Below are 52,019 nucleotides of genomic sequence, written 5' to 3'. Positions count from 1 at the left end.
GGTCTGTTACAAACGAGAGACATAATATAAAAGTATTTGCATTCATCATTTGCGTAGTGTATTGACGGCAGAATTACAAGGAAATCCTGATGAACCGGACCTGCAGGATCAAGAGTGAACTACTGCCACCATAGTAGACTGGGCGAGGTGTCGGTGACAATCTTTCCCAAAACACTTCCTTTGTGATGATTCATGAGCTAACTGCTGAGGCAGAACCCAAACTAGTAGCAACCTTTGCAGCTTCACTGGTATCTAATGTCACTGTTTGCCAAGGAGAAATTGATAACTGTGAATAGTTGTTAACGTAAAACATGTCTGTGAAATGTAAACTTAAATGTATCTCTTTCTTTCAATTATTTCCCCCTCTTTTACAAAACACGGAATTACAGCATTGATAACATGTAATAATGTAAAAACTCATTAACATTATGATTGACTATATTTCATAACTGATATTACAGATAGGATATATGGAGACATACACTGGGTGTATAAAACATTAGGAATCCAAGGGAAAGCTATGATCCCTTTATTGATGTCACCTGTTAAATCCACTTCAATCAATGTAGATGAAAGGAAAGAGACAGGTTATAGAAGGATTTTTAAACCTCGAGACAATTGAGACATGATTTGTGTATGTGTGCCATTCAGAGGGTGAATGGGCAAGACAAAAGATTGAAGTGCCTTTCAATAGGGTATGGTAGTAGGTACGAGCCGCACCGGTTTGAGTGTGTCAAGAACTACAAAGCTGCTGGGTTTTTCACGCTCAACATTTTCATGTGTGTATGAAGAATAGTCCACCACCCAAAGGACATCCAGCCAACTTACCACAACTGTGGGATGCATTGGAATCAACATGGGCCAGCATCACTTTGGAATGCTTGCGACACCTTGTAGAGTCCATGCCCGATGAATTGAAGAGTACAAAAGGGGGTGCAACTCAATATTAGGAAGGTGTTCCTAATGTTTTGTACACTCAGTGTATGTGACAGACTTGGCCCGAAAATCTGACATTCGAAGTGTCACACACCACAAAAGCAGTCTGCAGAAGCCAAAAACATGTAAAACTGTCATTCATATTACTCCTTAGCAGCGTTAAGCAGTGATGCTGTATGCCCTTCCATTTTGATACGGTTGGATTGAGCACTGACTTTGTGGCAAGTGGCTCAGAGCATGGAGGTACAGGTTTGGCTGGCAGGCTTTTTCCTGGTACGCCAGAGTGCAAAGGGTAGTCAGAAAAACCAAAAAATAACCAGACTAAACCCTGTGAGGGAGTTCTTATTTTAATTGTGTCCAGATCTCTCTTCTTAACAAACGTAAGGGAAATGCCATCAGGTCTTCCACATGTTTGAGATTCTTTATACCAACTTTTCATTGACCCTACAAGGTATTTACTACAAATTGATTTTATGATGAATATGATGTTCATTTAAATTAAGTTTGTTTCGGTTTAAAACTGTTTCATACATTAGGCTTACATTGCTGTAAGTGTCGCAAAAAAATCTACAAATTGTTGATTTCCTGTGAAACTATTTGTTTCATGGTTTCCAAAAGAGACCCCTAATTGTACAAGTTTGGGGTCAATTCTTCATGACTTACTGATTGTGGGAAAGTGTTGCAATAACGCTTACCAAGAAATAGTAACACCACACCCAGTAAGCCACAAAGCCACATCTTGGGTCACATCTCTTTCAGTGAAGCATACTTTCCTGTGAGGCATCAATGAACACATAATTTCCTCTCTCATAGATTCAATAAACCCAGTGTGGTCTTTGGTCACCTATTAGTCTGTGCGGAAGTGAAAGTAGTTTGAGGATTGAAACAGGCACCAATATATGTTTTTGTTTGGGACAGTGTTAGTATGGTTTGATCAAGCAGCAATGCACAACAGGATGTGTATTATAAGAGGTGTTTGCATGTGACCATTTTGGCATTCACTCAAGATTTTTCTTCTTTTAAGTACATTGACCTTTGACCAGGTAGTGTTTGTAAACCATAACATTAGCCCTCCCCCTGAAAAAACATTATCCACTGTAATGATGCATCTGATTATGATATTTGGGAATGAATATTCATATGCAATGTACTTTATCATTCAGATGGAAACCGATAACATGATAATGTTTTTAATGATTTTATTTTTTAAATGTTTTTATTTAACCCCTCCGGAGGACAAATATCTTAGTTTTTTTACAGCTTTTTTCTACATATACATACATTTTACCTATATATTTTACATACACATTTAACATATACATTTTACATACATGGTACTTTTATATATATATAACAACAATACATTACCAAACAAACTATTTAATCCCAACCCTCAGCCACTCTCAGCCCATCCCACCTATCACCATAGACCACCCTTGTTTGGTTTCCATGTGCCATATATTGTTCCATTGTGCTGTGATGTTTTACAAAATGTTGGAATCTTTCATAGTTGTATATTATCCACAGATTGTGAGCTAAAGATGAAAACCTTTCCTACGAGTATATTTATGAGCTTTTCTTAATAATCTACTGGAGAACCATTTTGGGTTTTGGTATAACTTATGTATGAGTGAAGCTTTTAGTAAGAGGTTTAAAGCTTTAATATTGAATAATTTTAGCCCCCCAAACTCATATTCATTATACAAATAGGCACGTTTAATTTTGTCTGCCTTAGCATTCCAATTAAATGAAATATTTTTTGTTCATATGATTTTAAAAACGAATCTTCTAGAGTAGGCAATGCCATTAGTAAGTAAGTAAACTGTGATAGGACCAAAGAGTTAATCAGTGTAATTTTTTCTCTTCATGGTTGCAAAATCTTATCTATTTTTGAAAACTTTCTATTGAAATGAATTGTGATAAATTCATTTCTATTTTTTTGAGATGTGAATACCTAGTATGTCTAATTCACCATCCACCCATTTTATTGTTAAACTACAAGGTAATGTAAACAATGTATTTTTTAATGATCCAATATGTAATATAGTACATTTGTCATAATTAGGTTTTAATCCAGTGAGGCTAGAAAAGTGATCAAGATCTTCAATGAGACTATGCAGGGATCCAGATTGCGGACTTAAGAAAAAACTACAGCATATATTGATACTTTTGTTTTTATCCCCTGGATTTCTAACCCCTTGATGTTCTTGTTGGATCTAATTTTAATAGCAAGCATTTAAATGTCCATAATAAATAGATATGGAGACAACGGACAGCCTTGTTTAACTCCTGCGGTTTGTGACGGGGTGTGTATGACATGGAATGTACACATTGGAGGAAGTCTACTGTACCTGACTCAGTCGGTCAGTCAGAGACACAGGTCAGGTGCATGATGGGATAGAGCAATCTATCTGTCTGCCATCCATCACGTCACCTCTGTCCTGCCTCGCCTGGGGGAGTTGGGGCGGAGGAACGCCTCCCCAGGCTTTGTCCCTCTGTGACTGAAACACCATGCCCCGAACGGTGCTGAGCACACACACACAAACACACACACAGACAGACACTAAAAAATAACTCACTCAGACAGAAACCCAAATAGAGACACCCAAACATGCATACACACACACACGAACACACAAGTGTTCATACACTAACAAACATGCACAAAACAAAATGCATTGACACACACCTTCATACATGCAAACATGAACATGTTTGTGTCTACTACAAAGGAATAAGTAAGATATTAATGTGGTAAATGTCAAGGTCCAATGCAGCTGTTTTATCCCAATATCAAAACATTTCTGGGTAACAATGAAGTATCTTACTGTGTTTGTTGTCAGTCAAAATGGTCTTTTTTTTTACCAAAATAGCTTCTCAGCTAGACCAATTTCTCAGGCAAGAATTTTCCGAGGACTGTCTGGGAGAGATCTGAGTGGGGAAAACTGAAAACTAGCTGTTATTGGCAGAAAGGTTTGGAACTCTCTTTCCTACTGGTCTGTTAACTAATATATCGTCTGGTGATGTCACCATACAGGCCAAAACTCTATCCCACCGAAACAGGCTGAAAATTAAACTCTAAAAGGGAATTATCATAATTTTCACAATATTATTCCACCCTCTTGGTGTGGAGCTATATATAAAATACAGAAAATCTCGTTTTTGACTGCACTGGGCTTTTAAGGCTGTGCCTTTCAGCCTGGGTGTCACAATGACTGTAATGCCACTTGCTGGTCCTTATATTCCTCTCCTTTTTGTGAGCAGATCGAGTTATCCTCAGTTTCTACTAGGGTTGGGGTGAATTGCATTTAAATTTCAGTCAGTTTAGAAAGTAAGCAAAACTACAATTACAATTTCCAAATGTGACTGACTGGAATTGAAATGGAATTGACCCTAACACTGGTTTCTACATTACTTTTGAATGTTACTCCCTTTTTGTCTTGGCACTACAGAGGGAGTGGCGGAACTGTCTACCTATCTATGCCTGCACAATCATAACATCCTTACCAAAAACAAACGCAGAATTCAATGCTGGTAGTTACAGTTGAAGTCGGAAGTTTACATACACTTAGGTTGGAGTCATTAAAACTCATTTTTCAACCACTCCACAAGTGTCTTGTTAACAAACTATAGTTTTGGCAAGTTGGATAGGACATCTACTTTGTGCATGACACAAGTCATTTTTCCAACAATTGTTTACAGACAGATTATTTCACTTATAACTCACTGTGTCACAATTCCAGTGGGTCAGAAGTCTACATACACTAAGTTGACTGTGCCTTTAAACAGCTTGGAAAATTCCAGAAAATGATGTCATGGCTTTAGAAGCTTCTGATAGGTTAATTGACATCATTTGATTCAATTGGATGTGTACCTGTGGATGTATTTCAAGGCCTACCTTTAAACCCAGTGCCTCTTTGCTTGACATCATGGGAAAATCAAAAGAAATCAGCCAAGACTTCAGAAAAAAAATTGTAGACCTCCACAACTCTGGTTCATCCTTGGGAGCAATTTCCAAACACCTGAAGGTATGACGTTCATCTATACAAACAATAGTACGCAAGTATAAACACCATGGGACCACGCAGCCGTCATACCGCTCAGGATGGAGACGCGTTCTGTCTCCTAGAGATGAACGTACTTTGGTGTGAAAAGGGCAAATCAATCCCAGAACAACAGCAAAGGACCTTGTGAAGATGCTGGAGGAAACAGGTACAAAAGTATCTATATCCACATTAAAACAAGTCCTATATTGACATAACCTGAAAGGCCGCTCAGTGAGGAAGAAGCCACTGCTCAAAGATCGGCATTAAAAAAAGCCTGACTACGGTTTACAACTGCACATGGGGACAAAGATCGTACTTTTTGGAGAAATGTCCTCTGGTCTGATGAAACCAAAATAGAACTGTTTGGCCATAATGACCAGCGTTATGTTTGGAGGAAAAGGGGGGAAGCTTGCAAGCCGAAGAACACCATCCCAACCGTGAAGCACGAGGGTGGCAGCATCATGTTGTGGAGATGCTTTGCTGCAGGAGGGACTGGTGCACTTCACAAAATACATGGCATCATGAGGAGGAAAATTTGGTGGATATATTGAAGCAACATCTCAAGACATCAGTCAGGAGTTCTGTCAGGATGAATGGGCCAAAATTCACCCAACTTACTGTGGGAAGCTTGTGGAAGGCTACCCAAAACGTTTGACCCAAGTTAAACAATTTAAAGGCAATGCTACCAAATACTAATTGAGTGTATGTAAACTTCTGACCCACTAGGAATGTGATGAAAGAAATACAAGCTGAAATAAATCATTCTCTCTACTATTATTCTGACATTTTCACATTGTTAAACTAAAGTGGTGATCATAACTGACCTAAGACGGGGAATTTTTATTAGGATTAAATGTCAGGAATTGTGAATGTATTTGGCTAAGGTGTATGTAAACTTCCGACTTCAACTGTAGGTTTGCTTGGCTTCAGTCTTTCTTGGGCAGACTAGCTAGCTAGGCCCTAAAGTAGTGTAGCCTAATGGTAAAAATTTCCCCCTGTGTCACTGTAACTCCCCTGCATTCTATCAGTTGCTTCAAAGCAGTAGTAGGAACACACACATTCTGGCAGGCTTGTAATGGTTTATAATAGTACCAGGAACACACTGTGACATTTCCCAATCCCTTCCCCACTCCCAAACACATACAGTATTACTCAACATCCTAAAGTAAGCAAGAACAGCATTCCCTTGAAAGGAGTCACCCACTTCCCATATCTATTTTGACATGGCCAACTTCCAGATAGTGAATGAATCCAGGGGAGTATCACACATCATTCTGATTTGAGAAGATTTAGTGACACAGTAACATATACAAAAAAAGGGAGTTAACCTTTTGATACTGTCTGGTTCAATGTAATGTGTAATCCAGTAAGCTTACACAATGTAAGTTAAAGGTACACATGTACACACACACATACACACACACATACACAAAAAGCACCTAAACACATTGAATTTGCATCATTACAGTATTTTTTTATCGCTTTGGTGCTTTTTCCACAAGCAGGTATTGAATTTTAAAAACTCAAAACTGATAACACTAGTAATGACACTGTCTTATGTTCAGAACCATTGATTGTGCATTCATTTGGGGTTCCACACATATTTCACCCCTGAGTCTTTCATGCAAGTTGTTTGAGAAATACCATGAGAACCTTCTGTGATTGGATCATCATTTAGTCATTTAACTACCTTTAATCCAATAGCAAAAAACACAAGATTTTTCTACATTTTGTTACCTTACAGCCTTATTCTAAAATGGATTAAATTAAATTATTACCTCATCAATCTACACACAATACCCCATAAGGACAAAGCAAAAACAGGTATTTAGACATTTTTGCAAATGTATTAAAAATAAAAAACACATACCTTATTTAAATAAGTATTCAGACACTTTGCTATGAGACTCGAAATTGAGCTCAGGTGCATCCTGTTTCCATTGATCATCCTTGAGATGTTTCTACAATGTAATTGGAGTGCACCTGTGGTAAATTCAATTGATTGGACATGATTTGGAAAGGCCGACACCTATCTATATAAGGTCCCACAGTTGACAGTGCATGTCAGAGCAAAAACCAAGCCATGATGTCAAAGGAATTGTCCGTAGAGCTCCGAGACATAATTGTATCAAGGCACAGATCTGGGGAAGGGTACCAAAACATTTCTGTATCATTGAAGGTCCCCAAGAACACAGTGGCCTCAATCATTCTTAAATGGAAGAAGTTTGGAACCACCAAAACTCTTCCTAGAGCTGGTCGCCCGGCCAAACTGAGCAATCGGGGGAGAAGACCTTGGTCAGGGAAGTGACGAAGAACCCGATGGTCACTCCGACAGAGCTCCAGAGTTCCTCTGTGGAGATTGTAGAACCTTCCAGAAGAATCATAACCATCTCTGCAGCTCTCCGCCAATCAAGACTTTATGATAGAGTGGCCAGACGGAAGCCATTCCTCAGTAAAAGGCACATGACAGCCCGCTTGGAGTTTGCCAAAAGGCACCTAAAGGACTCTCAGACCATGAGAAACAAGATTCTCTGGTCTGATGAAACCAAGATTGAACTCTGAATGCCAAGCGTCACATCTGGAGGAAACCTGGCACCATCCCTACGGTGAAACATGGTGGTGGCAACATCATGCTGTGGAGATGTTTTTCAGCAGCAGGGACTGGGAGACTAGTCAGGATCGAGGGAAAGATGAACGGAGCAAAGTACAGAGAGATCCTTGATGAAAACCTGCTCCAGAGCACTCAGGACTTCAGACTGGGGCGAAGATTCACCTTCCAACAGGACAACGACCCTAAGCACACAGCCAAGACAACGCAGGAGTGGCTTTGGTATAAGTCTCTGAATGTCCTTGAGTGGCCCAGCCTGAGCCCGGACTGGAACCCGATCGAACATCTCGGGACAAACCTAAAAATAGTTGTGCAGCGACATTCCCCATCCAACCTGACAGGGCGTGAGAGGATCTGCAGAGAAGAATGGGAGAAACTCCCCAAATACAGGTGTGCCAAGCTTGTAGCACCATACCCAAGAAGACTCAAGGCTGTAATCGCTCCCAAAGGTGCTTCAACAAAGTACTAAGGGTCTGAATTCTTATGTAAATGTGATATTTCAGTTGTTGTTTTCAAAAATTTCAACCAAAAAAAAATGTTGCTTTGTCATTATGGGGTATTGTGTGTAGATTGATGAGGACAATTTTTTGAATCCATTTTAGAATAAGGCTGTAATGTAACAAAATGTGGAAAAAGTCAAGGGGTCTGAATACTTTCCGAATGCACTGTAGATGTCACCTTGATACATAGCCTACATAAAGTCTACTACTCTATAGAGAGGGCATGAATGGCAACACCGGGACAAAGTGCCCTTCGCTCCCGCTTGACAAGCACTACGGTCCGGCAACTGCGTGGGAAGTAGCTACCTAGTAGCCAATATCAGGGTGACAGTACACCCATCATAAATACTTTTAATAAAAAATAAACAATCGTCAGTATTATATGTACAATTATTTGCGTAAAACTAAGAGACTCATCTTTTGGCTTAAAAACGGAAGTCCAAACTCTCGCTTGGGTGGTAAGAAACTGACGAAAAAAACACTCGTCAATCAAGACCGTCTAACCTACAGCAGAGCGTTTTCGGCACACCCACTCCTCTCTATACGCCCACTCCTTTCCACACGCCCACCACTTTCCTTTTGATACACCAGCGACCCCCTTCTCATCCAAAGTGAAAACACTACACAAGAATAAGGTCGCCACGACCTGCGGATTTGAATCAATGCTGAAAAAACATTCATGATTTATCAATTTAGTTTTTGTATGCAATGTGTATGTAGGCCTATACAACTCCCTTTCCACATTTGTCAGTCAACTAATAGTCAATTAATTGTACACACCTTTAATCAATAGACAGTAGTTCACCTACAGGAAAAATTTGACCTCAGACTCAGTCATGGAAATAAAACTGTTTACAGAAGTGCATTATTACCGTAGCTGTACAATGTTTATAGCCAACTGTACACGCTGTACATGAAAGTATTTTAAAGGCTAGTGGTGCACTCTAGTGGCTGATCACAGGAAAAAAACTGCAGAAAGAAAATACACCCTATTTTTTTTTTAAATAGCCTACATGGAACCGTTTTAAATCATTTTCAAGAAGAGTTGGGCACTCTGCTAATCATAATCTGTAGTATATTGATTGCACTGTATATATACTGAACAAAAATGTAAACGCAACATGCAACAATTTCAACGATTTGACTGAGTTACAGTTCATATAAGGAAATCAGTAAATTGAAATAAATTCATTAGGCTCTAATCTAGGAATTTCATATGACTGGGAATACAGATATGCATCTGTTGGTTACAGATACCTTAAAAAATATGGGCCTCACAATGGGCATCAGGATCTCGTCACAGTATTTCTGTGAATTAAAATTGCCAACGATAAAATGCAATTGTGTTCGCTGTCTGTAGCTTATGCCTGCCCATACCCCACTGCCACCATAGGGCACTCTGTTCACAACGTTGACATCAGAAAACCGCTCACCCACATGATGCCATACATGTGGTGTGCGGTTGTGAGGCCGGTTGGACGTACTGCCAAATTATCTAAAATTACATTGGAGGCAGTTTATGGTAGAGAAATTAACATTAGATTCTCTGGCAACAGCTCTGGTGGATATTCCTGCAGTCAGCATGCCAATTGCATGCTCCCTCAAAACTTGAGACATCTGTGACATTATGTTGTGTGACAAAACTGCACATTTAAGAGTGGCCTTTTATTGAACCCAGCACAAGGTGCACCTGTGTAATGATCTTTAAACAGTTTCTTGATATGCCACACCTGTCAGGTGGATGGATTATCTAGGCAAATGGGATATGCTCACTAACAGGGATGTAAACAAATTTGTGCACAACATTTTAGAGAAATACAATTTCTGAGACCAACATTTTACATGTTGCATTTATATTTTTGTTCAGTGTAAATTAGTCCTATTAAATGTCCCACAAAACAGACATAAAAAACACAAAACGATACATAGGTTACTAATCTTATATTCTACTTTAATAGTTAATTAATGGTGTATTAAATAGTACAGTATATTACCTTTTTTTAAATTCTAATAGGTAAATCTATAAAATAATTTCCAGACGTTTGATATAATAAATGGACATATTTTGCACATTTTGTAATACGTTTTTTTTCTCCAGAATTGTCATAAAAAAATTCTAAAACTGCCTATGTATGGCAATGCACCTATGTCATTATTATTTAATAACATCATTGGCCAATAAATTGCTCCAGGCACATGAAACTGCGCAATGTTGAACAGACACGAGTTTAAAACAATCAGAAACGTCATTATTCTTGTTGTCCAATGTCCATGCTACATTCCAAAACATGCTCCCCACCCCTTGCTGAATTATCTGTTTATTTTCACCTCGCATTCACATAAATTGTGACTGGGGTAGAATCACAATAGTCTAGCTCTAGCTGCTGAATCATTTTCTTATTGACGAGGATCACGGTGCGAGAGGCGAGATGGTTGATATGGGATCAACAGCATGCGATGGGATGTATTCTAAACTTATCGACAAAGATAGTCAATATTTGGACGATTCAGAACTGCGCGGTCATGAAGTGCACGCGGGTAAGAACATAAAAAAGTGTTTATTGTACCAGAAAAATTATTTAGGGAAATTATACAAATGATCTAAAATGATACAGTAACGAAAGCAGCAGGAATTGGAAATAGCCTTCATGGTTTTTAAATGTATGGCATGTCGGACAAGAACACAATTGAATTAATGTGACTACAATATGACAAAAACAATATGCATCATTTCCAGCAAAGAGAGTCTGATATGAAGGTTTTTACATGGTAAAGTTTCGGTAGTTACTTTGGTTATGCAGTGTTCACCCAGGCACGATGTGTATTGCGTTCACAATAAAGTTCTCTCAGGGTTTCCATGTCTGTCTTTCATCATTACCTTCTTGTCCAATCAACTCAATATGCTTCCTCCCACGTATCTGACACCATAGCTAAAAGTAAAATAAGTATATAATCGTATAATATTATAGAACTATCAGAAGTTCTGAAAAGCAATAGTTCTTTATCAGGAGATGTTAGTTCAATTAAATCTAGCATCTAATGTGAAAAAATATATTTGCGTGCTGTGGCCTTAATATTGCGACGTGAAAATATTTTCAATTTGAAAATGTGTCAATCTGTTCATCTGGCACCCCCATCAGTTGCATTCCAGCACTAGCATTCCTGATTGAACTTGTCAACTAATCTCCAAACCATTGCTGCAATATGACAAAATGTGCAACAGCTGGGTTCCCCGAGGAACAGATGTGAAAATACTGAGTACATACAGTGCACCACAGGAAATATTATTTACAGGAATCCTATCTAAAATGGTGAATTTTCTCCAAAATCTAAAGAAGCTACACCCCCTTCCCATTCAGCCCATGTAGTTTTCCCGGAATCCTCCTACTACCCCGGGGTGCGGTAAGCAACGAATCGTTCAAACATGCTCATGACGTTTAACAACAAGATAAATGTTCTTTGTGTAATCATTGCACATTTGCGTGGACATGTTTAATTTCCTGTCCTAGAATATCAACAACCATAATCCTGCATTACAAATATTATGGGAAATGTGATTCAACAACAGGCATTTTGTGTATCATCGGAGGGGGGCAAGATGTAGGCAACTAGCAACACAGAAGAGCAGAATAGTCACGAGTTTTCTTCTTTACATAACTTCTGTTCTTCTTTTAACAGTTGGCTCAAACAAACATCAAATCAACAGTTCTTCAACAATTCTACAAGTACAGAATTCAATTGATAGGGTGTATACAATACCTAATGATTAGTAGCCAGTAGCCTGTTTCCTTCTCAAACACCCACAATAACAATTGTGTATTCCAATCATTAGGGTTATATTTCAAGGATTATAAAATTCTCATTTTATTTTAACCCTTTTTTATTTTTGTGCAAACCACATAAAAAAATGCAGTCGCACCCACAATACTCTATGCATTGGTTGAAGCTCAATGTTACATGAAAATCGCCCTACCATCATATCTAAGCCAACATAACATCAATGTCGATTAAAATTTGCAAATCAACTTCATTCGAAGTTGATTTGCAACACACATTTGCAACACACAACACATTTCCCCGCCTTTCGTCCCAGCCGTCCGGCCATTACCGAGAACAACATAGTGTTAGCGTTACATGCTGACCAGACCCCACACGTCGCGTGCGCGAGCGTTGCAAAATAAATTTTGAAATCCATGTTATTCAATTATTGCACCCACACTACTCGTGCGTGCCAACGAGCGTCTGCGTTGCCAAGGGCTAAAATAGAAGTCATTCCTATTTCTGACGCAGATCGCGCTGCAAGTCCTTCCTCTCCCATCTCCTCATTGGTTTATAAAAGCAGGTACTCACGTGCCATCTCCTCATTGATTATACCCACGTGGGTGATTGAAAGACGAACTGTTTTGCCGGTCGTCGTGGTAATACTATGAAAGTTTAGATGCCAATCACCATATAAATTCAAAGATGAAAAAGCCTGGAAGGAGGAGAGATGACTAGAAACGATTCGGTTGACCGTTTTATGTGTGGATTAATTGTCAGAGTAGAGGACCTTGTGCATTTCAGGTAAAATAACAACTCAATGTTTATATCCCATGACAAATTAGCTAGCAACAGCAAGCTAGCTAAATAGGACAAATTAGCTAGCATGTGCAAGCTAGCTAGCTAAATTGCCATACATTAAATTTTTTACATTTTAGTCATTTAGCAGACGCTCTTATCCAGAGCGTCTTATACATGTTTAATGCTTTTCGACCTGTCCCCAAATTAATGTAATTGGTTCAGAGGGTTTGTATTGATATTTTAACCTGAGTGTTGTGATCGCGTTTGGTGTGGGGGGATAAAATAAATGTATGCACGATGGCGCACAATGGGTTCCGTGTTAGAAGAAAAATATAATTGTTGCCCTGACCTAGCTCAACATAGACGTTGGATAAGAACATGACGACAGTGTCCATAAAGTGACAATTAGACTTACCACCTTTCAGACTGAATAAGTTTGTAGCGGCAACAGTTATGATAACATGTATAATTTATCCTCTCACGTGATAATTTCTGTCCATTAAGAACCAACGATGTGCTGCTTCCTTTTTGTAGCAATTCTGACAATGCTAACATCTTTTCAGCTGAATCTCAGAGTTCTAAAACCAGATCAAAGCAATTGGGTTGCGCAGCAACAGCACTAGTAGCTAGCTAACACCAGTCGGATGAGAGGCAAGTACAAGAAAAGGAAGTTAGCTATATTTTGCTAAGGAAGGTTTTTCACAACGCTGAAGTCATCTGTGTAAACTGTTGGCCTTAACAATTGCATGTAAACAGAGTTCAAACAAATAAGCACAAATAACGTCTTGATCGCTCCGACAGTCATTGCATTTTGGTACAGTAGAAGTACATTCACGCCTCGATCACACCAACAGTGTGATGGCATTTTGGTACACCAGAAGTACATTCATTTCCAATGGAACGCTGCGTTTGTGAAATGCTTGATAGTGTATGTGATGTAAACAGAGAGGTCTACTTTCTTGGGGACCTGAATATTGACTGGTTTTCATCAAGCTGTCCACTCATAAGGAAGCTTCTTACTGTAACCCGTGCCTGTAATCTGGTTCAGGTTATTAAACAGCCTACCAGGGTGTTTACAAACACTACAGGAACAAGATCATCCACATGTATCAATCACATTTTTAATAATGCTGTAGAACTTTATTCTAAAGCTGTATCCGTACCCATTGGATGCAGTGATCACAATATAGTGGCTATAACCAGGAAAGCCACATTTCGAAAAGCTGGGCCTAAAATAGTGTATGAGAGATCATACAAAAGATTTTGCTGTGACTCTTGATGTTAAAAATATTTGTTGGTCTGATGTCTGATGTGATTAATGAGGAGCATCCAGACGCTGCACTTGATGCATTTATGAAATTGCTTCTTCCAATTGTTGATAAACATGCACCTGTTAAGAAACTGACTGTTGGAACTGTTAAGGCTCCATGGATTGATGAGGAATTGAAAAACTGTATGGTTGAAAGAGATGGGGCAAAATGAGCGGCTAATAAGTCTGGCTGTACATCTGGCTGGCTTAAAAATTGAGAAATGTGACTAAACTCAACAAAAAGAAGAAACGTTATTATGAAGCCAAGATCAATGATATAAAGAATGATGGAAAAAAACTTGATTACTTTAAATTAAATTATGGGCAGAAAGACAAATTCAACTCCATCTTTCATCGAATCAGATGGCTTATTCATCACAAAACCATTTGATGTTGCCAATTATTTTAATGAGTATTTCATTGGCAAAGAGGGCAAACTTATGCAGGAAATGCCCACGACAAACAGTGAGCAATTATATTCATGCATAAAAAAACAAATAATGAAAGAAAAGCAGTGCAAGTTTGAGTTTTGTAAAGTTAGTGTGGGAGTGGTGGAAAATAATTGTTAATGATCAATAATGACAAACCACCTGGCATTGACAACTTAGATGGAAAGCTACTGAGGATGGTAGCTGACTCTATAGCCACTCCTATCTGTCATATTTTTAATCTGAGCCTAGAGGAAAGTCTTTGTCCTCAGGCCTGGAGGTAAGCCAAAGTAATTCCGCTACCCAAGAGTGGTAAAGCGCCTTTACTGGTTCTAACAGCAGACCTATAAGCTTGCTGCCAGCTCTTAGCAAGCTGTTGGAAAAAAATATGTTTAACCAAATACAATGCTATTTCTCTGTAAACAAATTAACAACAGGTGATTTTCAGCATGCTTATAGAGAAGGGCACTCAACTATCATACCACAAGGTGAGACCCAGATGCAGACACAGGAGGCAGATGGTTGGAGTCTTACAATGTTTATTAATCCAAAGGGGTAGGCAAGAGTGGTCGTGGACAGGCAAAAGGTCAAAACCAGATCAGAGTCCAGGAGGTACAGAGTTGCAGACAGGCTCGTTGTCAAGGCAGGCAGAATGGTCAGGCAGGCGGGTACAAGGTCCAGAAACAGGCAAGGGTCAAAACTGGGAGGAGTAGAAAAAGGAGAATGTAAAAAGCAGGCGAATGGGAAAACCGCTGGTTGACTTGGAAACATACAAGACGAACTGGCACAGAGAGACAGGAAACACAGGGACAAATACACTGGGAAAACAAGCGACAATAACGAGGACAGGTGAAACTGATCAGGGTGTGACATCAACATGTACTGCACTGACACAAATGACTGATGATTGGTTGAAAGAAATTGATAATAAGAAGATTGTGGGAGCTGTACTGTTAGATTTCAGAGCAGCCTTTGATATTATTGACCATAACCTGTTGTTGAAAAAACTTAGGTGCTATGGCTTCTCAACCTCTGCCAGATCGTGAATTCAGAGGTATCTATCTAATAGAACTCAAAGGGTTTTCTTTAATGGAAGCGTCTAATGTCAAAAATGTAAAGTGTGGTGTACCGCAGGGCAGCTTTCTAGGCCCTCTACTCTTTTCTATTTTTACCAATGACCTGCCACTGGCTTTAAACAAAGCATGTGTGTCCATGTATGCTGATGATTCAACCATATACGCATCAGCAACCACAGCTAATGAAGTCACTGAAACCCTTAACAAAGAGTTGCAGTCTGTTTTGGAATAGGTGGCCAGTAATAAACTGGTCCTGAACATCTCTAAAACTAAGAGCATTGTATTTGGTACAAGTCATTCCTTAAGTGCTAGACCTCAGCTGAATCTGGTAATGAATGGTGTGGCTGTTGAACAAGTTGAGGAGACTAAATTACTTGGTGTTTCCTTAGATTGTAAATTGTCATTGTCACAACATTCAATGGTTGCAAAGATAGGGAGTAGTCTAGCCGTAATAAAGAAATGCTCAGCTTTTTTGACACCACACTCCAAAAAGCAAGTTCTGCAGGCTCTAGTTTTGTCGAATCTTGATTATTGTCCAGTCGTGTGGTCCAGTGCTGCAAGGAAAGACCTAGTTAAGCTGCAGCTGGCCCAGAACAGAGCGGCACGTTTTGCTCTTAATTGTAATCAGAGGGCTGATATAAATACTATGCATGCTAGTCTCTCTTGGCTAAGAGATGAGGAGAGACTGACTGCATCACTTCTTCTTTTTATAAGAAACAATGTGTTGAAAATCCCAAATTGTTTGCATAGTCAACTTACACACAGCTCTGACACACACGCTTATTCCACCAGACATGCCACCAGGAGTCTTTTCATAGTCCCAAAATCAAGAACAATTTCAAGAAAACGTACAGTATTATATAGAGCCCTTATTGCATGGAACTTCCTTCCATCTCATATCGCTCAAATAAACAGCAAACCTGGTTTCAAAAAACAGATAAAGCAACACCTTGCGGCACAACGCCTCTCCCCTATTTGACCTAGATATTTTGTGTGTATGCATTGATATGTAGGCTACGTGTGCCTTTATAAAAATGTACGTAGTTCTGTTCTTGTCTAATGTTGTGTCACGATTCCTACCGACGGTGGCGCCCCCTCCTGCTCGGGTGGCGCTCGGCGGTCGTCGTCACCGGCCTATTAGCTACCACCGATTCCCTTTTTGTTTTTCCCTTTTTTTTATGTTTTCTCACCTGCCCTGAGTTAGGTAATTAAGAGGGCTATTTAGTTCAGCTGGCCCGCACCCTATTGTGCGGGATTGTTTTTCTGTATGTCAACTGCGTTTGTTGACTGTGCTTGTCCATTGTATTTTTCCCTGTTGTTGGGAGACCTTTTATTTTGTACGGGTGGTTCCGTTAAAATTACCACACAGTGTTCGCTGCTTCCTGCGCTTCTTTCCGCCACACCACAGACAAGACGATACAGAATCCCGCACCACCAGAAGGAGCATGGAATCAGCGGGAGCAGCGGGCACTCCACTACCCTCAATGGAGGAACGTGTCCAGCACAATACATCGGTCCTGCATCGCATCGGATCCGCCATGGACCAGATGATGGAGAGGATGGAACGATGGGAGAGGAGTGGTATCCTCTCTCCACCTACACCCCCCCGATACAACCATCTCTTCCTCCTACGACGTCTGGCTCTGGCGCGCTTCGCCTGGCACTCCCGAGGGAGTACGATGGGACGGCGGCTGGGTGCAAGGGGTTTCTTCTCCAGCTAGAGTTGTACCTGGCCACCGTCAGACCTGCTCCTACAGGAGAGGAGAGCGTAAGTGCCCTCGTTTCCTGCCTGACGGGCCGAGCTCTGGAGTGGGCTAATGCGGTCTGGAACGCTCCAGACTCGGCGAGGGACCACTACCCAGAATTCACCCGCCGCTTTCGGGCTGTTTTCGACCACCCCCCCGAAGGTAAAGCGGCGGGTGAACGGCTGTTCCACCTCAGGCAGGAGACGAGGAGCGCTCAAGACTTCGCGCTGGAGTTTAGGACCTTGGCTGCTGGAGCGGGGTGGAATGACAGGGCCCTCATAGACCACTACCGGTGTAGTCTCCGGGCGGACGTCCGCAGGGAGCTGGCCTGTAGGGACACCAATCTATCCCTGGACGAACTCATTGACATGTCCATACGGTTGGACAATTTGCTGGCTGCCCGCGGGCGTTCGGAGAGGGTCCTGCCCGTTCCACCCCCGTGCACCCCCGCCCCTACCCCTATGGAGGTAGGGGGGGCCGTGCCAAGGGGCACCGGAGGAGGTGGCTCCTCCTGCACCAGCTGTGGTCGGAGAGGACACACGGCCGACCGGTGCTGGAGGAGCCAGTCTGGGAGTCGAGAAGGCAGGCAGAACACTTCTCGGTCACCTCAGGTGAGTCAGCACCAGACTCGCCCAGAACCCCCTGTTGGTCATGTGTTTTTGCCTGTTTCATTTTCTAATTTTTTTCCCTCTTCCCAGCATAGGGCGCTAGTCGATTCAGGCGCAGCTGGGAACTTTATGGACCGTGGACTTGCCATTAAGCTGGGCATTCCACGGGTGCCGATAGATTCCCCCTTCCCCGTGCACTCCTTAGATAGCCGACCATTAGGGTCAGGGCTAGTCAGGGAGTCTACAGTGCCGCTGGACATGGTAACGCTGGGGAATCATAGGGAAAGCATTAACTTTTTCCTTATTGATTCACCTGCGTTTCCAGTGGTGCTGGGGGTCCCCTGGCTGGCTGGTCACAATCCCCTCATTTCATGGAAACAGGGGGTTCTCCAGGGGTGGTCGGAGGAGTGTTCAGGGAAATGTCTAGGAGTTTCCATAGGTGCCACGTCGGTGGAGAGTCCAGACCAGGTGTCCACCGTGCGCATTCCCCCTGAATACGCCGATTTGGCGATCGCTTTTTGTAAAAAGAGAGCGACTAAATTACCACCTCATCGACAAGGGGATTGTGCGATAGATCTCCAGGTTAACGCTGCGCTTCCCAGGAGTCACGTGTACCCCTTGTCACAAGAGGAGACGGCGGCTATGGAGACATACGTCACGGAATCCTTGGGACAGGGGTACATTCGGCCCTCCATCTCACCCGCTTCCTCGAGTTTCTTTTTTGTGAAGAAAAAGGAGGGAGGTCTGCGTCCGTGCATTGATTATAGAGGTCTAAACGCGATCACGGTGGGGTTTAGTTACCCACTACCTCTTATCGCTACGGCGGTGGAATCATTTCACGGAGCACAGTTCTTCACAAAATTGGATCTCAGGAGCGCGTATAACCTGGTGCGTATCAAGAAGGGAGATGAGTGGAAAACCGCCTTTAGTACCACATCAGGCCATTATGAGTACCTCGTCATGCCGTATGGGTTGAAAAATGCTCCAGCCGTCTTTCAATCCTTTGTTGACGAGATTCTCAGGGACCTGCACGGGCAGGGCGTGATTGTCTATATCGATGACATTCTGATATATTCCGCCACCCGCTCCGCGCATGTGTCCCTGGTGCGCAGGGTGCTTGGTAGACTGCTGGAGCATGACCTATACGTTAAGGCTGAGAAGTGTGAGTTTTTCAAACGAGCCGTCTCCTTTCTGGGTTATCGCATTTCCACCACGGGGGTGGTGATGGAGTGTGACCGCGTTAAGGCCATGCGTAATTGGCCGACTCCAACCACGGTGAAGGAAGTGCAGCGGTTCTTGGGCTTTGCCAACTACTACCGGAGGTTTATCCGGGGGTTTGGCCAGGTAGCGGCTCCCATTACCTCACTGCTGAAGGGGGGGCCGGCGCGTTTGAGATGGTCGACGGAGGCGGACGGAGCCTTCAAGAAGTTGAAGACCCTGTTCACCGACGCGCCCGTGTTGGCGCACCCGGACCCGTCTTTAGCGTTCGTAGTAGAGGTGGACGCATCCGAGGCTGGGGTGGGTGCCGTGCTATCACAGCGCTTGGGTGCGCCACCGAAACTCCGCCCCTGCGCTTTCTTCTCAGGGAAGCTCAGTTCGGCGGAGCGTAACTACGATGTCGGGGACAGGGAGTTGCTAGCGGTAGTCAAAGCCTTGAGGGTGTGGCGACACTGGCTTGAGGGGGCTAAGCACCCCTTTCTCATCTGGACCGACCACCGAAACCTGGAGTACATCCGGGCAGCGAGGAGACTGAATCCACGTCAGGCAAGGTGGGCCATGTTCTTCGCCCGGTTTAGGTTTACCATCTCATATAGACCGGGTTCCCTTAATACTAAAGCCGACGCGCTGTCCCGTCTGTATGACACGGATGACCGCCCCATCGATCCAACTCCCATCATTCCAGCGTCTAGGCTGGTAGCACCAGTGGTGTGGGAGGTGGACGCGGACATCGAGCGGGCACTGGTGTTGGATCCTGCGCCTGCGCAGGTGCCCGTGGGGCGCATGTATGTGCCGCTCGATGTTCGCGATCGGTTGATTCGGTGGGCGCACACGCTACCTGCGGCGGGTCATCCTGGTGTAGAGAGGACAGGGCGGAGTCTAAGGGGGAAGTATTGGTGGCCCACCTTGGCTAAGGACGTGAGGTCATATGTCTCTTCCTGTTCGGTCTGTGCCCAGAGTAAGGCTCCTAGGCATTTACCGAGAGGGAAGTTACAGCCCCTCCCCGTTCCGCAACGGCCATGGTCGCACCTGTCTATCGACTTCCTGACAGATCTTCCCCCCTCTCAGGGGAACACTGCGATTCTGGTGGTTGTGGATCGGTTTTCTAAGTCCTGCCGTCTCCTCCCCTTGCCCGGTCTCCCTACGGCCCTGCAGACTGCGGAGGCCCTATTTACCCACGTCTTCCGGCACTACGGGGTGCCGGAGGATATTGTCTCTGATCGGGGTTCCCAGTTCACATCCAGGGTCTGGAAGGCGTTTATGGAGCGGCTGGGGGTCTCGGTCAGTTTAACCTCCGGTTATCACCCCGAGAGCAATGGGCAGGCGGAGAGGGTGAACCAGGAGGTGGGCAGGTTCCTGAGGTCGTATTGCCGGGACCGGCCAGGGGAGTGGGCGAGGTATATTCCTTGGGCAGAGTTAGCCCAGAACTCACTTCGCCACTCCTCTACTAACATGTCACCCTTCCAGTGTGTGCTAGGGTACCAGCCGGTCCTGGCACCAGAGCCAGACCGAGGCTCCTGCGGTGGAGGACTGGGTTCAGCACTCCAAGGAGACCTGGAAAGCAGTACAGGACTCACTGAAGGAGGCCAGTGCTAGGCAGAAAAGGAGTGCTGACCGCCACCGCAGTGAGGCGCCGGTGTTCGCACCGGGAGACAGGGTCTGGCTCTCGACCCGGAACCTGTCTCTCCGCGTGCCCTGCCGGAAGCTGGGGCCGCAGTGTGTGGGGCCCTTCAAAGTCCTGAGGAGGATAAACGAGGTGTGTTATCGGTTGCAACTCCCTTCCTATTACCGTATTAACCCCTCGTTTCATGTGTCTCTCCTCAGGCCGGTGGTGGCTGGTCCCCTACAAGAAGATGAGGTGCCGGAGGCCCCTCCACCCCCCCTGGACATCGGGGGGTCCCCGGCGTACAGCGTAAGGGCCATTCTGGACTCGAGACGCCGGGCGGGGGGCCTGCAGTACCTTGTGGACTGGGAGGGGTACGGTCCGGAGGAGAGGTGCTGGGTGCCGGCGGAGGACGTCTTGGACCCATCCATGTTGAAGGAGTTCCACCGCCTCCATCCGGATCGCCCTGCGCCTCGTCCTCCGGGTCGGCCTCGAGGCCGGTGTCGGCGCGCTGCAGGGGCCGCGCGTCAGGAGGGGGGTACTGTCACGATTCCTACCGACGGTGGCGCCCCCTCCTGCTCGGGTGGCGCTCGGCGGTCGTCGTCACCGGCCTATTAGCTACCACCGATTCCCTTTTTGTTTTTCCCTTTTTTTATGTTTTCTCACCTGCCCTGAGTTAGGTAATTAAGAGGGCTATTTAGTTCAGCTGGCCCGCACCCTATTGTGCGGGATTGTTTTTCTGTATGTCAACTGCGTTTGTTGACTGTGCTTGTCCATTGTATTTTTCCCTGTTGTTGGGAGACCTTTTATTTTGTACGGGTGGTTCCATTAAAATTACCACACAGTGTTCGCTGCTTCCTGCGCTTCTTTCCGCCACACCACAGACAAGACGATACATGTTGTTCTGTATTATGTCATTCTATATTATGTTTCATGTTTTGTGCGGACCCCAGGAAGAGTAGCTGCTGCTTTTGCAACAGCTAATGGGGATCCTAATAAAATACCGAATCAAATTTTGTTGGTCACATACACATATTTAGCAGATGTTATTGTGGGTGTAGTGAAATGCTTGTGTTCCTAACTCCAACAATGCAGTAGTATGTAACAATTCACAAAAATACAAACAAATCTAAAAGTAAAAGAATGGAAATAAGAAATATATAAATATTAGATTGAGCGATGTCAGAGTGGTATTGACTAAAATACACTAGAATAGAATACATATATACATTTGAGATAAGTAAAGCAGTATGTAAACATTATTTAAACATTATTAAAGTGACTAGTGTTCCATTATTAAAGTGGCCAATGATTCCAAGTCTAGGGCAGCAGCCTCTACACAGGTGCACCTTGTGCTGGGGACAATAAAAGGCCACTTTAAAATGTTTTGTCACACAACACAATGCCACAAGTGTCTCAAGTTTTGAGGGAGCGTGTAATTGGCACGCTGACTGTAGGAATGTCCACCAGAGCTGTTGCCAGATAATTTAATGTTTATTTCTCTACCATAAGCTGCCTCCAACGTCGTTTTAGTGCACCTGGCACCTACTACCATACCCCATTCAAAGGCACTTAAATTTTTTGTCTTGCCCATTCACCAATGGTACACATACACAATCCATGTCTCAATTGTCTCAAGGCTTAAAAATCCTTCTTTAACTTGTCTCCTCCATTTCATCTACACTGATTGAAGTGGATTTAACAAGTGACATCAATAAGGAATCATAGCTTTCACCTGGATTCACCTGGTCAGTTTTGTATACTCCATGTATTTAGGCTTGCCATGGCATGTCATAGCACCTCTCTTTCAATTATACTTAATAGTTTTTGATTTCATACTTATTTTCCATACTTTGTATATTGATTGATGAAGTCTACTTTTTTTTTTTTTTTAAACACATATATGTTTCTTTGTCTGTAGGATTAGTTGAAATTCTGAGAAGATTTCAGTGTAAGCATGTTGTCCATCCTCAACCTGCAGACAGTAGGCTGTAGTATAGTATCTGACTGTGCCATCAAGTGTTTCCGGTGCACAAAAGCCCCCCAAAACTGCATACAGGGCAATTAGCACCAACATTTTCAACTGAAACATAGCTCAATACACTGGTGTCATGTACTTCTCTGTGTCCTCCATAACAGTGTCTGTTCCCTCACTGAGAGCAGGCTCCAGACAGAGTGGCCAAGGGCCCTACAGGTTAGCCACGGGCTGCCTGGCCACACTCTGCGCTGTCTTGCTGCTGTCAGTCATCGCTGTGAGCGCCCACTGTGAGTAATCAAACACACAACCACCACACAACCACTTCCTGATGTACCGTAGTGTCCCAATGAAGGGGTGGGGTGGACTCATGGAATCTGAATGCAGTGTGTGGGGCTGTCGGGGAATTACATTGTGAAACAAACATGTCTTCCCCAGCCAACAAAGTTTAAGTGCTACCAGATACTTATTTGTGTTGTATCATTTATTTCCCAAATCTCAACGGTCCCAAGGGTTAGTCATAAGGTTAGCATTGTGGTTAAGGTTAGTTTTAAAATCAGATTGTATGTCTCCAGTACATGTGTCACCCCTGTAAATGCAACCTGCATAAAACAACTGATATGAAACTCTACTTGCACACTGACAAAGTGTGAGGTCAAAAAGCGGTGTTGAGTCAGTGATCGTTGCTCCTGAACAAATCTTATCCTGAACAAATCTTAGGGCCGCAGTTGACGATTTCATACTCAGCTCGTTAATGAATAGACATTTGCTTGTTTTGTTCTATGGGGATACCTTCCTATGACTTATGGCTGCCAAGTTCAACTAGCCTTATCAAAGGAACCTCGCCACATCTGCCCTACACTCATCTTATACTTTGTCTTTGCCTTCCATTCTTTAAAGACTTGTTGTTTTTCCTGGATGCTTTGGACTGAAGTCCCCTGCTTCTTGTCTTCCTCTCAGATAAGAACCTTAATCAGAGCTTGCGCAATGAGCATCTGGCTCCTCTGCCTCAGAATGAGTCTGGTGGTCAAATCCAGATGCAGAGGCAGACCACCAATGTGACCACCCTGACTGAAGCCCTGAGCAAATTGCAGATGGAGAAAGAAGACCTTGTGAAGGAGAGAGATGAACTTCTGGCTAGGTTGGCCAAATCAGGTCAGCTGTGTGTGTGTGTGTGTGTGTGTGTGTGTGTGTGTGTGTGTGTGTGTGTGTGTGTGTGTGTGTGTGTGTGTGTGTGTGTGTGTGTCATGACATTAGGGGTGCAACTTTCATTGGGGACGGGGGGGGACATGCCCCCTCATTCTGAAATAGCATTTTTGTCCCCCCAGTTTTATCATTGGAATGTGATTCAAAACGAGGAAAAGGTGTGCTTTAGGACCATGCGGACGCCTCCGAGCAGTTGGGTAGGCTGTTTGGAGTGTTTATCCGACTGGATAAAAAAAAGAAAATAAGTTATGTCTATGGGATCAATATCATGCCAAATGTCTTCACAAATGTAAATCACCAATCCACAAATATAAATCACTTTCCAAAAATGTTAATCACCAATCCACAAATGTAAATTACTATCCACAAATGTAAATCACTTTCTAAACATGTAAATACACCACAATAGTGGTGCAAATATAAAGTAATCTAGGGCAAGCGTTTCGATTATTTACGTTGGACATACTATGGTTACACATATGGGTAACATATTATGGTTACCATACTATACATTTCTGCAGCCTTGAAAGGCAGGCATCAACATGGCCGAACGAGAGGCTGCCAGCAATTTATGGAAATCGCATTCTATATGGGTACAAACCTTTTTTCTACGACTACAAATCGCTTTCTACCGTGAGAACTTTTTTCTACGTGTGAGAACTTCTTGTCTATGAGTGAGAACTTCTTGTCTTTTTCTTGTCGTTAAATCCCTGCCAAAAGTCAGGTGACCTAAGCGCTTCCAAATATGGAGTTGCAGGTTTTCCAGATCTGTCATGTTTGCGCATATCTCTCCTATGTGAAAATCTTTATGGCAGTGATTTTACTTAAGGCCCTCGATTTACAAATACAAATCAAAAGGTGTTTGTTTGTGGACAGTGAATTGTATTAGTGGAAAGTGATTTACATTTGTGGATTGGTGATTTACATTTGTGGAATGTGATTTACATTTGTGGAAAGTCATTTACATTTGTGGATTGGTGATTTACATTTGCGAACACATTTGGTATGATATTGATCCCATATATGTCCCCTCCACTTCTAAAACCAAAGTTGCGCCCCTGTGTGACGTGATGCCGAAGTAAATCAAACATTTGCTGTCGATCTAAATCCTACCTTCTGCTGTGTATGACAGAACCAGAGCAAACATCACCCCCATTACTCCCATCTCCACTGGCACCTAAGTCAACCCCATTGCCCCCTTCAACCCCACTAACCTGTCCTCCGGACTGGCTGGTGTTCAACAGAAGCTGCTACTACATCTCCACCAGGAGTATGAGCTGGCCGGACAGCCAGACCTGGTGCAAGGAGAAAGGAGGACACCTGGCCATCATACACACTGCTGAGGAACAGGTGAGAGAGAGGGGAGAGAGAGGCAGGGATGAGGGAAGAGGGGAAGAGAGAGAAGGGGAGAAGGGGGTGGAGTTAAAGATGGAAAGAGAGGTAGGAAAAGGGAGAAAGAAGGAGGGTGGGAAACAGAGTGAGGGAAAGAGAGTAGAGGAAGAGGGATGTGGTGGATTTTTGTTGATTTTCTCAAATATCTGGCAAGGCTGGAAATAACCAATCAATAGGGAAGGTAAAGTCCAATGTCAACAAGAGTGTATTGGGGTTCATGATAATAGTCTAAACCAATTTCTCCTGCTAGAATGGAATAATTGAGGGAATGTTCTTTAATCTTGTCTGCTGTTATAGACGTCATCATTCACATTCCAATGTAATCTTGTCTGCTGTTATAGACGTCATCATTCACATTCCAATGTAATCTTGTCTGCTGTTATAGACGTCATCATTCACATCTCAATGCAATCTTGTCTGCTGTTATAGACGTCATCATTCACATCCCAATGTAATCTTGTCTCCTGTTATAGACGTCATCATTCACATTCCAATGTAATCTTGTCTGCTGTTATAGACGTCATCATTCACATCTCAATGCAATCTTGTCTGCTGTTATAGACGTCATCATTCACATCCCAATGTAATCTTGTCTCCTGTTATAGACGTCATCATTCACATCCCAATGTAATCTTGTCTGCTGTTATAGACGTCATCATTCACATCCCAATGTAATCTTGTCTGCTGTTATAGACGTCATCATTCACATTCCAATGTAATCTTGTCTCCTGTTATAGACGTCATCATTCACATCCCAATGTAATCTTGTCTGCTGTTATAGACGTCATCATTCACATCCCAATGTAATCTTGTCTGCTGTTATAGACGTCATCATTCACATCCCAATGTAATCTTGTCTGCTGTTATAGACGTCATCATTCACATCCCAATGTAATCTTGTCTGCTGTTATAGGTGTCTTCATTCACATCCCAATGTAATCTTGTCTCCTGCTACAGACATTGTCACATCCCAATGTAATCATGTCTCCTGCTATAGACATTGTCACATCCCAATGTAATCATGTCTCCTGCAATAGACATTGTCACCTCCCAATGTAATCATGTCTCCTGCTATAGACATTGTCACCTCCCAATGTAATCATGTCTCCTGCTATAGACATTGTCACATCCCAATGTAATCATGTCTCCTGCAATAGACATTGTCACATCCCAATGTAATCATGTCTCCTGCTATAGACATTGTCACATCCCAATGTAATCATGTCTCCTGTTATAGACGTTTGTGTGGAACCAGTTACCTCGGGGCCACTGGAATGCCTACTGGTTTGGAATCAGTGACGAGACGGCTGAGGCAGACTGGCTTTGGGTCGATGGAACCAAATTGGTCGGGGGGTAAGTTTTTGGCTTTGCTGGGCTACAACAAAAATGTCGGCGGGTTTTGTGGATGCAGATTAAGGCCTCGATTCAATTAGATCAGGCGTAAACTGGAGATAGCAGACACCCGCATAGCGGGATGTTTTGGCGGAGTGTCAGAGGTAGAACTGCGTTGGAGCCATCATATCGCTGCTCTTGCTATCATTGTCACACCCACCCTACTCACATTAGAAGTTCAGAGCGAGAAAGTGCAAGCTGTATAGAAATAATGACGCTCAAATTCAAAAATCCTGAAATTAAATAAGAAGGGTTTCTATCATCATAATGGAGGTGTAGATTACATCTCACGTTCTAGTGTTCCAACTTGTAAACAAGGCTGCATGGGATTTCTGTTCATGTGACTCCCTGCAGCCAATAGCAATGCCTGCTTTAGGTATAATGCCAGGACAGCTAAAGCAGTTCCACCTCCGACACCGCCAAAACAACCGCTATGCCGATGTCTGCTAAAGCAGATCTGGTTGAGTAGAGCCCTAAATCTACCCCAGGATTATATTGGATTCAATCAACACTAAATGATTGGCTTCATACACATGGCCTATATTATCCCTGGACTATGGTGGTTCATTAAAAAAAATATTGAATCACAGACCATAGGTCTGACTAAGCATGTAAACCACGATTAGGTGAGGTTCATTAATCAATCAATCAAATGTATTTATAAAGCCCTTTTTACATCAGCAAATGTCACAAAGTGCTATACAGAAACCCAGCCTAAAACCTCAAACAGCAAGCAATGCAGATGTAGAATCACGATGGCTAGGAAAAACTCCATAGAAAGGCAGGAACCTAGGAATAAACCTAGAGAGGAACCAGGCTCTGAGGGGTGGCCAGTCCTCTTCTGGCTGTGCCGGGTGGAGATTATAAGAGTACATGGCTATTAAGGCCAGAATGTTCTTCAAGATGATCAAACATTCATAGATAACCAGCAGTGGTTGCAACAGGTCAGTACCTCAGGAGTAAATGTCAGTTGACTTTTCATAGCCAAGCATTCAGAGATCGAAACAGCAGGTGCGGTAGAGAGAGAGAGAGAGAGTTGAAAACAGCAGGTCCGGGACAAGGTAACACGTCCAGTGAAAAGGTCAGGGTTTCATAGCCGCAGGCAGAACAGTTGAAACTGGAGCAGCAGCACGACCAGGTGAACTGGAGACAGACAGGAGTCATCAGGCCAGGTAGTCCTGAGGCATGATCCTAGGGCTCAGGTCCTCCGAGTGGAGAGGGAGAGAGAGAGAGAGAATTAGAGGGAGCATACTTAAATTCACACAGGACACCGGATAAGACAGGAAACTTACACCAGATATAACAAACTGACCCTAGCCCCCCAGCACATAGACTATTGCAGCATAGATACTGGAGGCTGAGATGATACCCCCGGACAGGACCAACCAGGCAGGATATAACCCAACCCACTTTGCCAAATCACAGCCCCCACACCACTAGAGGGATATCAACAGACCACCAACTTACTACTCTGAGACAAGGCTGAGTGTAGCCCACAGAGATCTCTTCCACCGCACAAGCCTGAAGGGGACGCAAAACCAGACAGGAAGATCACGTCTGTGACTCAACCCACTCAAGTGAGGCACCCCTCCTAGGTACAGCATGGGAGAGCACTAGTAAGCGAGTGACTCAGCCCCCGTAATAGTGTCAGAGGCAGAGAATCCCAGTGGAGAGAGGGGAGCTGGCCAGGCAGAGACAGTAAGGGCGGTTCGTCGCTCCAGTGCCTTGCCGTTCACCTTCGCACCCCTACGTCAGACTACACTCAATCATAGGACCTACTGAAGAGATGAGTCTACAGTAAAGACTAAAAGGTCGAGACCGAGTCTGTGTCTCTCACATGGATAGGCAGACCATTCCATAAATATTGAGCTCTATAAGAGAAAGCCCTGCCTCTAGCTGTTTGCTGAGAAATTCTAGGGACAATATGGAGGCCTGCATCTTGTGACCGTATCTGTACGTGAAGGTATGTACGGCAGGACCAAAACGGAGAGATAGGTAGCCCATGTAATGTTTTGTAGGTTAGTAGTAAAACCTTGAAATCACCCCCAGCCTTAACAGGAAGCCAGTGTAGAGAGGTTAGCACTGGAGTAATATGATAATTTTGGGGGGTTCTATTCAAGATTCTAGCAACCATGTTTAGCACTAACTGAAGTTTATTTAGTGCTTTATCCGGGTAGACGGAGAGTAGAGCATTGCAGTTGTCTAATCTAGAAGTGACAATAGCACGGATTAAAAGTAAAAAATTGCTGCCATCCACTTCCACTTCCAGGGTAGGCAATTTTCGAGCTTCACCATGTTTCATCGAAATGTAAAGCTGTGTGTACAGCTGTGTGTCGTGAAGTTGACATTGTGTTTCCGAATGACATCACCAAGAAGTAGAATATATAGTGAAAACAATAGTGGTCCTAAAACGGAACTTTGAGGAATGCCAAAACTTACAATTGATTTGTCAGAGGACAAACCATCCACAGAGACTAACTGATATCTTTCCGAGAGATAAGATCTAAACCAGGCAAGAACTTGTCCGTGTAGACCAATTACGGTTTCTAATATCTCCAAAATAATGTGGTGATCGATGGTGTCAAAAGCAGGTCTAGGAGCACGAGGACAGATGCAGAGCCTTGGTCTGACGCCATTAAAAGGTAATTTACCACCTTCACGAGTGCAGTCTCAGTGCAATAATGGGGTCTAAAACCAGACTGAAGCATTTCGTATACATTTTTTGTCTTCAGGAAGGCAGTGAGTTGCTGAAGGGGGGGGGGGGGGTCTGTGCGCGTAGTGTTCATGTTAATGTTACTATTTAGGTTTTTCGGCTGGTGGAGGTCCTGTAGAACCATGTCCAGATAAAGCGTCCGGGGTAAAAGTTGAATGAAAAGGTTGAGCGAAGACAAAAACTAAGACATTGGTAGATGTATTAAAAGTTAAAAATGAAAAGTTTGGCATATAGCCAAGTAGCAACAAACAGCCCAACAGCACGGAGATAAGTCTGTAAACCAGGATTCAGCTACACCTGTTTAATTTGGGTCTGTGGCCCTAATGTAATATGAGAACCTGCTTTATCTTGTACAAATTAGTATATTAATGTAGTTTTTCACATTTTTGTTGTTTACTTATGATTGTTTGCTTATGGTTCATTTGACTGTGTTTTTCATACCCAGGTGTGTGCTATTCTGTAGGCCCTACCCATTTGTTTGTCCATCATTACACGTGTGCCGTTGAGCACCTGTCCATTTGCATTGATGGACAGGATCGCAATGGATGACTCTGCCTTTTTATATGCTGTAAATGTGACTTTTTAGTGCTATAGCATTCTGACAAATTCATGTTTTGCCTTCTGCATGCTCTGAGCCATCCAAAAGATTACTAGAGAGTCTGTATACTGTTATGAGACAATCAACATGCTGCCTAAGGTTCACAGCCTTAGAAAGATAGCTGGGATGCACCTATGTAACTTCTGGGTCAAGAATAGCCCCCCCCCCCCACCCCAGCACAACTTTCATTCAAGATGAAATGTTCAATTTCAGTGGGTTTGTCAAATACTTGCAGCCCAACCCCTCCTCCCCAATGTTGTCAATGTTCTATATTTGCATTATCTCATTTTGGGCTAATGTAACTTGCAGCTCATTAGGCCTAGTTTCCACATGTTCAATGCAAATGCGGCATTTGAGCTTCTAGAGATCTAAAGACAAGATATCACTGCAAGCATAAACGTTGTCTTGTCAGAACTGCAGGATCAGTACGTCGAGATGGACAACCTGGCGTTTGTCAGAGTCAATGTGACTTTCATTGCAATCAGCGTATTTGCAAACTTATTTTTTGCCTTCTGCCTGCTCTGTCCTCAGCGAGGCAGAGAGGGACTCAAACAGCCTATGAAGACACTACTGGACTCTTTAGTTTGCTGCACCATTGTTTTCTTGGTTTCTCTTATTGCAATGAAATATTTCCTCTTCACGGAACATCTGAAGCTCAGGCTTGCTGCTAATATGCTAGTGGAGTACACTTTCCCCACTAGTATGACAACCTCCGTTTGGCTGAATTTCTTTTACTACACCCAGATCGTCCCTGCTCAGCAAGCTCTCTTCATCTGGGTGAAGAGGAACATCAAAATCATCATTTACTGGGTCCTGTTTATCAACAGGGTCTTGTTTTTGTTTGACATTTCTCTTCATATTCCAGCAATAGTTGATTTACTCAACAATGTCTCTGGAAATGCTAACAGCACTTACACATCAATGAACAGCACTGCGTCTGCCTCTCCAAATGCCCTGTTTTACACTGAGAGGACACGTCTTGTTTTGAAAATTCTATACATCTGTTTTGGACTCTGTGTGGTAGTTGGGTCGAGCTGTGCCACTGTGCGCTACCTGCACAGACACATGAAGAGCATGAAAGAGAGCGGCAGCCCCTTCTCCTCTCCCCGTCTGCGCAGTCAGATGAGGGCCACCATTACTGGGACCCTGCAGGGAATTCTCTACGTCATTTGCTTTCTGTGGCTCATCTTTTATGTCTTCAAGGACTTTTTCTTTACAACTTTTGACAATAATAGAAATATCTTCTACACAGTCCTCTCTCTCTACACGTTTGGCACCACTGTAAACCTGGGTATTGGTCAGTCTGTTTTCAGACAGAGGGCTGCTGATATTTGGCTCAAGGCTCAACAGGCTGTAAGGTCGTAAAAGTTGTGTGGATGAAACAATCAATCAGGTGTGTTACATAGAGACTTATGCATTGGTATATTTAAATGTGTAATGCTGTGTTGAGTTAAGTAGTCTACCCCAGGATTATATTGAGATATAGATATAATCAATGCTAATAATAATCATTTGGCTTCATAGACATGGCTTAAATTATTTAAGATTCAATAGTTTACCAACAAAGTTCTTGTTTTATGAACCAGAATTAAGCCTTCAACTGTAAGCCTTAAACTGGGTCTGTGAAACTGGCCCATAATGTAGTTGGCTATAATCTTTTACAAATTAGTCATTTAACTTTATTTATACTTTTTTCTGTTTTTCGTTCATTCTGTGGTCCTCATTTGGTAGAGAATGGCACTTGCAACGCTAGTAGGTTTGAATTCCGGGACCACCTTAAAATGTATGCACACATGAATGTCGCTTTGGATAAAGGAATCTGCTAAATGGTATATGTTATTATTAGATTTATGTTTCTACATTATGTTTTCCATCTGTATCTGAGATACAAATACTTTATGGTACATTTGACTGTGTTTTTCATCAGGTGTGTGTGATATTCCCATTTGTTTTTCCGTCCACTTAACTTATTAAGTGGACTATGATAATGGATTTGAAATAATAATAGATGATATATAATCTGTTTAGTACATAATACAGTATGAAGATTACCAAGATGGATAACTATACCAAGATGGATAACTAATTGACCTCTATATTCTCTACTACATGACTGTACTTAAAATAAACTTGTGAAATGTAGGACTGTGCTTTGTTTGCCCCATAAAGAAATAATATAAAACAGAAAAATAACAAAAAATGTGTAACCCAATGGATCTACATGCAGGATAAATAGGCTATTACAAACTACTGTTCCGACCCCAGAAATAAAATTACTTCCTGCTTTACTCCTATGGGTACACTCAATATGGCCACCGGTCCACCCATCACAGAGCATTGACTTGAATGGCAATGACCATTCTAGTCGTTCTATTTCTATGGGTCCAAATAACTACCTATAGCTCAGGTAGAGGGAAAAAGAGAAGGCTGCGGCTCCGGATACATATAACCGCCCCGTTCGTCCCCCGCCCCGCCCCCCTGAATCCCCTTGAAAGATCTGTATCACGTTTTGCTCATTTGTCTTTCTTTACCTCTACTTTACACATACATTTTTTGTGGTCACCCTCCCTTCACATTTCTCACTGTCAATCGTGTATGATCATTCTTTAAGCTTCACCGGTGAAACGTCCGTGCAGCATCTGCACGCCAAACCATTTGATCTCAAATTATACTCTTCTTAGTTATGTACAGTGTTGTTTCGAATTCTGTACAGTGACCACATTTGTTTTGCAGATAGTGTTAACAAACTATAGCATAGCTGTGTTTTGTTTTAATCAAAGCAGATATTTTGCCTAGTGGTGCACACTGTTTAGTTGTGGCTGCATGAGAGAAAAATGGTTGATATGCTTCAGTTTGCTGACTGGTTTCACATTTGTCTCCAGCGATCAAAAAGTTAAATAGATCAAAAACAATTATAATTAATATTTACAATCACCTTATCCAAACGACTTACTCATTTACCTAGCTCTTATCAATAGCTCAGCCTCTTATCAGTTTGTAAGTTACAGTACATGGAGAATTGTTATTTCTATCATAAAAAATAAAGTTTCTCCACATGGACCCAACAGGTTGTTTAACGTTATTCATTGTTTAATTGAGTGTAAAGGGGGTGGAATTACAAGGGAATTAACTAGACACACCTCCGCCACATCTTCATTGCTTTGATCTCCACCCCAAGCGAATAGCGGGTGAATAGTTTCAAGTTGTATTAGTCATATGTATGGGATAGGCATGGTGTACATCCTCCAAGGAAATGTCTTACTTGCAGGTTCTTTCTCGACAATGCAGCAATAAAAAAATAATAAAAGATAAGAATAGAAACATAAAGTAAATGGCAGTAGAATAGAATACCCATTTTAGCAAGAGTATAATTTATAGTCCAATATTTACACGTGTATACTAACTTACTATAGCTTGTTGTCACCCTAGATCTAGTTCATATGGACACTGACCTCTAGGACTGTGTGCTCAGGCAGCAACAGTATTGATCTTCAGTAATACAGGACAGGACAGTCTGTGTATACACACATTTACTGGTATGTTTTGGTATGCATACTTTGAAAGAGAACCTTTCCCCTTTGGCCCAGTTTCCCTTCCTCATTGGACCATAACCTCACTTGTTTTCTCCATGTTCTTCTTCCCTCCTTCAAATTTGTGTCAGCCTGGTCATCATCATATGATTTCTCTTCCTCATTCTTAATGTGTTTTCAAAGGATATTATTTTTTGTGTTGCTTCAGATGACCTCCTTCCTATTTTTTTGCTTGTCTTATCCTCCTTCCCATTCATCAGTATTTCTTTCTTTATTCTTCCTATTTTATTAATAAATATTTTTTTTTACTGCTTCGTCTTTCCTTACTACTGCTGCAATTAAGATGGCAGTGACAGAGTGAAGAATATGGTACATTATTGTGCAAGGTACATGATGCAAGGGTTTTTATCTAACCTTTCTTTATAACGCTTTGTCTCATTGAGACAAAGTTAGACCTGTAGAGGCACTGCAGATAACCCAGTTCAGTAGCGCACACAAATGGCCAACAGCTATTCTAGTGAAACAACATATATTATACGCACACACATATATATATATATATACAATTGAAGTTGGAAGTTTACATACACCTTAGCCAAATACATTTAAACTCAGTTTTTCACAATTCCTGACATTTAATCCTAGTAAAAATGTCCGGTCTTAGGACAGTTAGGATCACCACTTTATTTTAAGAATGTGAAATGTCAGAATAATAGTAGAGAGAATGATTTATTTCAGCTTTTATTTCTTTCATCACATTCCCAGTGGGTCAGAAGTTTACATACACTCAATTAGTATTTGGTAGCATTACCTTTAAATTGTTTAACTTGGGTCAAACGTTTCGGGCAGTCTTCCACAAGCTTCCCACAATGAGTTGGGTGAATGTTGGCCCATTCCTCCTGACAGAGCTGGTGTAACTGAGTCAGGTTTGTTGCCCTCCTTGCTCGCACATGCTTTTCAGTTCTGCCGACAAATTTTATATAGGATTGAGGTCAGGGCTTTGTGATGGCCACTCCAATACCTTGACCTTGTTGTCCTTAAGCCATTTTGCCACAACTTTGGAAGTATGCTTGGTGTCATTGTCCATTAGGAAGACCCATTTGCGACCAAGCTTTAACTTCCTGACTGATGTCTTGAGATGTTTCTTCAATATATCTACGTAATTGTCCCCCCTCATGATGCCATCTATTTTGTGAAGTGCACCAGTCCCTCCTGCAGCAAAGCACCCCCACAACATGATGCTGCCACCCCCGTGCTTCACGGTTGGGATGGTGTTCTTCGGCTTGCAAGCTTCCCCCTTTTTCCTCCAAACATAACAATGGTTATTATGGCCAAACAGTTCTATTTTTGTTTCATCAGCCCAGATGAAAAAAAGTACGATCTTTGTCCCCATGTGCAGTAGCAAACCATAGTCTGGCTTTTTTATGGCGTTTTTTGAGCAGTGGCTTCTTCCTTGCTGAGTGAGTGGCCTTTCAGGTTATGTCAACATAGGACTCGTTTTTACTGTGGATATAGATACTTTTGTACCTGTTTCCTCCAGCATCTTCACAGTGTCCTTTGCTGTTGTTCTGGGATTGATTTGCACTTTTCGCACCAAAGTACGTTCATCTCTGGGAGACAGAACATGTCTCCTTCCTGAGCGGTATGACGGCTGCGTGGTCCCATGGTGTTTATACTTGCGTACTATTGTTTGTACAGATGAATGTGGTACCTTCAGGCGTTTGGAAATTGCTCCCAAGGATGAACCAGACTTGTGGAGGTCTACAATTTATTTTCTGAGGTCTTGGCTGATTTCTTTTGATTTTCCCATGATGTCAGCAAAGAGGCACTGAGTTTGAATGTAGGCCTTGAAATACATCCACAGGTACACCTCCAATAGGCGAATTGACACCATTTGAGTCAATCAGAAGCTTCTAAAGCCATGACATCATTTTCTGGAATTTTCCAAGCTGTTTGAAGGCACCGTCAATTTAGTGTATGTAAACTTCTGACCCACTGGAATTGTGATACAGTGAATTATAAGTGAAGTAATCTGTCTGTAAACAATTGTTGGAAAAATTACTTGTGACATGCACAAAGTAGATGTCCTAACCGACTTGCCAAAACTATAGTATGTTAACTAGAAATTTGTGGAGTGGTTGAAAAACGAGTTTTAATGACTCCAACCTAAGTGTATGTAAACTTCTGACTTCAACTGTATATGTAAATATATATACACTACAGTTTAAAAGTTTGGGGTCACTTAGAAATGTCCTTGTTTTTGAAAGAAAAGCAATTTTTTTGTCCATTAAAATAACATAATTTTAAAAGGCTAACTGATCATTAGAAAACCCTTTTGCAATTATGTTAGCACAGCTGAAAACTGTTGTACTTATTAAAGGAGCAATAAAACTGGCCTTCTTTAGACTAGTTGAGTATCTGGAGCATCAGCATTTGTGGGTTCGATTATAGGCTCAAAATGGCAAGAAACAAAGGACTTTCTTCTGAAACTCGTCAGTCTATTCTTGTTCTGAGAAATGAAGGCTATTCCATGCGAGAAATTGCCAAGAAATGTTGATGTTCCAGATACTCAACTAGTTTTACTGCTTCTTTAATCAGTACAAGTTTTCAGCTGTGCTAACATAATTGCAAAAGGGTTTTCTAATGATCAGTTAGCCTTTTAAAATGATAAACTTGGATTAACTAACACAACATGCCATTGGAACACAGGAGGGATGGTTGCTGATAATGGGCCTTTGTACGCCTATGTAGATATTCCATAAAAAATCTGCTGTTTCCAGCTACAATAGTCATTTACAACATTAGCAATGTCTACACTGTATTTCTGATCAATTTGATGTTATTTTAATGGACAAAAAAATTGCTTTTCTTTCAAAAACAAGGACATTTCTAAGTGACCCCAAACTTTTGAACGGTAGTGTATATAGGTTGTTTGTATATGATGTACATTATACCAAGAGATGTTTGGTTGAATTTGTGTGTTTTTTATTTTAAAATAAAACCATTTTTTCCCCTGTGTAGCTTTTGGGAGGAGGGTGAGCCCAACAACCACATTGACGAAGACTGTGGCTACATCGTGAAGACGCGCAAGCTGGAGCGCAAGGCGGTGAGCAGCTGGTACGACGCCCCATGCCAGATGTACTGGCCCTTCATCTGTGAGATAGAGATGTAGGCCTATGCTCCTGATACTTAGAGATAAGTACTTACCAGACTCGTGTTGGATCCAGAATTCCTTCCTGTCTATGTCCATAGTGATAGACCAGTGATGACCAACCATTTACCTGCAAAGCTACTGGGTAGTCAGGTTTTTTGCTCCAACCCTGGTCTAACACATCTGTTTCAGCTAACCAAGGTTCGGATGAGCAGCTGATTAGTAGAATCAGGTGTATTAGAGCAGGGCAAGAGCAAAACCTTGCAAGACCTGTAGCTCTTCAGGAGGATGGTTGGCCACCCCTGTCGTAGACTTTGGTAGACTTTTACAGCATTATCAGGTCTGAAGGGCAATGCTTTACTTTACTAGTATCTGCTTTCATTTGCTTTTTCAATTAAAATTTTACTCCAGGAGGATCTTATATAGTTACTATTGTGCCATTGAAGTGGTCACCAAAGTTCAAAATCCTTCTAAAGCAATGCCTGTCAATCAATGGCCATGTTATTTAGATTCATAGAAGAAGAAAAAAAGTATATATAAAAAAACGATTTATGTAAATGTTTTTCATAAAACAGATGATCAAATGATCTATTCATAACAATGCTAATAGATTTGATTGGTTTTGTCAATAAAAATGTTGAAAATGGAAAATAGTTATAAGCCTATTTACTATTACATATTCTGTTGGACGACACATTTTTACTTCTAGTGGTTACGGTTAGTGTTGGGAAAGGATCATCCAGTCCAAGGTAATCTGTCTAGACCGACGCAGTTATAGAGTATGTCCTTTTTCAGTGTTGTTCTCTAGGTGATTAGTGTTTGGGGCTGTCAATCGCCAAAGGAAATAACAGAATAGGTGTATATAGGTGTACAGTTAGCGTATAAGTTACTTGTTTGCTAAATGATTGCTTTGCCTCACCTATTTACATGTGGGGTGTTATGCTATTTGAATACTGTGGAGTGAAATCATTCTAGAAAAATGGTACAAGATTTAGGACAATCTAACAAGATTTTGAAGCTTTTTGGCTTTATTGGGCTTTCAGAATTATTACAGGTAATTCAAAAATGGAATTACTTTGCTGTTACGATGAAAAGCATACACTACCGGTCTACATTGTAGAATAATAGTGAAGACATCACAACTATGAAATAACACATATGGAGTCATGTAGTAACCAAAAAAGTATTAAACAAATCAAAATAGATTTGAGATTCTTCAAATAGCCACCCTTTGCCTTGATGACAGCTTTGCACACTCGTGGCATTCTCTCAACCAGCTCAACCTGGAATGCTTTTTAAACAGTCTTGAAGGAGTTCCCACATATACTGAGCACTTGTTGGCTGCTTTTCTTACACTCTGCGATCCGACTATGGCCAAACCATCTCAATTTGCTTGAGGTCAGGGGATTGTGGAGGCCAGGTCATCTGATGCAGCAAGGAGATCCCCAGCTCTGCTAAAACCATTGACAACTACATGCTGTTTTCAAGGGATTGTTAAATAAGTGTTAGAACCATTTTGTTTTAATGCCATCACCTCTTCAATTACATAGTCAGAACTTCACACTTCCTATCATTAAAAATGTAGCTCTATCATCAGAGTTATACAGCAAATCAAACAGTATTTGGGTATAGCCATCTAGTTTATCCCCTGAAAGTTAGCTTGTTAGCTAACTAGCCAAATTGACGTGGTCCATCAATCAATGTAGCTATCGTGATTAAACACTCTTAAAAACAATGCTGAAAAGGAGATCATGTTAGCTAACTTCGCTAGGTAGGCCTACGTTCGTTGGAGAAAAAAGTACATTAATTCTACTTACAACTATGTTTAGCCAACTGTACAAAGTTTCTACCGGTAGCTTGCAAAGTACACATTATCAGCTAACAGTACATTGGCAAGTGCGCCCTTCTGCTGCTTGACAGGCAGAGCCCACAAAGGATGGGAATTGGAAATGAACCTCAGCCATTCGTACTTGTCACAGATAGTTCACTTTGATTGTATGTCAAATCAAATCAATTGTCATTTGTCACATGCGCCGAACACAACAGGCTTACTTAATGCTTACTTATATCCCTCAAATATCCAATTTATGGTGGCCAATATTGAGAGCTATTGTGAGGCTACCCTCATGTCTCTGAAATGATGTTTCCTGGTCGTGAAACGCATGCAAATATTTTCTGTATAACTCTGATGACGTCACTGGAAATGTGTAGTTCTGACTATGTTAACATTTGTTTTACAGTCCCTTGAAAACGGCGCGCAGTTGCCCCCACGCAAGCAAATTGAACGCTTTGCACCTTATTGTGACGTTTTATTGATAACAACCTGTAATCAGATCAGATTGTGAGGTCATGATCTGTGCCAAAAACTCCATCCCACCCCAACAGGCTGATATTCCATATATATCTTATTTTCTTCTTTCACAAAAAGGGCATTATCATCATTTTCAAAATGTCAGTGTTATTTCAATCACATAGTGTAGAAATGTCTTTTTTTTTAACTGGAAAATTACATTTTTTACTTTAAGTATTATTCTATTCCTTATACGTTATTGATGTTAATATGACACCACATGACAGATCTTTGGATTGTTATTCAGAATGTCTTGAAGTCATGTCAGTCACAGGTGTGAAATGGCCCATTGTAAAGAGCAAAAGGTGGGACACAGAACTGCTCCAGTCCCGGTGATACACATTTCCAAAAGTCCTCACAAAACAGATATGGTTAGTATAGCACTTTAAGACACAGTATACTGAACACTATCATACCAACATAATAGCGAAGTTAATATTTTACAATATATTTAATATTATTAAATGTTTGTGCCGAATACTCACTGTTGGACTGTTCTGCATACACAGACTACAATCCCACATATTTACCATGCGTGCATTTTTATACCAGCTTGTTCGTATATGGGTAAATAACATGGAAAAATAGATGCCACCTAAAGATTCCTGCATTTTCACAGACCCCGTAACCAAAATGCAGGTATGGGGCGTGTGTGAATGGTTTCTCTGCTTTATTAAAGATAAATCCATTAACACTTCCATTGTTTAACACCTCCCTAATTTCAACTGCAAACAGACCCCATGGTTTTACAACATCCCCATCTCTCTCAATGTGCCACTGATATGTATAAAAGGGGTGTCATTGCCAAAAGGTGGTAAATCAGGGTCTGTTTGAAAGGGGGTGACATAAACATTGCTGTATATTTTTTACAGCTAACATACCACGTCTTCGGTCTGAATTGGGTAATAGAGAGGAGGGAGAGAGGTGAGAGTGTGCAGAGAGAGAAGAGGGAGAGAGTTTTTCGGGTTTTATGTTGATGTTGTGTCTTCTCACTTTTGTTTGTTGTTCATTTCACTTGCTTTGGCAATGTCAATAAAGCAATTTGAATGAGAAAGAGAGAGAGAGAGAGAGAGAGAGAGAGAGAGAGAGAGAGAGAGAGAGAGAGAGAGAGAGAGAGAGAGAGAGAGGGTAATACTAGGTGTCCTACTGGGGCCTAATAAATGCACAGCCTTGCACTAATACTGAGGGAAAAGGGATGAGACGATGGCCAGGTTTAACATAGTAACTAACAACATCACTGGGAAGCATCTGTGGCTTCACCCTTGCACTGATTTGAAGGGGCTTTGCAGACCTTTTCAGTGCCAACTGCAGAATAAAATCAACACAGAACAGATTCTAAAATGGATTCTTAAAAACTTGGATCAAATGCCAAATACTTAACTTTTCAAATACTTGACCTGGGGGGGGGGGGGGGGGGTGGAAGCGTTTCATGCCTGTTGAAACTTTTATCAATGCTGAACAATAAAGATAAAGAAATTATTGTGTATTTTATGCAGAGGATATTCAAAGATGTCAAATTTGGCCATCGATGCCACTTCCCCCCCTCACGAAAATAGTTGCAGCTTTACATATTTATTGGAAACTCGTGGTCCACAGCCCCCTGGTGGTAGCCAGGTATCAGTGCATCATCTGTCAAATCAATGGATTACAGATTAATGTCTTTTGACTGGTGAAGGTGTGAATCCAATCCGAGTGTCGTTTCGCTATGTGTGCTGCAAACCAACAGTCACCTTAACCCTTAACTATTTCTGGCCCAACAAGACATGCCACGGTGCAGCGTGATTAGTAGATCGCACTGATATGAAACCAGTGGAAATAGGCGAGATAAGTGGTAGTGTTGGTTCTACCGTGCAACCAAATGCATGACCTCCTGACTGCATATCTAAGTCTTTTTTTGCATGCTTTCCATTGAAGAGGATTCAGCTACTTTTCACTATTGCTGCACATTGTAACTAGGATCTTAATTCCTGATCGTTTAGGTTTTCACTTGTGCTGTTTTACTAGGAGTTCAAGGTGCATTGTCTCGTTAATACCAGAGTTTTGCATAGCATAGAATAGATGTGTTTTCACAAGATTTCTCCTCACGTGGGGTCTAAACGACCTATAAAGTAATCGTTGCATGGGCGCCATCTAGAGTATCAGTATTGGGCCATATTGTGTGCATCTAGGCATAAGGTTTGTTTGTTGGCATTCCTTGCAGCGAATAATGGCATTTCAAGCAACAAATCTTGTGTTACTTCATCGAGCGGTAATTGCGGCAACTTATCAAAGCACCAATGACCTCTTGAACTCTTGAGGGTGAATCTGTACATCTGAATCTATATATCTGAATCTATATACTGCTGTAATATTACAGGTATTACTGCAGCAGCTGCACCCCCCCCCCCCCAAAAAAAAAAATTCTTGTTCCCATCCATCCCGATCTTTAACCCCGCCCCGATCTTGTGGGATCTGTGAAATCTCTCCCTCGGAGCCACAAGTCAGTTTACCATGGCCGAGAAAAGACTATCAACTCTCACTGTAACATTCTCCCTTCATCTACCGGAACTGCAAAGGCTTGTCATTTATTCCCAAGTTCATTCTGTAACTGCACTGGCATCTTCACACCCAAATCTCTATTTTAACCCACAATCGATTCCTCGATTTCTTGATCCATTTTCATCTTGTCTTTTCTGTGTCACTGGTGACGCACGTTCTGGTTGGACTGCTCCAATTCCTTAACAAGATTTCAGATTCCCCGGATATCCAATTGGATCCTGATTAACTGGGCTCAACTCATTAGCTCTGGCAAATGAATTCAACTCCCTTCATCCTCAACCCCTGCCAATCTCTCAGAAACCAGACAAAATTCAACCACCCCATCAATACAGTCAGACAATAATACTATGATGTCTGGTCATCTCTGACTGCTGCATCAGATGACCAGACAATTAAGGCTGCCATTGATAGACTGGATAAGAACCCAAACACCACTCGTTAGTGATGTGTACAGTAGGCCTACCATGCAATTGGCTCAAAGTTGGTGATGTAAATGGTGGTATAAATCATGAACCAGTCCAGGTCAGCAAAATCAAATACGCTCTCCTTGCAGACCTTAATATTATACTGTTGAATGATGAGTGATTGAATGTGGAAGACATCAAATGTGTTCCTCTACAAGCTTTATGTAGTAGCCATTGATCTGGATGTAATAAATGATGCGTTCTCACTATCAATGCCTCCCTACTTTCTAATATTCTCACATTTCCACCTCCACCTGTCCCCTCTCTCCCTTCGTTCCTCCTCTCTTTACCTGCTCTTGACTTTTGACCTCATAACCTGATTTCCTCCTCCAATCGGTTTACCTGCCTCCTCTTGTCATGCTCCCTGCTCTCTCTTTCCCTCTCTCTATTTCTACCTTCGGGCTTATCCCTTCATCCCTGATCTCCTTCATCCCTCCAATCCTCATCTGTTCCTCACAGGAGGAAGGGAGAGAGAGTTTTCACAGGTTGCCTGCAACCAGTCTGTGGGTGAAAGCGTAAGAGGAACGAGAGAGAGATAAGGGTAGCAGGGCTGACTTGAGTATTGTGGAACATAAAAAGCTGCTCCGAAGGGCTACTGAGGCGGAAAAGCCCCAAAAGAAGAAGGATCACATTTGTGTGGAAAAGGTGAGTGATTTTTGGCCAATTTGGTTGCAAATTCTTCTAGGCATTTACATGGAACTATGTGGAACTACATTGACTCCTCTGATGATTACCAACATGGATCCACAGAATTCTGGAAACTATCCCATTACCTATCTCAGTATTCTCATCCATGATAAGATTTCACAGTTAAAAGAATGGAACGTGATCTGATTTGCAGTACGGGCCAATGGATTGAATATGAGCCGAAAGAAACGACTCAAGGGTCGGTCATTGACAGCCGTAGTAATTGGAGTTCTCAGTGGTGCTCATTTCCATCGGAAAATAAGCTCTAATGGCATGCCTGCAACAAGTGTGCTGTAGTCCGTGGAAAACATACTCACTGATGTCTGTGCAAGTGGGAGAAAGAGAGAGGCAGAGAAGTAGGTAGTTACAGTGACATCGAGTGCTTTTCTTCTCAGAATCAGTCTCCTTTATTAGGTGACAGCAGCATGCAAAAGCATTAGCAGCATTATCATGAAGGTTGCAAATCCTCCCACATTGATTCCAGTAAAAAAAAAAAAAATCACGCCTGAAAGCAGCAAACTGCAGAACTGTCTTTCTCAGTTGATTCTCGCTTGACAAAAGGATTTTTGCAGGTGGCAATGTCTTACAGATATTGATTCTGTGCATTGAAGTCTTCTTTAATTCTGAAGCCGTGCTAATATAATTGTGCACTTCTAGAGTACTGTTACCTAGACAAAGAGGAATAGAGGCCTTTCTGTGCATTTGTGCAAATATATATTCAAAGGAAATGACCAAACAGGAAACTGAAGAAGAAAACTCAAATGTGAACCTGATAGGCCCCTAGCTTTGCCTATTCTTGCCCCCTCTATCCTCTCTGTCTCTCTTCCCCCCTCCCTCACTCCCCCTTTCTGATCCAGAGGTGAAGAGCAGTCTGTAATCGGATGACAGGAGATTTGACTGGAAAAGCCTACCTTAAGTTCTGGGGCTTTAAAGCTCTTTTCCCACTGGGCACAGACATCATTTCAACATCTAGTTTTGATTTACATTTGATTGAGTTGTGAACTAACGTGAATTCAACATGAAATCAAAATAATTTTAACCTTATCATTGGATTTAGGTTGAAAGTTTGGTGAAAGAAATACAAATTCCAGAAATTCCTTTACGTTGATGACTTTTTGCAAATCTAACCAGTTTTGCACATTGATTCAACTTCATCAACAACAAAAAAATGATGACGTGGAAACAACGTTGATTTAACCAGTTTGAGCCCAGTGGGTTGTGCCCACCCCTCCTCGCACGCTGTCTCCCTGGCTCTCGTCATAGGTCAAACTACTCAACGCCTATGCTTTGTCAGCACGTGAACAATTGTTTCTGTGAAAGTAATACCTTTTTTAAATACCGTATTTGCAGGGATGTGTGCTGTAGTTAGTTGGACACATTTTTTAAAAACAATTTAGAAAGTGGTGTGTGTTGGTAATTGGCCTCCAATTACAAAAAACGTCTGCATCCAATTAAGAGTATTAGGGCCATAGACAGCTAAGCACTAATTACTTCTTGATCATATAATATTCTCTCTTAAAAGGCATTTAAGTCAGTGTGAGAGCTGACAGAGGAAGGTTCATGGTAAATTGTCTCTTAAACTTGTTTTAAATGTAACAAAACATTTAAATAATTGAAGTCACGAATAGGAAAATAAAAGTAATAAAGTAAAGTTGTAAAGTTGTAAAGTTGCGGTAAAACAGTCATTAAAAAAAAAAAGACAAGTACTCTCGAAACACAGACAACACTTCTGTAATGACCTATAAAAACCAAAATGGCTTTCTGTGTCACAGAAAAGATGGCCAGTAATTTGCCCTAATCTTCAGATAGGTGAAGGTAGAGCTTGGATATATCACTATTAGACAGCGGATGTGGGATTATACCTCGTACCATACTCAAGAAGGCCAAGCTAGGCTCTGGCACCAGACTAGATGACGAAAGCACCTGAGCGATTTAGTTTAGGGGGTCAGAGGCCATGGGGGGTTATAGGAACAAACAGTTACGTTCTCCTCAACAGGTACCACTGTATATATCTACTGTACATATTTGAGAACATGAATTCTTAGTTCTATTTAAGGTCTTCCTTATATTATTGAGTTCTACATTATATTCATTTTACAATGACGACAGCCATTTTGCCAAGCCCTGATTTGCATAAATATGTTTGTAATCATATAATCCTTTTCTCTTTCTCCCCATCTTCTAGTCTGCTAGTTTCTTTCTCCGGCCGTAACAGCCCCTATCAACTGTTGCCATGGGTGAAATGGACACGTTGAAAAAGGAGGCCGATGGCCTGAAGACCCAGATTGAAGTGAGTCTTCCTGTCACAGCATGCATTGATGTTGGGGTCACCATGACAATAGTCCCCACAAGACATACTCATCAAGCACATTTCTGTGACGATATTCAATATCACCTCCAGTCTAAAAAAGGGCTCATCATCAGATAAATAACTAGGAAGCACAGTATCAATAATGCACAAGAATTGATGTACGTATAGCCTACATAGAGTTTCCTCCACATACCAAAACTGGTACTGAGCTAAAGTTATACTAAGACATTTTAAGCAGTGTCTGGTTCCTGAAAAATTGAAATTCACCAGAGGTATGGAGAACATTCAATTTATGCTTATTTCTCTACGACTATTTTACTCTTCACTAATCTTATTCCTCTCCTATGTGTATCTCCCCCTCACACCACTAGGCTGCCCGCAAGGCGGTCAATGACACCACCATGTCTGCTGTAGCATCTGGTGTGGCGGCTGCACCCCGTGTCCAGCTGAAGAACAGAAAGACACTGAAGGGCCACTTGGCCAAAATCTACGGCTTGCACTGGTCTGCTGATAACAGGTGAGAAGGACTTCTTGTCCAGGTAGCTGAGAATCAGAATAGCGTCAGGGCCGGTCTAGCTCACCATAGACACCCCACCACTACCACGAGCCAGTGTGATATAGGGACTTATGAACAACATAGAGAAGGTCTACTTTGCGCAAGATAGGGAAGGTCGATAAGATGGGTTGTCTGATGCACCGCTCAAACCAAATGGACTCGGACATCGAAAAGCCCCATTGTTCAATGTGTCCACGATAACATGCAAGTGTTATGGGGTTCGATGAAAAGGCTGTTCAAAGGCCATCATTGTTTCAAATGTTGCGTTAAACCAGATTCATACTGGATCTCATGCCTAAACCTGGTTCAAACAGAATTTGATAGACTGACTTGTTTCTTGTTTAACTCTCTTTCTCTCTCCAACAGGCACATGGTCAGCGCCTCACAAGATGGCAAGCTTCTTATTTGGGACACCTACACTGGCAACAAGGTAAGGGCTGATCACTGATCAGTCATCATTTTCACAGTTCGAACTGTTTTCATAATAATGCATAGGACTTACATAGAGAGCTTTCCACTTGGTTTACAATGTTTGGAGTAGATCCCTCCGTCAACCACCGATGTGTAGAAGCAGTATCGACTTTGGTTTCAGATTGTCTTGACTTTGACTACACACTCTACGAATGTATTTATATGGTAAAAGTCAGCTAGCTTTGTATATTATGACTTCTAACCTTTAGACAAAGCAAACTAGAAAGTGAGTGGTTAAGTGTTCTTCTCCCTGCCCTCCAGGTATATGCGGTCCCCCTCAAGTCTTCCTGGGTGATGAGTTGCTCCATGGCCCCTTCTGGGAATCTGGTGGCCAGTGGAGGTCTGGATAACATGTGCACCATCGTCAACATCAAGGCTGCCAGCCCAAAGACCCTAAGGGAGCTGGACGCACATGAAGGTAGCTACCCTTCTTCACCCGTGTTATGGTTTACTCCGTGACCAACTGGGTTACGGTCAACTCTGTGACCAACTGGGTTACGGTCAACTCTGTGACCAACTGGGTTACGGTCAACTCTGTGACCAACTGGGTTACGGTCAACTCTGTGACCAACTACAATTCAGAGAATTCATAAAAATGGTGTTCATGAATTAGATGTCCTAAAAATATTTTGGAAATAAGTAGAACAAACAATAAAATCTCTGTCCGTCTCCTTCCATCTCAGGCTACCTTTCCCATAGCCGCTTCCTGAACGATAGCGAGATCCTCACTGCATCCGGTGACACCACTTGTTGCCTGTGGGATCTGGAGACTGGCAAGCAGAAGGTGGTCTACAAGAGCCATGTGGGTGACTGTATGTGCCTGGCCATGTCACCAGACCAGAACACTTTCATCTCAGGGGCCTGTGACTCCAGCGCCAAGCTGTGGGACATAAGAGATGGTGGCTGCAAGCAGACCTTCATCGGCCACACGAGTGACATTAACGCCATTGCGGTGAGCACATAAATCCTGGTCAGAATGACTCTTCTTTTTCTATATATTTTAGTGACCTTAACCCAACAACTAGCGAACTCATCAAGGTGTTGGGTTGCAGTTACAAGATCCTGGGTTCAAGCTCCGTTTGAGACTACCCCCGACTACAATATAAGCAAGACATGAGCAGTGCGATCCAAATTCGAAACATAGTTTAGCATCACAACACCAGCTCTTTCGATGGAGTCTGTACTCTGCAACTCAGTCAACTCACCAGGCAACTAACCTTCAAGCTCAGTCGATGTCAAAACAAAAACAAAACATGCTGAAATAGCCCTCTCCTCTTTTTTTCCCCCCTACCCCAGTTCTTCCCTAGTGGCACTGCAGTTATCACGGGATCCGATGACTGCACCCTCAAGATGTACGACCTCCGTGCCGACCAGGAGGTCAATGGCTACCAGGACGCTGCGTTGAATGCAGGCGTCACGTCAGTCTCCCTCTCCAGCTCTGGACGCCTCATCTTCGCCGGCTACGACAACTTCAACTGCAACATCTGGGATTCCCTGAAGGCCGAGAAAGTCGGTGAGTAAAAGTGGGAGAGGAAAGAGCGGGAGAGAGGAGAGGGGACTGGGGGATTGGTGGAAAAAAAAGAGAGTAGAGGCAGAGAGAACCGAAGGGAGAACAGTCAATGTAAAGAGAGGGAGGCAGACCAAGAGATAGATGGCATAAGTGAGTGGTTGAAACAGAGACAATGAAAGGGAGAAAGTGGATTGTTAAAAAAAAGTCTGGATGAGATGTTTGTGGAGGCAGTCAATTAAAGAAATACGGGTGAAAAAAGAATAGAAACTAGAACTGCATCATTTGCATCAGTGTGTGTATGACTTCTTCTCTCATCTCCCTCTCTCTCTCTCTCACTCTCGCTTTCTCTCTCTCTCTCTCTCTCTCTCTCTCTCTCTCTCTCTCTCTCTCTCTCACTCTCTCTCTCTCTCTCAGGTGTTCTATCTGGCCATGACAACAGAGTGAGCTGCATTGGGGTGCCAGATGATGGCTTGGGTATCTGCACAGGATCCTGGGATAGCTTCCTGAAGATCTGGAACTGAGCTGGTGCTCCAGAGACGACATTAGGAGAGGGAGAGGGGGGATGGATGGAACTAGAGGAGGAGAGGAGAAGGGGGGAATCACAAGCCTGAGAAATAAGGATGCTCATTTTGGGATTGGGGAGATACCAGGAGGAGGATGTTTGCCGTACCATTTCACGTCATTTGTAACCGCTAGATCTTCCCTTCTCTTGCTCCCTCTTTCTCAGCTATGTATGCAAATGTGGGAGGTGGTGAATGGGACTTCATAGAACATGCTGCATAAATGGCATCGACAACAGCACAAGATGCAGTCACGCTACATGTACACGAGAGTTTTGAAGTTATTGTTGACACTATCAATATCTAGACAATGACAAACACCAAAAAATAGGATATTTGAAGTCATTATTTGAAATAACAAATGAATTAAAAAAAATATGCTCTACTTGTGTCTAAGGTGAGGGAGTGACAATTACACGTATAGATTTTTGACAATAAAAACATGTGAGATAAATGCAGAAATATAATGCACATCAATAACGATTTAGTATTACGGATACATTTTTATTGTTTTGAGATCTTTGATTAATAAAGCCTGCAGATATTAACTGAAAGTTGATATGTACATTTATTTACATTTACAATTTTATTATAGAGTGCATAGTTGATGTACAGTGCTGTTTGTTCATACATACCCGATGTATGTGTCCCACAGGAATATGACTACCGCCATTTTGGACCTATGATGATACATGCTAACCAGCAGCACCCTTTGACTCTGCCCCAAAATGGCTGCAATCACCTATCACCAGGCAAATCCATGATGTAAAAACAAAATGCAACGCCTGTATTATACTTCAGGGAAAAGCGTTGTTGAGGTGTTACATATCAGATATCAATACATTCCCTCCCAACTGCGTTTTGTAGCACATTTACACATCTGCAGTATCTCTGTAAAAAATGGAATGCTTGTTGAAAAACCTTTCTAATAAACATTGACTTCTGCATTAACACCATGTCTGTGTATTTGTGCTTTGACAGTCAACCATTTAGAAAAAAGTTTGTCTCAAAGTTTGTCATCTGCAAACCTCTTGCTGGAGGCCTTATTGTAACAAACATGCCCGGGGCATTAATTGAGTCCCATCACTGTCCTCCAGGAGTTGCTGAATTTTCTCTTCACTAAAGTCTGGTTGTTGCAAGGTATATGTAGAGCAGGGTTTCCATTATGTAAATGTGGCACCGGAAATTTGACCGGCAGCATTTCAATTTACCGGACCCATATGCATTTGGTGCGTAACGTGATTAGTGTGTCCACCCACGGTGCTCAGAATGACAGAAATCACATTTAGATTATGATAATTACTCTTAACAGAACAGCCAAGTCGAGGATGCAATGACGTGTGTCCTTACCGTGAACTTTGAAGATGTTAGAATCAGTGGAGGCGCCTCAGAGGAGGAAGGGGAGGACCATCCTACTCATTCAATTTCATAAAAATGTTAAAACATTTAAAAGGTTATCCTTTTTAGATAAAACTATACTATATATATTCACGTCAACAAATAACTGATAAAAACACATTGTTTTGCAATGATGGTCTACAGTAGCCTCAACAGCACTCTGTAAGGTAGCACCACGGTGTAGCCGGAGGACAGCTAGCTTCCTTCCTCCTCTGGGTACATTGACTTCACTACAAAATCTGGGAGGTTCATGGTTCCCACCCACTTCCATAGACTTACACAGTAATTATGACAACTTCCGGGGGACATCCTCCAACCTATCAGAGCTCTTGCAGCATGAACTGACATATTGTTCACCCAATCAAAGGATCAGAGAATGAATCTAGTACTGAAATCATAAGCTACAGCTAGCTAGCACTGCAGTACATGAAATGTGGTGAGTAGTTGACTTAAAGAGAGAGTTCTATTAGCTATGTTAACTATGACTTTACTTTAGCTAATATGGTGACAACGACGTAGGCTGTGTGTAACAGTTATGATATGGTTTGGCTTGGAAAGTTTTAGAGCTGATGCGTTGTGCATTGAAGTCCACAAGCGAAGGGAAAAGGTGAGAGGAGGAGAGTGCAGAGATGCGAGAAGGAATACAACGTGGCTGCTATGAAAGTGAACTGTGTTTATGCGTGATCAGGGGTGTATTCATTCTGCCGATTCTGTTGAAAAACGTTTAAAAAATGGAAGCAAACGGAATGAAACGGGGATAAACATACCTGCATTTGTCCAATAGAAACTCTCATTTGCTACTGTTGGACTAATGATTACGCCCTAGATCAGCTAGATGCAGGCAAGAGTGTGCAAGGAGGTATTGAATGTGTCACTGTCTGTCCATGTGTCACTGTCATCTCCAATTTTTGTCTCGACCTGTTTGCACCTACGTTGTAAACTTTCATTCATAGGCTAGTTTGTAGCAACCTCATGATGGGTATAGGGAAATTTTGAGTATCATGTAGTAGCCTAAACCTATCCATGTTACATTAAACTTAGTGAATGGAATATGAATGACAGTCATCCAATATACTGTAATAGAAATAAGGCCATGCTCATGAAAAAAAAGTGTCCTCCCTGATCTTAAACAGCACCGACCGCCACTGGTTAGAATAACTGTCCACATTTAGGCTACTTTTCCTCAGCCAACAAGAGGATTTTAAAAAAAGCGTTGTGTGAGTTTGAAGTTTGGTGAAGCAAATTTTCACCTTAAAAATGCACCTTTATAATAGAGCATTCCATGCATTATCGCATTTGCAAACGCGTGTAAAATAGCCTACTATTTGCAATGTAATGAGTAGATTGGATAATCCTAATTTATGCTAACAATATAACTCAATCACTGTTCACAAAAAAGACTGTTCAATGCATGGCTGAGCTTGTATAGGTAGAGACCTGGGCTATAGGTTCTATCAGATACGTTTCTTCTTTCTTTGCATGGGGAAAACACATTTCATGCAATTCTACTGCACTTTATATGACTGGAGAATATTTTTTTAATAGTACAATTACAGGGTAGCCCACTCTGCTGACACTGACAAAGATCAATAAAAACGTTGTTGTCCATATAATAGGCCTATGAGAAGGGGAAACAAATATAATATGACGTCCATCTAAACTGTCCAAAAACAAACTTTTAACTGGCACTGAGTGAATATGCACAGTGTCCAATCACCAGACCACCGGGCGTGAGCCAGGTGCCCCGGTCTGGCTCACAGCTTAGTCGGCTCAAAACAAAAGTGATGTAGGTTAAACACGTGAAGTAATGAGTAGGGTTCTGTATTTTCATGTCCAAAAGTGATTGATTTGGATAAAAGCAATGAGTAGGGTTCTGTGTTTTCATGTCCAAAAGTCATTGATTTGGATAAAAGCAATTTATCTGCCTTCCCAATAAAAACGAGTTTGTACGTTTCTGAACGATGCAACATACTACATTGTTGACAATATGACTGAGCAGGGAGCGCCTCCCTCACCGGTTTCGCCCGGTCATGTGACTGGCCATAGCCCAGTTCAACTTTGGGCAGCTTAATCGAATCCCCTAACTGTTGTTGTAAGAGTCGAATGGGGCGGTTGCTTAGAGAAAAGACAGGAGTAGATCTACTATTGGAGGTGTTAATGTTATTATGGAGAATTGAGAGACTGGGTGTAGTAGTAAGATTCTGCTGGGTCCCAGAACATTCGGGGGAAGAAATTGTAGACCAGTTAGTCAAAAGAGCTTTGAGTCGAGATACAATTGTTCGACAAGGTAGAGGTGAGGTCAAATCAAAATCAAATCAAATTTTATTGGTCACATACACGTGTTTAGCAGATGTTATTGTGGGTGTAGCGAAATGCCTGTGTTTCTAGCTCCAACAGTGCGGTAATATCTAACAATTAATATCTAACAATTTCACAACAATACACACAAATCCAAAGTAAAGGAATGGAATTAAGAATATTATCAGGTATGAGTGTAAGACCCAGATGCAGACCACGTTGAATAAACAATAGTTTCATATTCAAACCATGGCAGGCAATAGACAGGTCAAGGCAGGCAGG

The 52,019-nt window shown here is 42.2% G+C and overlaps 2 protein-coding genes across 2 annotated transcripts; both read left to right on the top strand.

Moving 5' to 3' along the window:
- The first annotated feature begins 10,442 nt into the window (after positions 1-10,442).
- On the top strand, positions 10,443-37,242 carry LOC100136448 (C type lectin receptor C). Its single transcript, NM_001123581.1, is given in 6 exon segments — positions 10,443-10,628; positions 22,777-22,902; positions 23,573-23,767; positions 24,951-25,168; positions 26,448-26,563; positions 36,465-37,242. Coding segments are annotated over 6 exon segments (915 nt in total). The 5' UTR covers positions 10,443-10,519; the 3' UTR covers positions 36,616-37,242.
- A 5,118-nt stretch (positions 37,243-42,360) lies between these two features.
- Positions 42,361-48,992, top strand: LOC106588420 (guanine nucleotide-binding protein G(I)/G(S)/G(T) subunit beta-3). Its single transcript, XM_014177380.3, has 8 exons — positions 42,361-42,591; positions 44,819-44,923; positions 45,316-45,461; positions 45,867-45,930; positions 46,233-46,389; positions 46,655-46,923; positions 47,268-47,484; positions 47,896-48,992. The coding sequence occupies exons 2-8, from the start codon at positions 44,867-44,869 to the stop codon at positions 48,000-48,002; spliced, it is 1,017 nt and encodes a 338-aa protein (XP_014032855.1). The 5' UTR covers positions 42,361-42,591; positions 44,819-44,866; the 3' UTR covers positions 48,003-48,992.
- Positions 48,993-52,019: the final 3,027 nt, after the last annotated feature.

The sequence above is a fragment of the Salmo salar genome, chromosome 27 (genome assembly GCF_965601325.2).
Source record: "Salmo salar chromosome 27, fSalSal1, whole genome shotgun sequence".
In the NCBI taxonomy this organism is placed as follows: domain Eukaryota; kingdom Metazoa; phylum Chordata; class Actinopteri; order Salmoniformes; family Salmonidae; genus Salmo; species Salmo salar.
This window is presented reverse-complemented; position numbering and strand designations above follow the sequence as displayed.

Excerpts from the sequence above, each read along its gene's own strand:
- LOC106588420 (XM_014177380.3), top strand. The coding sequence starts at position 44,867 with ATGGGTGAAATGGACACGTTGAAAAAGGAGGCCGATGGCCTGAAGACC. Across the intron at positions 46,924-47,267 it reads GTGACATTAACGCCATTGCG|TTCTTCCCTAGTGGCACTGC; the intron begins GTGAGCACATAA and ends CCCCTACCCCAG. Across the intron at positions 47,485-47,895 it reads CCTGAAGGCCGAGAAAGTCG|GTGTTCTATCTGGCCATGAC; the intron begins GTGAGTAAAAGT and ends TCTCTCTCTCAG.